The 72,089-nt window shown below is 31.1% G+C and overlaps 2 non-coding genes across 2 annotated transcripts; both read left to right on the forward strand.

Moving 5' to 3' along the window:
• The first annotated feature begins 22,143 nt into the window (after nt 1–22,143).
• Nucleotides 22,144–22,217, forward strand: Trnan-guu (transfer RNA asparagine (anticodon GUU)). The gene has a single exon. It is a non-coding gene; the product is annotated as a tRNA-Asn (tRNA).
• Nucleotides 22,218–22,984: 767 nt separating this feature from the next.
• Trnan-guu (transfer RNA asparagine (anticodon GUU)) lies at nt 22,985–23,058 on the forward strand. The gene has a single exon. It is a non-coding gene; the product is annotated as a tRNA-Asn (tRNA).
• The last annotated feature ends 49,031 nt before the right edge of the window (nt 23,059–72,089 follow it).

The raw sequence follows: 72,089 nt of genomic DNA on the forward strand, positions 1-72,089 counted from the left end.
ATGGAGGTTCAAAATTTTGAGAAATTTGGAAATTGAGAACTCAAGAAATTAGAAATTGAGAAATATAAAAATCGAAGATCGAATAATTGGAATATCGAAAAATGGAAAAATCCCACTGGAGAAATCGGGAGATTGAGAATTTAAAAAATATAGAAATCGAAGATCGAATAATTGGAATAACGAAAAATGGAAAAATCGCACACGAGAAATCGGGAGATTGAGAATTCGAAAAATCGTTAACCGCAAAATCTAAAAAACGAAAAACTGAGAATTCAAAAAATTGAGAAATGGAACTTCCGAAAATTCGAAAAATTGAAAAATCGAGAATTTGAAAATCGAAAATTTGAAAATGGAGGAATCATAAAATCCAAAAATGGACATTAAAATTGAAAAAATTGAGAAATTGGGAATTTGAAAAGTCAAAATGGAAAATCGGGAAATTGAAAATCGAAAAATGAAAAATCAATAAATTTTGAAATTGAAAAATTGGCAATCTGCAAATTAAGAATTGAAAAATCGAGAAATCTAGAAATTGAGAAATCGAAAAACGAAGATTAAAAATTTTGAGAAATTAGGAAATTGAGACCTCAAGACATTAGAAATCGAAAAATATAGAAATCGAAGATCGAATAATTGGAATATCGAAAAATGGAAAAATCGCACTCGAGAAATCGGGAGATTGAGAATTCGAAAAGCCTTAACCGAAAAATCTGAAAAACGAAAAATTGAAAATTTAAAAAATAGAGAAATCGAACTTCCGAAAAATCGAAAAATTGAAAAATCGAGAATTTGAAAATCGAAAATTTGAAAATCGAGAAAACAAAAAATCCGAAAATGATCATAAAAATTGAAAAAATTGAGAAACTGGGAATTTGAAAAGTCAAAATGGAAAATCAGGAAACTGAAAATCGAAAAATGAAAAATCAATAAATTTTGAAATTGAAAAATTGGCAAATCTGCAAATTAAGAATTGAAAAATCGAGGAAACTAGTAATCGAGAACTCGAAAAATTGAAACATCGAAAAATCGAGAAATTGAGAATTTAAAAAGTCGAAGAATAGAAAAATCGTGTAATTAAAAAAATCCAAAAATGGACATAAAAACTGAAAAAATTGAGAAACTGGGAATTTGAAAAGTCGAAATGGAAAATCGGGAAATTGAAAATCGAAAAATCAATAAATTTTGAAATTGCAAAATTGGCAAATCTGCAAATTAAGAATTGAAAAATCGAGGAAACTAGTAATCGAGAACTCGAAAAATTTAAACATCGAAAAATCGAGAAATTGAGAATTTAAAAAATCGAAAAATAGAAAAATCGTATAATTCGGAAAATCAAAAAATGGAGAAAAAAAAATGAGAAACTGAGAAATTTGGAAAACGGGAAATCTAAGAGAATTGGAAAAATTGGGAAATCGAGAAATCCAGAATTTTAGTTTTTTGACACAAATTTTGAAAAATATTTCTCTGCATTTGTCCGTAATTTGCAAGAATGGAGTGAAAATAACTTCAAATTCACTATCTACGACAAATTTCACGGCAATCTTATAATTTTTTCCCTTACAATAAAGACAGTTTTGACATTTCATCAGAAAATGTTTGGAAAATATTTCTCGTTTTTTTTTGTTATTCTTAGAAGAGGTACGACAAGGTCTATAAGAAATTTTCTATAAGACAATGGGCGTTTCATTCAAATCGAGGCCGTCAAAAGTTTTTTTTTGATAATTGTTTAATAATATTTCTCCTATTTTCTCGGTATTGTTTTCCAGTGAAGGCCATTTTATTAATTTTAATTTATTGAAAAATGGAGATTCAAAATTTTGAGAAATTAGGAAATTGAGAACTCAAGAAATTAGAAATCGAGAAATTTAGAAATCGAAGCTTGGTTGTATTTCAACATTATCTTGGAAATCAATTTTGTTCTCGATTATTATTAGAACATATTTATAAAAATTTGATAAGCGAACTTTAACGAAGAATAGGCTACAAGATGTACGCAGAATTGTTTCAGAGGCGAGCGAAATTGTGTGTGAAAAACTCCAGACCATTTTTTCATTTATTTGAAACTCAGTTTTAAAACTTCAAAACTACTTTGTTAAACTAAACTTGTAGCTTACACAGAAACATCAATGAGCTTTTCGAAGCTTTATAACGTGAAACTTGTTATTCAAGCATGCTCCAAAACGTATAATCTGAGGTACCTTGGCCAATTTAACTACCGAAATTAAATTTTCTATTACCGTTTGAAAGAATTTTATAATTTGCTTTGAAGCTGCCCTGGACACTTGCACTAAAAGAGATTCTACATATTCCATTATCCATTCTTTGCACGCTTCTCTTTAATTCTTTTAAATTATTTCCCCGTAGAAAACAAAATAATTAATTTGGTCGGATTCCTCGGTCCTTTACGTTGCGAATTTTTGATTGTGTGCGCTTTCCCGAAAGTACTCGAAGTTGATTTTCTTTATAGAACTAAAAGCCCCCAGTAGTTTATTGTGTACTTTTCTCAACGAGCACTATTATTTAGTGCTGCAAGATCGAATAATGGAGTGCATGCTTCCGTAATGTAAAAATTCGTTCGCTGCGGTTTACGATCGTCACGCTTTGGCTATCTCCAACCCAAACACCACGAGGGAGGAACTGTTATCTCCCCCTTTATTTCCTTATAAAAATCTTTAATTATAGTCAGCATTATTCTAAAGAAGTTGCCACAGGCTTTTTTGGCCCCGCTTTTTTCTGAGTACCTGCTGTCACGTTCGCAATCTGAATACTGTTATTCAGTACCCACTAAGCTGACCAAAAGGTTTTTATTTTCACCTGGCGACCCGTCAGTCAGGTAGAAAGATCGTGAAAGGAGCTGCAGATTCCAACAACCACCTGGCTACCGACGCGATGCGCCGATGTTTATCTCCGATTTCATTTGAATTTTTCGGGATTACTTCCCAGATTTTATTTCATTGTGGAGATTGATGGGAGCAGATGAAAGTTTTTTTATGAATGGGGCGGGATGTTTCTTGCTTCGGCGGACATCAAGTAGCGTCAGCTCCTCAATATTTTATTGAACGGATGGATGGAGACGTGCCGTATACCCGTATTATAACCTCCAATAAAATACCAAATTAATTCTTCGAAAGCTGATTGCGATAAAGATTTGTGGGTTTTATGGGCTGCGATTAATGAGAGGTTATTGCAGTGATAACACCTGCTCGACACAGTTTGTGGCTACTTTCAGGTGCGAAATTGCGAAAGTTCGCTCAAAAATTGCCCGATTTTTATTTGTGCGGGAAATTTATGGTTATAGTCGAAAACGTTCTGAGTCAGAGCTGACTTTGATAAACGCTCGAACAAGATTTATTCACAAAATCTATAAATTACTAGCAACAAAACCGGCATTAATTATAATCAACAGAATTAAATATTCTGTTTCCATTGTTCAGTATTTTACACACAAAACGGTTTGAAACAGACAAACATATCGTTATACATTTCATGAAGCTCTTTGTTTCAATTTTTTCGCTGAAGCTTTTGCGCTGTCACATTTTTACCAATCAATAAATCAGTCTCGCTCGTTTTTTAAATAATAATAATTTTACCCACAAAAATTTGAAACAATACCACAAAATGTCATTTGTCCCGCATTGAAATTTTACATTAATAAAGACGAAGAAGTGAATCATCTTGATTGCTCTCAAGTAAATAGAAATGGCGTTTTGCATTACTTCAGCGGTATTAATTATTTTTATGCAAATCCTATGCAAAATCTTTTTATTAAAATATGACGTCGGGATAACGTCTCCTCCACATTCAAACTGATGTCTACGACCGGGTCTGCTTTTTGTAATCAAATTTCCAAACTAGCGTTACTTTAATGCAGTATTAACCAGATGAGATGGCTGGTCCAAATTAAAGCCCGTAATGAATCTGTAATTAGAGTTAAAATTAAGTTAACCTTATTTTTTCCATTCAAAAGAGACACATAAAACGTATCGCGGTGTTACTAATTATCCGCCCCGGTCGAAAATGCACTCTACTATAGTTATAAAACGAAGGAGTGAAAAGAAATTCCCGATTAATGTAAATTACACAATATGGCGGTTGTAATTAAGCAGCCACTTCTGTGATGGCAGGGGGCGAAAGAACGTTTCTAAAGGTTCAGTTTTTTGAGAACAAGCGAAGGGGAAATTTAGAGAAAATTGATAATCCGATGATATAAGTTTTCTCTATGGTAAAGTACTTATCTTAATATAACTTAAATTAACTCTAGTAAGAGAATTATTAACTGTACATCTGTTCAATTGTCAGGGTTTTTAAGAAATAACCAGGTAAACATTCAGTATAACCCAGAATTTTTGTGAATTTTTGGGAAACTTTCAATCTCTCGAATTTCGATTTTTAGATTTTTCGAATTCTAAATTTTTCGTTTTTCATTTCGTTGTTTCAGTTCTTCGCTTCCTCGATTTTTCGATCGTCGATTTTTTGAATTCTCAACTTTTTGGTTTTTCAAATTCTCACTTTCTCGATTTTTCAATGTTTCATTTTTTCGAGTTCTAGATTTCTAGTTTTCTTGACTTTTCAATGATTCTTGATTTGTCGATTTTCCAATTTCTCTATTTCAAAATTTATTGGTTCTCAATTTTTCCATTTTTTGATTTATCGATTTTCAATTTCTCGATTTCCGTTTTCTGTTTTGATTTCTCGAATTATCAATTTTTCGTATTCCCAATTTTTCAATGTCTCAGTTTTTTGATTATCCAGTTTTGGATTTTTTTGATTTCTCGATTTCAATTTCACGATTTTTGGATTTCTCGATTTCAAAATTTCCCAAATTTTTTATCCCCATTTTTAGATTGCGTGATTTCTACGATTTTTCCATTTTTTGATTTCGCGATTTTACGATTTTTGAAATTCTCAGTTTTTGAGTTCTCGATTTCTAGTTTTCTTGATTTTTCAATTCTTTATTTGTCGATTTCATAATTATTCAATTTCAAAATTTATTGAATGATTTTCCGATTTTCTATATTGATTTTTCGGTTTATCAACTTTTCGTATTCACAATTTCAATTCAATTTTTTCAGTTTTTGAGTGTCCATTTTTGGACTTTTTGATTTCTTGCTTTTCAATTTCTCGATTTCTCGATTTTTCAATTTTTCGGTTTCTCGATTTTCGAAATTCTCAGTTTTTCGTTTTTTGGATTTTTCGGATAACGATTTTTCAAATTCTCAATTTCTCGATTTCTCGAATTCGATTTTTCCATTTTTCGAGGTTTCGATTTTCGAATTATTAGAGTTCTCGACTTCTACTTTTTCAATTTCTAATTCCTTGAGTTCTTAATTTCTTAATTTCTCAAATTTTTGAATCTCCATTTTTCGATTTCTCGATTTCTAAGTTTTGGACTGTTGGATTTTTCAATTGTTCTGTTTTTCAGTTTTATTATTTTCGGATTTTTTCATTTTTCCATTTTTCGAGTCCTCGATTTCCAATTTTTCCAATATTCATTTTTTTAATTTTTCGATTTCTCGATTTCTCAATTCATCCATTTTTCGACTTCTCAATTTTCCGTTTTCCCAATTTCTGGAATTTTTTCGAATTCTCTTTTTCTGGATTTTTTGATGTGTCAATTCTTTGAGTTCTCAATTTGGAATTTTCCCGATTTCTCAATTCTTGATTTGACGATTTCACAATTTCTCAATTTCAAAATTTATTGATTCTTTACTTTTCGATTTACTGATTTCTCGATTTACCGATTTTTAATTTTGATCTTTCGAATTCTCAATTTTTCGTTTTTTATTTCAGTGTTTCAATTCTTCGATTTCTAGATTTTTCATTATTTCGATTTTTCGATTGTCGATTGTTTGAATTCTCAATTTTTTATTTTTCCATCTCCCAATTTATCCATTTTACGATGTTTCAATTTTTTGAATTCACGATTTACAGTTTTCTCGATTTCTCGGATCTTGAATTGTCGATCTCCTCCCAACTTCTCAATTTCACAATTTATTGATTTTTCATTTTTCGATTTTTTCATTTCTGGATTTTCAATTTCCATTTTGATTTTTCGAATTCTCAAGTTTTCCAATTCCCAATTTCTCAACTTCTTGGACTTTTGATTCTCCTCCATTTTTGAATATTTTGATTTGTCGATTTTCCGAAAGTTCAAATTTTCAATTTTTCGATTTCTCGATTTTTTAAATTCTCAGTTTTTTGTTTTATGGATTTTTCGAGTTCTCAATTTCCAGATTTCTCGAGTTCGATTTTTCCATTTTTGATGTTACAATTATTTGAATTCTTTCTATTTTTCAAATTCTTAATTTTCCGAGTTTTCGACCATTGGATTTTTCAATGTTTCTGTTCTTCGATTTTTTCATTTTCGGATTTTTCCATTTTTCGATTTTTCAAATTCCCAATTTTTAATTATTGGAATTCTCAATTTTTTTATTTTTCGATTTCTCTATTTTCAATTTTTGATTCCTCAGTTTTTTGACATTTCGATTTCTCGATTTCTGAATTTCTCCATTTCTCGATCTTGGGAACTTGTCGATTTCTCAATTTCCCTTTTTTTCATTTTTGATTCTCTATTTTTCGATTGCTCAAATTTTGACTTTTTTGATTTTTCGAATTCTTAATTTTTCGTTTTTTCGATTGTTTGATTACTTTATTTTTAGATTTCTCGCTAGTTCGATTTTTCAATTATTCGATTTTTTCATATCTGAAATTCTCTGTTTTTCGTTTTTTGGATCTTTCGATTTCCCGATTTTTTGAGTCTGATTTTTCCATTTTTCGATGTTCCAATTATTCGAGTTCGCGATTTCTAGTTTTCTCCATCTCCCAATGTCTCAATTTTACAATTTATTGATTTATCATTTTTCGATTTTTTGATTTCTCGATTTTCAATTTCCATTTTGATTATTCGAATTCTCAAGTTTTCCAGTTCCCAATTTCTCAACTTCTTCGGCTTTTGATTCTCCATTTTTGGATTTTTTGATTTGTCGATTTTGCGAAAGTTCATTTTTCAATTTTTCGATTTCCCGATTTTTGAAATTCTAAGGTTTTTGTTTAACGAATTTTTCGATTAACGATTTTTCGAGTTCTCAATTTTCAGATTTCTCGAGTTTGATTTTTCCTTTTTTTAATGTTACAATTAATATTTGAGTTCTCCATTTCTAATTTCTTAAGTTCTCGATGTCCCAATTTCTCAAATTTTTGGAATCTACATTTTTCGATTCCCCGATTCCTAGATTTTCGATTTCTAAATTTTCTATTTTTCAGATTCTTAATTTTCCGAGTTTTCGACCATTGGATTTTTCAGTGTTTCTGTTCTTGGATTTTTTCATTTTCCGATTTTTCCATTTTTCGATTTTTCAAATTCTCAATTTTCAATTTTTGATTCCTCAGTTTTTTGACATTTCGATTTCTCGATTTGTCAATTTCTCTATTCCTCGATCTTGGGAAGTTCTCGATTTATCGATTTTCCTTCTTTTTCATTTTTGATTCTCTATTTTTCGATTGCTCAAATTTTGACTTTTTTGATTTTTCGATTTCTTAATTTTTTGTTTTTTCGATTGTTCGATTACTTGATTTGTAGATTTCTCGTTAATTCGATTTTTCAATTTTTCGATTTCTCCATTTCTAAAATTCTCAGTTTTTCGTTTTTTGGATCTTTCGATTAGCGATTTTACGAATTCTTCATTTCCCGATTTTTTGAGTTTGTTTTTGCCATTTTTCGATTTCGATGTTCCAATTATTCGAGTTCGCGATTTCCAGTTTTCTCGATTTCTAATTTCTTGATTTATCGATGTTCCAATTTCTCAAATTTTTGAATCTCCTTTTTCCGATTTCTCAATTTCTAGATTTTCGTTTTCTAAATTTTCGGTTTTTCGAATTCGCAATTTTCCGCGTTTTCGAAAGTTGGATTTTTCAATGTTTCTGTTTTTAGATTTTTCCATTTTTTTGATTTTTTGAGTTCTCGATATTCAATTTTTCGAATTCTCAATTTTTCATTTTTCGATTTTTCAATTTCCCAATTTCTCGATTTCTCGATTTTCCAATGTCTTCCGTTTTCGATTTTTTTCAGTTTTGGATTTCTCGATTTCTCACTTTCTCGATTTGGGAAATTCTCGCTTCCTCGATTTCCCTTTTTTTATTTTTGGTTACTCAATGTTGAAATTTTGACTTTTTTGATTTCTCGAATTCTATATTTCGTTTTTTTTTATTGTACGATTTCTTCACTTTTAGATTTTTCGAAAGTTCGATTTTTCAGTTTTTCGATTTCTCCATTTTTGAAATTCTCAGTTTTTCGTTTTTTCGATCTTTGGATTAGCAATTTTACGAACTCTTCATTTACCGATTTTTTGAGTTTGATTTTTTCATTTTTCCATATTTCAAAGTTCCAATTATTTGAATTCTCGATTTCTAATTCCTTGATTTATCGATGTCCCAATTTCTCATATTTTTGAATCTCCATTTTTCGATTTCTCGATTTGTAGATTTTCGTTTTCTTAATTTTCCGTTTCACGAATTCTCAATTTTCCATATTTTCGACGGTTGGATTTTTTAATATTTCTGTTTTTCGATTTTTTCATTTTTCGATTTTTTGAGATCTCGATTTTCAATTTTTCAAATTATCCTTTTTTTTATTTTTCGATTTTTCGATACTCCATATTTCGATGTCCCAATATCTTCCGTTTTCGATTTTTCCATTTTTCGATTTTGGGAAGTTCTCAATTTCACGATTTCCCTTTTTTTTCATATTTCGAATGCTCAATTTTAAAATTTTGACTTTTTTGATTTTTTGAATTCTTAATTTTTCGATTTTTCAATTTTTCGATTTCTCCATTTCTGAAATTCTCAGTTTTTCGTTTTTGGATCTTTCAATCAGCAATTTTATCATTTCTCAATTTTCCCGATTTTTCAAGTTTGATTTTTCCATTTTTCGATTTTTTGATGTTCCAATTATTCGAGTTCTCGATTTCTGGCTTTCTCGATTTCTAATTTCTTGATATCTCAATTTCTCAAATTTTGGAATCTTCATTTTTCGATTTCTTGAGTTTCGATTTCGAAATGTTCAATTTTTTTCAATTTTCATTTTTTATTTTTCGATTTCTCGATTTTCCTTTTTTAAAACTTCTTGATTCTCGATTTGTTGATTTTTAGATTGTTCAATTTTCCATTTTTCCATTTTCGATTTTTGAATTTTTGGTTCGCGAATTTTTGAATTTTCGAATTCTCAGTTCTTCATTTTTTGATTGGCATATCGAATTCTCAATCCTCGATTTTTCGGTTCATTAAAAAAATGGTAAAAAAAATGTTTAAACGGCCCAATTCGAACCGAACGAGTATTGTTTTATGGAAATCTTGTAAACTACGAATTTGAAGTTACTATTTTGCTTCGACTTCAGTAATACAGTGAAAAGTGGGAAAATATTTTCCAAAAATTTGTCAAAAACAAGATTAAAACGCCTTTCACTGGAGAGCAAGCACACAAAGGCAAAAAATGTCTATATTTTTCGACCACTTTTGAAAATTACCTAAAGAAATTTGTTATTTGTTGAAAAAAATTGATTTTCAAACCGAATATTTCTAAAATCTTCCTCCTTGATCATAAACATGTTATACTTTGTAGGGATAATCATTAAAACATTTTCAAAAATTCTGTCAGCGTACTGCTGTCGATTTTATTATAAAGATAATAATTAATTTATCAAAAACCTGTTTATTTTAAATGGACAGCAGAAATGTTCGTCTAATGCTCCGGTTACCCCATCAACATATTAACATCTTAAATAAATATTAATATAAATAAGTTTCGAAGTAGACAATCACCATTCGTGCAAGAATTCCACTTTGAAATTATCGCACGAACGTCCCAAACTTCTTCCCCATTTCGAACTCTTAAAATATACCTTTCCTCAATCGGCTCGACGTTCACTCGAATGAATTTAATTAAGTCCCGGGTAATCTCAGTTTTCAATGTTGATTCAAAACCCTCATGCATCAGACTTTCGCATTTAAACAAAGGTCATCCGTCCTTATTTTATCCCAATTATTTTTAATGGACGGAATAAATTCATCCTACACTTTAATTTCGTCCGATCCTCTTAAAGTCTTACCAAACACGAAACTTTTTCTGTTTTCTGTGTCACATAGGTACTTATTTTTAACTTTATCCGCATTCAACAAGTTCGGATGAAACGTAACGAATGACGATAGTTTAAGTTTTCAATTTAACAAAGCCACTGTCTGTGGAGAAGGGGTCGACGTGTTCTTTGATTTACAACAGGACAAGGTAACTAGATACAATAGTCAGCTGCTGGGTAACACAATCGTCTTTGAGATGGATGATTTTCTACTTCGATGGTTAGCTAAAGCTGCTCTATCGTTTTGATCCATGTCAGGACAAAATAATAGGTGGTTTACCCAGAATTCCTCGACGAGGATATTTCTTTTCGGGTAATAACTGGAAGTGGAATTTGCATCTTACCCAGACATTGTTTTCTCACTATGTGTGTGGTTTAAATTAGATATGAAAAGTCTTTTTCGCTTTTTAGAATTTTTATTCGTCGTGTCGTTTTAGCATGCAATTACTTCTAGTGTTCCTCAGCACTGCGACAACGTAAATTCTTAGAAACCTAGATTCAAAACCAAATAAGTACCAATTTCAAAGTGCAATGAATAAAACATTATATTCTAATTGGTGGCGTGAAGTTTTCTACTATTCTCCTCCAGAAATATCCATAGTGGAGTTTCAAGATGCATTCGTAATCCCTTTAACCACCAATCCCTATATCGCATTAATTCCCTCCACACCACCACCGCTTATAACAAATTTCTTAATAAAACAACACACGAACGAAACACGACCCGAACATCTCCGCCAACTTCCCCGTTAAATATAATTCAAAGTATCCCTTGTTGTAAAAGGGTCGAACTCGTGCCCTGAGCGCGTAATGGTTTGCAAAATTCAGTCATGGTGGGAATTCCATTCAATTTCTTCTGGCTAATTTAATAAGAATGTTCACTTCCCTTGCAAAAATTACCATCAAACTGTATCCCCAGACCGCCGCCGATTACTTGGCTGTTGCGTCACGCTCACGTCCTGGCTACTGCTTTGTGCTTTGAGATCAAATCTGGTCAACAATTCACAGCACAAAACACAAAACAGACAGAAGAAGTGTTATTAGCATTCTGCGCTGCAACTCAGACAGGAGCAATCGACGTGATGATGGTTTAAAGAGGAAATCTGGTCGTGTGCGAGACGACCATCTGCCCGTGGAAAAAATCAACCTTGAATGGGAAGAGATGATTGGGTCCATGGGCCGGCCTGCCCAATTTATTCAAATGATAAAGTAATCAACGAAAACGGACGCCGCCGCGGGGGATCGAGGCAGCGGCGGAGTTTCGAACAGTTTTTTATGTATTTGGGGAAATTATTACGAGAGACATTTTCGTAATTTGGGGGAAAAGTATAAAATGTAGAAAGTAAAAGTTGGAATAAGTAGCGGCTTTAATTTATTTCTGTGTAGATGTTCAGCTTTTGCTTGAAATGAAGAGGCGAAAATCGAGTTTGGGGTTTCTCGGGATTGTGAAATGTGTCGATGTCCCGTTGCCGTCTAGACGTCTGTGTATTGTTTGTTCGTAATCGTGATAGTTACTGAACTAATCCTCGTAGGTATTATAAAAAATAGTGAATAATTTCGAACAATTTTTCAATAAAATATAACGACTTCTTCTGAAAAGCAAAACAGACTTAGTTTATTGAAAACGAAGGTATTTTAGCTCTACTCTTGTAAATTACCGAGAAAACCGCAAACATTTTTTTTAAGATTAAAAAAACATGTCAAAACAAGTCAAGTACGAATGGAATGATCTGAAGCTACGTTTGTTCTTCTAATAATAAAGAAAAACGGAAAATATTTTCCAAACATTTTCAAATGAAATATTAAAACTGCCTTTACTCGAATGGAAAAAAGCACTCGAATGTTGAGAATTTTTACTAGATGATGAAGTTAAATTCGCTCTATTCTTATTGCAAATTACTGAGAAATGTCGAGAAATGATTTTCACAACTTTTTTTGATTCTTGATTTTTCGATTTTTCAATTTCTCGATTTTCGATTTTCTATTTTTTGATTTTTCAATTTTTCAAGTTGTCAATTCTCAATTTTTTGATTTCTCGATTTTCAGTTTTTCGAATTCTCAATGTTTTGATTTTTCGGTTCCTCGATTCTCAATTTCTACAATTATTGATTCTCGTTTTTGGATTTTTCGATTTGTTAAATTTTCGTATTCCCAATTATTGGTTTTTTCGATTTTTCGATTCTCGAATTTTAGAATTTTTGAATTCTCAACTTTTTGTTTTCATATTTTTTCAATTTTCAATTTCTCGAGTTCTCGATTTCTCAATTTCCTGATTTCTGGATTTCCCAGTTTCCCAATTTCACCATTTTTCGATTTTTCCATTTCTCGATTTTCAATTTGTACATTTTTCAGTTCATTTTTCGGTGTCTTCGTTTTTCGAATTTTAACTTTTTTGATTTTCCCAATTGCCGATTTTTAGAATTCTCAATTTTTCAATTGTCCGATTTTTTCAGTTTTCGATATTTTGATTTCCCGATTTTCGATTTTTCAATTTTGCGAGTTCTCAATTCTCGATTTTTCGATTTTTTATTTCCCGATTTCTCAAGTTCTATATTTTTTTATTCTTTATTTTCGGATTTTTCGAGTTTAATTTTCGAATTCTCAATTTTTCGTTTTTTCGATATTTCGATTCTCGAATTTTTGAATTTTTGAATTCTCAATCTTTTTGTTTTTTGATTTTAGAAATTCTCAGTTTCTCGAGTTCTCGATTTCTCAATTTCTTGAATCCTGAATTAACCAATTTCTCAATTTCTCCATTTTTCGATTTTTCCATTTCTCGATTTCTAGAATTTTCATTTTGAGGTTTAGATTCTTCGAATTCTCAATTTTTCGTTTTTTCGATAGTTCAATTTTTCAATTTTTTCATTTTTCGGGGTCTCCGTTTTTCGAATTTTAACTTTTTTGATTTTCCCAATTGCCGATTGTTAGAATTCTCTATTTTTCAATTGTCCGATGTTTTCAGTTTTATATTTTGATTTCGCGATTTTCGATTTTTCAATTTTGCGATTTCTCGATTTTTCGAATTCTCAATTTTACAATTTATCAGTTATTCGATTTCTCAGTTTCACAATTTACGGTTTTTTGATTTTTCCAATTCTCAGTTTTTAATTTTTTTTATTGTTCGACTTTTCTTACTGTTCGATTTTTCAATTTTCCGAGTTCTCAATTTCTATATTTTTGTATTCTTCATTTTCGGATTTTTCGAGTTAAATTTTTGGAATTCTCAGTTTTTTTGTTTTCCGATTTTAGAAATTCTCAGTTTCTCGAGTTCTCGTTTTCTCAATTTCTTGAATTCTGAATTACCCAATTTCTCAATTTCTGTATTTTTCGATTTTTCCATTTCTCGATTCCTAGAATTTTCATTTTGAGTTTTAGATTTTTCGAATTCTCAATTTTTTCTAATTTTAACTTTTATGATTTTTCCATTTGTCGATTTTTACAATTCTCAATTTTTCAATTGTTCAGTTTTTGATTTCTCGATTTTCGATTTTTCAATTTTGCGATTTCTCGATTTTTCGAATTCTTAATTTTTCGATTTTTCAATTCCGCAATTTACGATTTTTTGATTTTTCGAATTCTCAATTTTTCATTTTTTGTTCGACTTTTCTTTTGTTCAATTTTTCTTTTTTTCGAATTTCAAGTCTCAATTATTCCAGTTTTTAATTTCTCGATTTTCAGTTTTTCGAGTTCTCTATTTCTACATGTTTTGATTCTTCATTTTTGAATTTTTCAATTTGTCAAATTTTCGAATTCCCAATTATCCGTTTTTTCGGTTCTCGAATTTTAGAATTTTTGAAATCTCAACTTTTTTATTTTCAGATTTTTTAAATTCTCAATTTCTCGAGTTCTCCATTTCTCAATTTCTTGATTCCTGGATTACCCAGTTTCTCAATTTCACCATGTTTCAATTTTTTCCAAGTCCTCATTTTCAATTTCTAGATTTCTCAATTGAAGATACCGAAAAATGGAAAAATCGGAAATTGAAAAACTGAACTATCGAGAAAACGAAAAATTGAGAATTAGAAAAATCGAAAAATCAAAATGAAAATTCTATAAATCAAAAAATTGAGAAATCTACAAATTAAAAATCGAGAAATGGGAAAATCGAAAAATGGAGAAATTGAGAAATTGGGTTCTCCAGGAATCAAGAAACTGACAAATCGACAACCCGAGAACTCAAAAAATCCGAAAAGTAAAAAATTGAGAATTCAAAAATTCGACAGTCGGAAAAACGAAGAGTTGAGAATTAGAAAATTTGACAAATCGAAAAATCCAAAAATTAAGAATCAAAAAATTAGAAATTCAGAAATCGGGAAATCGAAAAATCAAAACATTGAGAATTCGAAAAACTGAAAATCGAGATATCGAAAAATCGAGAATTGAGAATTCGAAAAATAGAAAAATCAAACAATAGAAAAGTCGAACAAACAAAAAATGAAAAATTCAGAATTCCAGAAACTGATATATCAAAAAGTAGAGAAATCGAAAAATGAGAAAATCGAAAATCGAGAAATCAAAAAATCGAAAACTGAAAAAATCGGACAATTGAAAATTGAGAATTCTAAAAATCGGCAATTGGGAAAATCAAAAAAGTTAAAATTCGAAAAACGGAGACACCGAAAAATGAACTGAAAAATGTACAAATTGAAAATCAAGAAATGGAAAAATCGAAAAATGGTGAAATTTGTCGATTTGTCAATTTCTATATTTTTTTATTCTTAATTTTTGGATTTATCGATTTGTCAAATTTTCCAATTCTCAAGTCGGATTTTTTGAGTTCTCGAGTTCTCGATTTCTCAATTTCTTGATGCCTGGATTACCCAATTTCTCAATTTCAGCATTTTTTCGATTTTTCCATTTCTCGATTTTCATTTTGATTTTTCGAATTCTCATTTTCTTATTGTATGATTTTTCGATTTTCGATTTTTCGTTTTTTTTATTCGATTACTCAATATTTCAATTCTCAGTTTCTCGATTTCATCTCTCAATCTCTAAGGAGTCCATCGGGCGACTTGCCAGTTTCATATTTTCTGGACGTTTCATGACCCCTAGAGTACGAAAAAAGTGGCTCCTATTTCCTGCTGTCGGTCCGTCTGGCTGTCTATGTCGCTTTTTATTAACAGATAATCTCCGAAACTACTGGACCGATTGTTGAAAAGGTGCAGAAGGCCTTATTTATGTTAATTGTTATATAGTTTGTTATTGTGCATAATTTCCTTCTGCGGTTTTTCGAGAGTGGACTTAGATGATTCAGATCTTGAAACCAGAATTTTTGAGTTGGTAATTCTGAATTATTGCCAGCAGTGTTAACATGTCTGCCCTAATTACATATTAACAATCAGGGCTGCCATAATAAAATTGTAATTATGTTGCTAACCTGACAAAAAAAATCGCAATCAACTTTCGTCTTCACGTATTAGCGGTTATTATTCAATATTCCCAAAGCTGGCGCTGTTGCTAAATTCGCTAGTATTGCATGCACGTCCCCTCATATACATAATAAACAGAAAATGGTGAAGTTTTTATTGACTGACGTTGTCTAAGTTGGAGCTCGTGCAAAACATAAATATTTGACTCCATATTATAAAAGTGGGATCTGGTAAATATTCGGAGGGAATTCGCTGTTATCGCCTCAATCCCGTGCCCGAATATTGCGTCTAGGTCGACCAGGAAAGCTGCTTCATGGCGAAGGACAGACGCCGAGTGTTCTTATCCTTCTTATCTCGTCGTGGGCCAAACACGAGATGAGCAGCTGCAAGCTACAGGGTGCATCACCAGGAGAGGTGTATATAGTTGTAGTTGGCAAAGCGTCCGCCTCGACATATGGCGTTCGCTTGCTAATCTATTAACTGTCAAAAGTTAATATTTATACCTGCACGACTACAGCCCGACAACGCTAACATAATTCCCATCCTCAATACATGCGTAATAAACAATGTTGTAGGTATTCGAAAATTAACAGTAGTAGTGAGCATGAGTTGCGATAACTGGGTATCAAAGTGCAGTTAGTTTCCTCGCGGGTGACAATTAAACGCAGCTTGGGGCTTTCACCTCCCATTATTTGGAATAAGCGTTGGGAGTCAAGGACAATGGAGATGTGCTTGTCGGAGCCGCACGATTACACAGCTGGGAGATCCAGATGCTAACTACTCCTAGTTTTTTTCTAAATATTATTTTAACTTAAAAAAATGCAGTGCATGATCTTTAACGTCTTAACTGTGTCACCATGCATTGTAACGTAGTTTAAAATAAAGTTTTAAGTCTGCTACGTGTTAGAGCTTTGTTAAACAGAGTGATGCATCTTTTATTACTTTCTAGCGGGATTTAAGTAAAGCGCACTACATTGTGTACAACACAAACTAACCAAGTTTCTAAGTTCAAGCCAGGATCAACAATTAGCTCGGTGTCTCCAGCCTTTTTACATGTTATTGTTGTAAAAGAGAAAAATAATTAAAGAAAATCAGATTCCTGACATTCAACTTCAGCTAGAAAAAATTACGAAACTTTAAACAGTTTCGGTTCGTCAGTTCACCACAATGAACTTTTCAACAGCAACCACCGACAAGTTCCGTCGTATCGTTTGAACTAGAAGTTTCCATTAACTTCAAGATCTGAATCATCTAAGTCCACTGATTGGTTTCACTCTTGAAAAAGCGCTGGAGGAAATTATGCACAAACACAATAATAACAAACTATTAAACAAAAGTGTATAAAGAAAAAAATTGGTCGAAGTTTGTCAGAACTTCCGTCCCCCCTGAAGTACAGTCCAATAAGTCTTGGAAATTGCGTAACACATTTTAATAAAATTTAAAACATGTTTATTGCTGAAAATTTTGAGGAATGTCATCACGTTATTAGTGGGGATAGTAACACAAATTGTGTTTTTTCGTGATATTCCTAATCTACATACAAAATCTGACAACAATCGGTCCAGTAGTTTCGGAGATTATGTCTAATAAAAAGCGATATAGACAGCCGACGGACGGACGCACGAAAATGGGAGCCACATTTTTCGTAATCTCGGGGTCATGAAACGTCTAGAAAATATGAAACACGGAAGTCGCCCAATTTACTCGATTATACTACACCTCCGTGGTTTTTAGAGCAATTGAGAAATCAAAAATTTGAGAAATCGAATAAAAAAACAAAAAATAAAAATATCGAAAATTGGAGAATCTAAAAATCAAAATGAAAATTCTAGAAATCGAAAAATTGAGAAATCTAGAAATTGAAAATGGAGAACTCGAGAAATTGAGAATTCAAAAAATCTGAAAACAAAAGTTCAGTATTCAAAAATTCAAAAATTCAAGAATTGAAAAAACGAAAAATTGGGAATTCTCTGACAAGTCGAAAAATCAAAACACTGAGAATTCGAAACACTGAAGTTCGAGAAATCAGAAAATCGAAAACTGAGAACTCGAAAAATCGAACAATCAAAAAAATGAAAAATCGACAATTCGAAAACTGTGAAGCTGAGAAATCGAAAAGTTGATTAATCAAAAAATCGAAAATTGAAAAAACCGGATAACGGAAAAAAAAATGGAGACACCGAAAAGTGGAAAAATGGCAGAATCGAAAACTGAAATATTGAATTATCAAAAAGACGAAAAATTGAGAATTCGAAAAGTAGAAATAAATCGAACAATCGGAAAAACGTAAAATTGAGAATTGGAAAAATCGAAAACTGTAAAAATTTAAAAAACAAACATTTTAAAAATCTAAAAATCGAGAACTGCTAAAGTTGAAAAATCAAAAAATAAAATCGACAAATCGAAAAATTCTGAAAATCGAAAAAAAATTAGAATTTGCCAACTCGAAAAATTGAAACATTGAAACATTGAAAAACCGAAAAATCGAACAATCGAAAAAATTATTGAGAATTGGAAAAATGAAAGTTATAAAAATCAAAAAAAGCAAAAATTTTAAAAATCTAAAAATTGAAAATCGAGAATTTGAGAAATAGAAAAATTCGAAAAATCGAAAAATTGATAAAACCGATAAAACTAAAAATTTATAAACATTGTAAAACCGAAAAATCGAGAACTGAGAAGTCGAAAGATCGAAAAATCGAAATATCGCTAAACAGAAAATCCAAAACTCAAAAAATTGAAATGAAAATCCAAAAAAACGAACTACTGTAAATTCAAACAACCGAAAAAGTTATAAAAATCAATAAAGCAAAAATATGGAAAATCTAAAAATCGAAAATCGAGAAATGGAGAACTCGTACAATTGAAAAATCACAAAATTGAAAATTCGCAAAATCGAGAAATCGAAAAATTGATGAAATTGATAAAACGAAAAATTTAAACCTTGTAAAACAGAAAAATTGAGAATTGAGAACTCGAACAATCGAATAACCGAAATATCATTAGACGAAGAATCGAAACCTATGAAAATCCATAAACGAAATAAAAATTCGAAAAATCGAAATATCAAAAATTGGAATAATCGAAACAAATGAAAAATGAAAAATTCGAAAAATCGAGAAATCGAGAAATGGAAAAATGAAGAAATCGAGAATCGAGAAATTGGCTTTCGAGAAATTTAAAAATCGAAGGAGAAGAAAAAATTTGAGAAATTGAAAAATTGAGAAATTTAGTAATCGAGAAAACTAGAATTTGAGAACTCGAAAAATTGAAACATCGAAAAACCGAAAAATGAAACAATCGAAAAAACGAAAAATTGAGAACTGGAAAAATCCAAAATTTAGAAAAATCAAAAAAGCCAAAAATTTGAAAAATCTAAAAATCGAGAAATCGAGAACTCGTAGAATCGAAAAATCAAAAAATTGAAAATTCGAAAAATCGGGAAATCGGCAATCGAGAAACCTTAAAATCGAAGAATGCAGAACCAAAAATTTGAGAAATTGAGAATTTGAGAACTATGCAAAATGAAACATCAAAAAACTGAAAATTGGAAAACTGTAAAAATTTAAAAAGCAAACATTTTAAAAATCTAAAAATCTAAAATCGAAAACTGCTAAAGTTGAAAAATCAAAAAATTGTAAATTCGAAAAATCGAGAAATCGAAAAATTCTTAGAATTGAAAAAAAACTAGAATTTGGCAACTCGAAAAATTGAAACATTGAAAAACCGAAAAATCGAACAATCGAAAAAATTGTTGAGAATTGGAAAAATTGGAAGTTATAAAAATCAAAAAAAGCAAAAATTTTAAAAATCGAAAGATTGAAAATCGAGAATTTGAGAAATAGCAAAATTCGAAAAATCGAAAAATTGATAAAACCGATAAAACGAAAAATTTATAAACATTGTAAAACCGAAAAATCGAAAATTGAGAAGTCGAAAGATCGAAAAATCGAAATATCGCTAAACGGAGAATCGAGAACTCGGAAAATCCAAAACCCAAAAAATCGAAATGAAAATCCAAAAAAACGAAATACTGTAAATTCGGACAACCGAAAAAATGAAAAATTGAAAATTCGAAAAATCGAGAAATCGAGAAGCTGAAAAAAGAAGAAATCGAGCAATTGAAAATCGAGAAATCGTGAAATTGATAAATCGAAAATTAAAAATATTGAGAATTTGAAAAGTAGAAAAATCGAGAAATTGACAATGGAAAATTGTTAAACTTAGTAATCAAGAAAACTAGAATTTGGGAACTCAAAAAATTGAAACATCGAAAAACCGAAAAATCGAATAATCGAGAAAACGAAAAATTGAGATTTGTAAAAATCGAAAGTTATAAAAATCAGTAAAGCAAAAAACATGGAAAATTTAAAAATTGAAAGTCGAGAAATGGAGAACTCGTACAATTGAAAAATCACAAAATTGAAAATTCGCAAAATCGAGAAATCGAAAAATTCTAGAAATCGAAAAATTGATGAAATTGATAAAACGAAAAATTTAAACCTTGTAAAACAGAAAAATTGAGAATTGAGAACTGGAACAATCGAATAACTGAAATATCATTAGACGAAGAATCGAAACCTCGGAAAATCCATAAACGAAATAAAAATTGGAAAAATCGAAATATCAAAAATTGGAATAATCGAAACAAATGAAAAATTAAAAATTCGAAAAATCGAGAAATCGAGAAATGAAAAAAAGAAGAAATCGAGAATCTAGAAATTGGCTTTCGAGAAATTTAAAAATCGAAGTAAGGAGAAGCAAAAATTTGAGAAATTGAAAAATTGGGAAATTTAGTAATCGAGAAAACTAGAATTTGAGAACTCGAAAAATTGAAACATCGAAAAACCGAAAAATCAAACAATCGAAAAAACGGAAAATTGAGAATTGGAAAAATCCAAAATTTATAAAAATCAAAAAGCCAAAAATTTGAAAAATCGAAAAATCGAGAAATCGAGAACTAGTACAATTGAAAAATCACAAAATTGAAAATTCGCAAAAAATTGATGAAATTGATAAAACGAAAAATTTAAACCTTGTAAAACAGAAAACTTGAGAATTGAGAACTCCAACAATCGAATAACCGAAATATCATTAGACGAAGAATCGAAACCTCGGAAAATCCAAAAACGAAATAAAAATTCGAAAAATCGAAATATCAAAAATTGGAATAATGGAAACAAATGAAAAATTAAGAATTCGAAAAATCGAGAAATCGAGAAATGGAAAAAAGAAGAAATCGAGAATCGAGAAATTGGCTTTCGAGAAATTTAAAAATCGAAGTAAGAAGAACCAAAAATTTAAGATATTGAAAAATTGGGAAATTTAGTAATCGAGAAAACTAGACTTTGAGAACTCGAAAAATTGAAACATCGAAAAACTGAAAAATCGAAAGCTAAAAAAATCAAAAATCCAAAAATCTGAAAAATCTAAAAATTGAAAATCGAAAAATCGACAACTCGTAAATTGAAAATTTGCAAAATCAAGAAGTCGAAAAATTCTAAAAATTGAAAAATTGATAAAATCGATAAAACAAAAAATGTAAACATTGTAAAACCGAAAAATCGAGTATTGAAAACTCGAAAAATAAAAAAATCATCGAAAAATGGAAAAACCGAAAAATCGAGAATTAAGCGAGCTCTTGCAAAATTTTGTGTTGATTTTTGCAAATATACGTATATCAATTTGTACAAATTTTCAAGAAAATCTAGTGGGTCCTTTTTGATTTAATCAATACAATTGCCTCATTCATTTTTTTTTAATCACCCTGTGTAAATAATTCTAAAAACTGTGAATGCATTGATACAACACAAGTATAGAGCCATAATATTTAATTTTTATTAACAATTTACCATGATTACGATAATCTTAAATAAAGTAAAATGTTGTTATACAATTTTTTTTTTCCAAAAATCCGGATGTCTAGGGCGAAAACTCAACACGGATTCATACACCGTACTTTATTGTATAAAAATAAAAACAATATACACACAAAATTTGACAACAAGCGGTCAAGTAGTTTCGAAGGTTATCGACCTGACAGACAGACTGAAACGAGGGACCTATTACTTCGTACTCTAGGGGTCATGAAACGTCGAGAAAACATAAGAGTGAAGAGTCGGCCGATGGCTCGATTACAATACTTCTTTAACTTACATTCAAGAAATAAAAACGTCGAGATTTGCATTTGCATCAGAATCGTCTAAAAATATGCGCCACTTGGTTTTAAAGAAGCGTAAAATGACTTAAAAATAATTTAGACGATATATAAACAAAACTATCAACTTTCCGAGTTTCCGTACGCTACTTCATATATATGCACACCACCACTGTCCTATGTGGCGCCTTTAACTTAGACCGTCTGCAGCATAAAAATGAGTTTGAAAACTTTATGGACATTTTAAACATATACATGTCTCGGAAGCATAAATTCCTTCCCAGGAGGAAGCAGATTTCGCCACTAAAAATGCCCGAAATGATTGAAAGGCCACATACTAGGATTCGCGCCCGTACTACAAGACCGAAATTTAGCCGCTTTTGATTGTGATCTCAACAACTAAACGTAACGCGAATACAAAAATAACACTTTAGTGATTAGTTTAGAGTGGTGAGTTATCGGTAAGTGGATAAAATTTCTTGCGCAAGCCTCCGTGGCGCAATCGGCTAGCGCGTTCGGCTGTTAACCGAAAGGTTGGTGGTTCGAGCCCACCCGGGGGCGGCTATTTTATTTTTAAAGAGCAAAAAAACTAATAAAATTGTGTAGATGAAAATTGGTCAAACAAAATAGGATTGTGTTGTCGCATTTTTTTAATTAAAAATACATTTTGTTTAAACATGTATCTAAATTTGATTGCTTTTGTCAGGGACTAATTTATTCGACGTATCATTGTTGCCACATTTCTATGAAACGGGCTTCATATTGTATTTAATAATAATTAACTGTTTATGTAATTGTCCCATCTAACAGCACAAACAACACTTTCGGTTTCAATTTGGCACCTACTCAATGCAATTTTAGTCCGGTAATTACAAAATCTCGAATAATATTTGTGTTTTCGAACAATTATTATTTCAAAATATATTAACTGCATTGGTAATGTGTAGGATGCTGGAATGTTAAAATAGTTATTGTTAATTAAATTTATTGCTTTGCATTGTGTTCATGTTTTGTTTGTTGGTTAAAACCCTAGTGTAAATATTAAACAAAACCCGGCCATTATGAAAATGAAGAGCGAGTTGCTACATAGAACGTTTTATTATTATTTTCTAGATTAATTTAACAAAAATATCCGGAAAATTTAAAACAACAAACTCGTCGCGGAAATTAAATTAACAACTAAAACGTTCTGATGTTTTTCGGTTTGTTTTGCAAGATAGTGCTTTTAATATAAAAATAGGAACTACAATCGAAATTGACCTTTAATCTCTGCGTATTTAGAACCTTATCGCTTCGGAAAAATCACAACATTTCCTGCCGATAGACAAGCCTCCGTGGCGCAATCGGCTAGCGCGTTCGGCTGTTAACCGAAAGGTTGGTGGTTCGAGCCCACCCGGGGGCGGCAAACTTTTTGCTACGCAGGAACACCTACTTATACAAAAAATAGCACAGCAGACGAACAATTCAAGTATTTTTTATTGTAATCGAGTCCGTCATTATCCGTACAGTACGAAGAAATAGGTCTCCCGTTTCCGTCTGTCTGTCTGTCCGTCTGCCGTCCCGATTTTTATTAATCTCCGAAAGTAATGGGCCGATTGTTGTCAAATTTTGTACTTACATTAGGAGTATCATGTAGATGGTAAAGCCTTGGCCAGAATTTGTCTAATCATCCCCACCAATAATGTGATGACGTCACTTCAAAATTGTACACAGTAAATGAGTTTTAAATTGTATAAAATAACATAGTCCTACACATGTAGTTTATGACTCCGAGTTGAGTTTTTACCCAAAACGTCCAGATTTTTGGAAAAAAATCAAAATTATAAAACGACATTTTTCAATTTAATTTTGAATCTGTAAAACCGACTGCTTTGAAGTCTTGCAAATGTTTTAAAATTATAATAAGCATGATAAATTTTTAATCAAAATATATTTACTTATCCCCTCCAAAAACTGATGACGTCAGCTGAAAATTTTGCCGAATAAACCCTACCTAAAATGTACAAAATATGATACGTCTACACTTGTAATTTATTATCATTCCAGTCATATATTTTGGATCTGCTTATACAAGGTGACTCAAAAAAATTAACGAATGCGTAAATTTATTTTATTGATTTATTTGAAATCTTGGAGGTAAATAAAATATTTAAGCTTCTTCAAAAATAAAACACCAAGTTCCTCCGAGATTCCTAAATTTTCTTCAAAAATAAAACATCTGTTGTCCGTGAGATTCCTGAAGCTTCTTCAAAAATTTACACAACGGGTATCTTGGAGATTCTTGAAATTTCTTCAAAAGTAAAACACCGGATTCCCCTGAGATTCTTCAAACCTGAAAAATAAAACATTCGGTGTCCCTGAGATTCTTTAAGCTTTTTCAAAAATACAATAGGGAGTATTCCAAATATTCTTTAAATTTCTTCAAAAATAAAATACCGAATACCCCTGAAATTCTTCAAACTTCCTCAAAAATAAGACACCGAGTACCAGTGAGATTCCTAAAGCTTCTTCGAAAATGTAACACCAGGTATCCTGGAGATTCTTGAAATTTCTTCAAAAGTAAAACACCGGATGCCTCTGAGATTCCTAATAAAATATCGGGTGCCCGTGAGATTTCTAAATCTTCTTCAAAAATAAAACATCGGGTGCCCGTAAGATTCCTAAATTTTGTTCAAAAATAAAACATCGGGTGTCCCTGAAATTCTTTAAGTTTCTTCAAAAATATAATACCGGGTATCCCAGAGATTCTTTAAATTTCTTTAAAAATAAAACACCGAATACCCCTGAAATTCTTCAAACTTCCTCAAAAATAAGACACCGAGTGCCCGTGAGATTCCTAAAACCTTTTCGAAAATATAACACCCGGTATCTTTGACACTCTTGAAATTTCTTCAAAAGTAAAACACCGAATGCTCCTGGAATTCCTAAAACTTCTTTAAAAATAAAACACCAAGTGCCCCTGAGATTCCTAAATTTTCTTCAAAATGATACATCGGGTGTCCGTGAGATTTCTGAAGCTTCTTAAAAAATATAACACAGGGTATCCTGGAGATTCTTGAAATCTTCAAAACTAAAACACCTGATGCCCCTGAGATTCCTAAAACTTCTTCAAAAATAAAACACCAGGTGACCTTGAGATTTTTCAAAAATGTAACACTAGGTATCCCAGAGATACTTTAAATTTTTTCAAAAATAAAACTCGGAATACCCCTGAAATTCACCAAACTTGCTCAAAAATAACACATCGAGTGCCCCTGAAATTCTTCAAACTTCCTTAAAAATAAGACACCGAGTGCCCGTCAGATTCCTAAAGCTTCTTCGAAAATATAACACCGGGTATCCTGGACACTCTCGAAATTTCTTCAAAAGTAAAACACCAAATGCCCCTGAGATTCCTAAAACTTCTTCAAAAATAAAACACCAAGTGCCCCTGAGATTCCTAAATTTTCTTCAAAATGATACATCGACTGTCCGTGAGATTTCTGAAGCTACTTCAAAAATATAACACCGGGTATCCTGGAGATTCTTGAAATTTCTTCAAAACTAAAACACCTGATGCCCCTAAGATTCCTAAAACTTCGTCAAAAATAAAACACCAGGTGCCCTTGAGATTCTTCAAAAATGTAACACTGGGTATCCCAGAGATACTTTTAAAAATAAAACTCGGAATGCCCCTGAAATTCTTCAAACTTCCTCAAAAATAAGACACCGAGTGCCCGTCAGATTCCTAAAGCTTCTTTGAAAATATAACAAAGGGTATCCTAGAGATTCTTAAAATTTCTTCAAAAGTAAAACACCAAATGCCACAGATATTCTTCAAACTTCCTCAAAATAAAACACGGAGTCGCCCAGAGATTCTAAAGCTTCTTCAAAAATAAAACACCAAGTGCCTTGAGATTCCTAAATTTTCTTCAAAAACGAAACATCCGGGTTCCCGTTAGATTTCTAAAGCTTCTTCAAAAATAACACCGGGTATCCTAGAGATTCTTGAAATTTCTTCAAAAGTAAAACACTGGATGCCCCCAAGATTCTTCAGACTTCCTCAAAAGTAAAACACCGAGTCCCTTGAGACCCCAAGTGCCCTGAGATTCTCAAATTTTCTTCAAAAATGAAACATCGGTCGCCCGTGAGATTCTTAAAGCTTCTTCAAAAATAAAACACCAGGTGCCCCCGAGATTCCTAAATTTTCTTCAAAAATAAAACATCGGGTGCTAGTGAGATTCCTAAAGCTTCTTCAAAAATATAACACCCGGTATCCTAGAGATTCTTGAAATTTCTTCAAAAGCAAAACACCGGATTCCCCTGAGATTCTTCAAACCTGAAAAATGAAACACCGAGTGTTCCTGAGATTCCAAAACCTTATTCAAAAATAAAACACCTAGAGCTCTGAGATTCTTTAAACTTCTTCAAAAATAAAACACCAGGTGCCTCTGAGGTTCCTAAAACTTCTCCTCCTTTTTCGGGCTTTGTCGACCTTTTCGTCCTTTTTCGTCCTTATTATCCTTTTTCGTCCTTTTCGTCCGTTTCGTCCTTTTTCGTCCTTATTATCGTCTTTCGTCCTTATCGTCCTTTTTCGGCCTCTTTCGTGCTTTTCGTCCTGCTTCGTACTTCTCGTCCTTTTTCGTCCTTATTATTCTATTTCGTCCTTATTATTCTTTTTCGTCCTTTTCGTTCATTTCGTCCTTTTTCGTTCTTATTATCGTTTTTCGTCCTTTCTGTACTTTTTCGTCCCGTTCGTCCTTTTTCGCCCTTTGCGTCCTTTTTCGTCCTTTTCGTCATTTTTCGTCCTTTTCGTCCTTTTCGTCCTTTTTCGTCCTTATTATCCTATTTTGTCCTTTTCGTCCATTTCGTCCTTTTTCGTCCTTATTATACATTTTCATCTATTTCGTCCTTTTCGTCCTTTTTCGTCCTTTTCGTGCATTTCGTTCTTTTTCGTCGTTATTATCCTTTTTCGTCCTTTTCGTTCTTTTCGTCCTCTCTCGTCCTTGTTGTCCCTTTTCGTACTTTTCGTCCTTTTTCGTCCTATTTCATCCTTCTCGTCCATTTTCGCCCTTTTACGTCCGTATCATCCTTTTTCGTTCTTGTTGTTCTATTTCCTTCTTATTATTCTTTTTCCTCCTTTACGTCCATTACGTTCTTTTGCGTCCTTATTATCGTTTTTCGTCCTTGTCGCCCTTTTTCGTCCTTTCCGTCCTTTTTCGTCCTTTTCGTCCTTTTTCGCCCTTTCCGGCCTTTTTCGTCCTTTTCGTCATTTTTCGTCCTTTTCGCCCTTTTTCGTCCTTACTATACTTTTGGATCATTTTCGTTAATTTCGTCCTTTTCCATCGTTATTATCCTTTTTCGTCTTTATAGTCCTTTTTCGTCCTTTTTCGTCCTTTTCGTCTTTTTCGTCCTTCTTCGTCCTTTTTGTCGTTTTCGTCCTTTCTCGTCCTTATTATCTTTTTTCGTCCTTTTCGTCCATTTCGTCCTTTTTCGTCTTTATAATCCTTTTTCGTCTTTATAATCGTTTTTCGTCCTTTTCGTCCTTGTTCGTCCTTCTCGTCCTTTTTCGTCCTGCTTCGTCCTCTTTGTCCTTTTTCGTCCTTTTCGTCCTTTGCGTCCTTTTTCGTCCTTTTCGTCCTTTTTCGTCCTTACTATACTTTTGGATCATTTTCGTTAATTTCGTCCTTTTCCATCGTTATTATCCTTTTTCGTACTTTTCGTTCTTTTCGTCCTTTTTCGTCCTTTTCGTTCTTTTCGTCCTTTTTCGTCCGTTTCTTCCTTTTCGTCCTTTTTCGGCCTTTGTCGTCCTTTTCGCCCGTTTCGTCCTTTGTCGTCCTTATTAGCCTTTTTCGTCCTTTTCGTTCTTTTTCGTCCTTTTCCTAAATTTTCTTCAAAAATAAAACACCAATACCCCTGGGACTCTTCAAACTTCTTCAGAAATACAAAACTCTGTACATACCATGTGTTATCATAGGAACAGTAAATCTTTAGTCAAAATATATTTGCTCATTTCCCGTAAAAAATTGATGACGTAACCTCAAAATTTAGTATAATGATGAGTGATTTATGATACTAGTGATTTATCACTGCATTAATATTTTTTAGACACTGCTTATACGGTGTGTCTCAAAAAAATTAATGAGTCCATTTATTTTATTGATTAAATCAAGAATTACAAAACTGAATAGTTTGAAATCTTGCAGACGTTTTGAAGTTATCGTAAGAATGGTAACTTTTTAATCAAAATATATCTCTTTATCCCCCCAAAAAATTGATGACGTCATGTCGAAAAAATACTATTTAAATTGTGCAAAATGTTACTTTATTTCAACTTATAGGGGTTCTCATAAAAAATAAAAAATCCACAAAATCAAATTTTATAATTTGTCGAAAATGCTGGATGTTTTTTTATTTTTTTAATGTGGTTTAGTAATCAAATCCATCAAATCATCACGGTTTCCGGGTAACGCCGCGACCTTGTTTCAAAATCCGAAACAAAATTTCCCTTTTTTTGGATACGTGATTCAAAGTTCCTCTGACAAACGGGCTATCATTGAATACTTAATACGCATGGTTAAGTCGTAATTTGTAGCAAAGTCACACGTGTATAAAATAGACTAGTGCCCGACATTTCAATAGTGGCGTGACTGATTACACAGGGATTGTGCAGGAAGGGACATAGACATTGAAAACGACAGGAAACAAATTAAATGCCATCTTTAAGCCAAAAAAAAAGAAAATGAAATAAAATTATGGGAACGTTAGTTTCAATAGTCGATGGTCATTCAAGATCGCCATTTTGTTGTTGCACATAAAACCCAGGCCTTTTTATTTATTTTATTAAAATATTTCAAAATGACATTTTATTTAATTAATAACGTATTCGTTTACAAAACAAAAACGTATTCAAACAAATAATAAACAAGATATTTTAACCCAACTAAAATTATTGTAATTAATATCGAAAAGCTTTTTACTCCCTAAACAGATTATTTTTAGACATAGAAAACATACAAATTACAAATACATTAGCCGAAGCAGTTTAGCCACTGGATAGAGGACACTTTATTTAACGGTATTTTTATGTTCTACTGTCCTCGAGTGCTTTTTATTCGAAAAACACCTTCATTGCTTAATCGATAAAATTGTTTTGATCGACTAGCGCTGCCATATTGTCCACGTCTTGTACACAACCACACAAGTACCTACATACAATAACGCCAGCGCCACATATTAAAATTTAATAATTCGCACTTTGATGTTAAGTAGGCTGATAATAACGACGAGAGGCATTTTCCACTTATTGCACGGCTTATATGCGTTGCTATGGTAACGGAAAAACGTCAAGAGACATCTTTATAAGTGGAACCGCTTCATTTATTTTTTTCTCCCTGTGTATAGTCGCGCAGAATCGAACTCTATTCCGCTACTGCATTTCATTTGATATTTTAATTTAAAATAACAGCATTATCATCGTAATAAAAATTATTTAGTAGAGTTGTAAACGCACTACAGTGTTGAAAATTATTAGCAATTGTATTGTCTCCATGGGAGATCAATAATCACTGTCAATTCGATATCCAATTATTCCAATCAAATTGGATCTGTTGGCACAATATTTAAATTCTATGTGTGCTAAATGCGGTTTTCCATTTTTGTTTCCACAAAAGGTACTCCAAGCTTAATAAAACCATATCATCTTTTACAATTGATTAAAACGTAGGTTTTGATTAACTAATTTTTTTTGGGAATCACTAGAGAAATAAAAGCATCGTTTAGTACCACGATTAATATACTTATTATAGTCGCTCTTATCATGTGGTGAAATAATGAATACGTGTAGAATCACGGAAACCGCCATTAAATGCATGAGTAGCAGACCGTGCATACATCACCTGCAAACCCAAGAAACGCAGGTTAAATTTTCCCACTATTGTCATTCATGGACTAATACGGGAATACGGCGTACCGAGAAACTGTGTCGTTAAACCTAAATTAACAAAGAAATTAACAGACAAATAAACACCGAACAGAACATAAAATTTTTAAAGAATAATTTTATCTGATCCACCGTTAAGTCGCACGACCGGAATTGTCTAATAAAACCCGTTTCTTTATAGCGTCGTCATTTTTTCTAAAGCGTAATATTCAAATTCGACATTTGAATATCAAACCGTGGAGTCGAATTGAATTCACCCCGTTAGGGTTGATAATAATACAGTATAGATGTATGTGACGTAAAGGAATTCCCCTGATACTGTTTCCCCCTTTTTTAAGCGATTGAATCCGGTGAATTATACTGCAGATCCAGATACAAAATTGCTTATTTTCGTGGCGATCGGGATGCTGGGGCGAAATTAAAAATTTCAGAGCAACTGGAAGCGACAAGGTTACTCAGTTTCGGTTTTTCTGGGCGAGAAAATGCTTCTGATGGAGTTCCGATCTGCAAGTTTTTGAGTTTCCAATTTTAAGTTTTGATTTTCAAATTTTCTATTTTTTGTTTCTTCAATTTTTCGACTTTACGGTTTTTTACTATTTTTGGCATTTTTTATTTTTTGATTTTGTCACTTTTTAGTCTCCCCGATTTTTGATTTGCAATTTTTCGATTTGTAGGTAGATATTTAAATTTTTCATTATTTCAATTAATCGAGATTTCAGTTATTAATTTAGCTGTTAAATTTTTCAAGTTCCCAATTGTTAAATGTTTCATTTTCCCAGATTCTAATTTTTAATTTAATTCAAAAAGAACAAATTTATTAAAACTGAAATTTTATAGTTACTCATATTTTTAATTTTTAACGCTCTACTTTTACGTTTTCTCGACATTTCATGACCTTTAGAGTCTAAAGTACAAAGAAATAGGTCTCCCGTTTCCGTCCGTCTGTCTGTCTGTCTGCCGTCACGAATTTTTTTTTGTCAGATAATCTTCGAAAGTACTGGGCCGATTGTTTGATTGTCAAATTTTGTATTTATATTAGGAATATCATGTAGATGGTAAAACTCTAACCAAAATTTGTCTAATCATCGCCACCACTAATGCGATAGTAAATGGGTTTTAAATTGTAGAAAATTACATAGTCCTACACATGTAGTTTATGACTCCGAATTAAGGGGACTCGCTAGACGAGGTACAACATTTTTTTGTTTTTTTGTATGAAAAAATGATATTAATATAGATGTGTCATACATCAAACTGCAGCTTTTTTCATATTCTAGAGCGCAGAGACCAGTTCAATCAATTAAAAAAATATGGCTGAGAAATATCGTAAAAAAAGCGCCACTGTATATGTTTTCTTTTCAAGTTTTTTGAGTCATAACCATCATAGAATCGCTTGAAAATTCGCACATGGATAAAACATCACTTTTTACAGGGCGCAGAGTCATTAAATGTTTGTTAGTGGTACAATTTGTTTAAATAATAATGTGTTTATTAAAATCAAAATATACCACAAATTAAAGCAAAATACGTCGAATAATTTTAACAGGAATATCAGAGGAAAATTACTGATCTATTGCTTAGCAGAGTTTTCAACAAAAACTAATAATTATTGAAAAAAATGGGTATCAATTCGACAGAATTTGAGCCGTTAGTTCAGTACTTTGCCGATAGGAGCGCCACTAAAATTTACGGAAGCGACTTTCCAGGTAAAACCCTTATCGCCTGCTCTACCATAAGCTGATTGTTAGAGTTCTCGACTGATTTTTCTAATTTATGGCAAGAAACTCAGTTTTATAACAAGCCGTCAGGACCGGCCGTAGTAATCTATTGTTAAGGAAATTAAATTTTACGCAATGAGGTACTATCATAAAATCGAATTAAAACTGGGGAACTATAATATTTTCACTCCACTCAGGATCCTGAATTCAATACACATGATTACTAAAAATTCATTGTAATATTATTGTTAATATATATTTTACTTTGTTAATTAATAAAGGTAATAAACATATTTATAATAATAATAAAAAATGTATAAAATACAGCTTTTGTTTAACACGTATAAGTATCTAAGTGTATCTACTACTTATCCCACAAAGGAGGTGTTTTAAAAAAGCCCTACGCCCAGTAACTTCTCCCTTCATTGTTTACTCGAAAAAAGTGCTCGTATATGTTTTCATTTGCCGAGAGATCATTTTCAAAATATATTTATAATAAAAATATGCAAGTCTTGGTGATGAAAAATGTACTCCTAATAAATTATTAAAGTACATAAAAAAATAGAAACAAATTTTATTTATTTTAAAAAAATCTCTCGCAAAGGCAGGTTCCTCTTTCTTCTTAAATCAATTATTTCGGGCAATAATGTGCCAAAGTAAAATCTGCCAAGTTTATCTGCCATCTTTTTACATATTTCTTCGTTTTTTTCTATATTAATTCCTTTGGGTGTCCACACAACAAAATAAACTTTTGAAATACTCGTAACAAGCATTTGTCCCTGTACTTGAAAGTAGTAATCATGATTTTTTTTAGTTTCAATTCTCTGTCTGTCAATATACAAAATTTTATTTTTTTTTCTAACCGCTTCTTCGGGAGACAAATCTTGCGATATTGAAGGGCATTTAATTTCGACTAATGCATTCCTATCCTCTAGAACCCTGTCTGGACTAGCAGCCAAGTAAGGAAATTGTTTTGAAATAAAGACACACCGTTCAGTTTTTATAAGTATTTTTATTTATTTCAAAACACTTGACAGCTTTTTCCTCACTTTGCTGTCCATAGTATGTATGACTATTACCTCTAAATGTACTGTAGAATAGAGACTCCACAGTTTTAGCTATTGCTGTAGTCGGTCTAAGTTTGTAAATACGTCCAAAATTTGAAGCCGTAACCCTAATTTCTCTTTCTTTTGCCCAAATGTGCCTGTTGCCTAGTGTCTATTTCAATTTGGTCTAAATTCAAAGATAATTTTCTCAAAAAAACGTCTTTGGCAGTCACAAATGTTTCTACATCCATTTAAATTTATCATAAGCATCGTAAATTTTTGATCAAAATATATTTGCTCATCCCTCCTAAAAAATGGATGACGCCACCCCAAAATTTTGCTAAATAAATCCTATCTAAATTGTATAAAATATTATGAGTCTCTTCTTGTGATCCATCATTCCATTCATGTTTTTTGGATTTGCATGTACAGGATGACCCCAAAAATTTATTAATGCGTAAATTTATTTTATTGATTTAATCAGGAACTACAGAACCCAATGCTTTGAAATCTTGCAAATGTTTTAAGGTTATAAAGAGCATAATAAATTTTTAGTCAAAATATATTTGCTTATCCCCTCCAAAAAATTGATGACGTCAGCTCTAATGTTTGCCGAATAATCCTATTTAAAATGTACAAAATATGATGAGTCTCTTCCTGTAATTTATCATTCCATTCATATTTTTTGGATTCGGATATACAGGGTGACTCAAAAAATTTAGACTCTCTAGGAAAAAATAAAATTAAACTTAATCCCGCCCACCCACCCATTCTGACATTTTTTTTTCTGGAAAAAGAAATAAATCTTATAACAATTAGTAGAACAAAAAAGTTGCGATTAACGCTTTTTAACAACTAGTTGCTATCATTGACAATAATTTTGGCAATAATTAACAGTATTAAGAGTAGTCACCAGAATGAAGAGGGGGTGGGTGGGCGGGCCTACTGCTCGCCTATAAAAGACTCTCTAGAAAAGAAATTAAACTTAGCCCCGCCCGCCCACCCGTTCTGTCATTTATTTTTTTTCTGAAAAAAGAAATAAATCTTATAACAATTAGTACAACAAAAAGGTTGTGATTAACGCTTTTTAACAACTAGTTGCTATCATTGACAATAATTTTGGCAATAATTAACAGTATTAAGAGTAGTCACCAGAATGAAGAGGGGGTGGGTGGGCGGGCCTACTGCTTGCCTATAAAGGACTCTCTAGGAAAAAAATAAACTTAATCCCGCCCACCCACCCGTTCTGTCATTTATTTTTCTTCTCAAATAAGAAATAAATCTTATAACAAATAGTACGACAAAAAAGTTACGATTAACGCTTTTTAACAACTAGTTGTTATCATTGACAATAATTTTGGCAATAATTAACAGTATTAAGAGTAGTCACCAGAATGAAGAGGAGGTGGGTGGGCGGGGCTACTGCTTGCCTATAAAGGACTATCTAGGAAAGTATTGAACTTAGCCCCGCCCACCCACCCGTTCTGTCATTTATTGTTCTTCTCAAATAAGAAATAAATCTTATAACAAATAGTACAACAAAAAAGTTACGATTAACGCTTTTTAACAACTAGTTGCTATCATTGACAATAATTTTGTCAATTAATAACAGTATCAAGAGTAGTCACCACACTGAAGAGGGGATGGGTGGGCGGGCCTACTGCTTGCCTATAAAAGACTCTCTAGGAGAAAGTTATACTTAGCCCCGCCCAGCCACCCATTCTCTCATTTATTTTTCTTCTCAAATAAGAAATAAATCTTATGATAAATAGTCCAACAAAAAATTACTGTTAGCACTTTTTTTCAGTCTAATTACTTACCATTCCCACTCTGTGGAAGAACATATAATAAACCACGCCCACCCATCCACCTCCATTTTGGTAATTAATTTTATAAAAAAATAGTTCCACAAAAATTTATTGCAACAGAAATCTATTGTTTAAAAAGAAAAATTTACACTTTATATTTAGAGAATTTAAAAATTAATGACAAACAGTCCACAATTTTTTATAGTTTAGATTATATACATTTGTGTTTTATATTTTATATTTTCCTTATTAAAGATTCTATTTTTTTAATTTTTATCATTCCATTAGTGTATGTTGTATATGTAATATCGCAAATACAACATCATTATCACTAGCACTATCACTGTAAACGAAGAAAAAACCCTTGAAATATGATTAATTTATTGAATATGAATAAATATAATAATTTATAGAAGGAAATAACAATTTATCTGTTTTCTCACCGTTTGGCGAAGATTCTAATAAGGCAAATACATTGTAAATAATTAGCAGCATTAAGAATAGTCACCAGAATTAAGAGAGGGTGGGTGGGCGGGCCTACTGCTTGCTTATAAAATATTCTGTAGGAAAAAGTTAAACTTAGTCCCCTCCCACCCACCCGTTCTCTCATTTTGTCTTCAGAAATAAGAAATCAATGTTATAACAGATAAGTAGTATAACAAAATAATTATGTAAAACTTGCTAAAATAGGACTGAACAAAATTAAGAATAATCACTGGAAAAAAGAGGAGGCGGGCGGGCCGGACTATTGGTTGCTTATAAAAGATTCGGTAGGAAAAAGTTAAACTTAGCCCCGCCCACCCACTAGTTCTCTCATTTCGTCGTCAGAAATAAGAAATAAATGTCAGGGTAGATAAGTAGTATAACAAAATAATTAACTAAAACTTGCTAAAATAGGACTGAACAATATTAAGTGTAGTCACTGGAATGAAGAAGGGGTGGGTGGGCGGGACTACTGCTTGCCTATAAAAGACTCTCAAGGAAAAAGTTAAATTTAGCCCCGCCCACCCACCCGTTCTCTTATATATTTTTCTTCTGAATTAAGAAATAAATCTTGTAAAAAGTAGTATGACAAAAAGTTGTGATTATAGCACTTCTTTTCCAGCTTAGTTTCTATCAGTTACTTACCATTCCCACTCTGTGGAAGAACATATAATAAACCCCGCCCACCCATCCACCTCCATTTCGGTGATTAATTAAAAAAAAAAGTACTACCAAAAACTATTGCAACAGAAAGAATACGAAATGTATTATTTAAAAGAAAAAATTAGTAACAATTTATATGTAGAAAATTTAAAAATTAATGACAAACTGTCCAAAATTACATTTGTATTTTATATTTTCCTTATTAAACATTCTATTTTTTGTATTTTTATCTAACATGACATTAACGTATGTAATTAACAATATTAAGAGTAGCCACCAGAATGAAGATAGGGTGGGTGGGCGGGCCAACTATTTGCCTATAAAAGACATTCTAGGAAAAGTTAAACTTAGCCCCGCCCACCCACCCGTTTTCTCATTTATTTTTCTTCTGTAAAAAGAAATAAATCTTATAACAAATAGTACAACAAAAAAGTTACGATTAACGCTTTTTAACAACTAGTTGCTATCATTGACAATAATTTTGTCAATAATAAACAGTAGTCACCAGAATGAAGAGGGGGTGGGTGGGCGGGCCTACTGCTTGCCTATAAAGGACTCTCTAAGAAAAAATTAAACTTAGCCCCGCCCACCCACCCGTTCTGTCATTTATTTTTCTTCTGAGAAAAGAAATAAATCTTATAACAATTAGTACAACAAAAAAGTTACAATTAATGCTTTTTAACAACTAGTTGTTATCATTGACAATAATTTTGTCAATAATTAACAATATTAAGAGTAGTTACCAAAATGAAGAGGGAGTGGGTGGGCGGGCCTACTGCTTGCCTATAAAGGACTCTCTAAGAAAAAATTAAACTTAGCCCCGCCCACCCACCCGTTCTGTCATTTATTTTTCTTCTGAGAAAAGAAATAAATCTTATAACAATTAGTACAACAAAAAAGTTACGATTAATGCTTTTTAACAACTAGTTGTTATCATTGACAATAATTTTGTCAATAATTAACAATATTAAGAGTAGTAACCAGAATGAAGAGGGGGTGGGTGGGCGGGCCTACTGCTTGACTATAAAAGACTATCTAGGAGAAAGTTATACTTAGCCCCGCCCACCCACCCATTCTCTCATTTATTTTTCTTCTCAAATAAGAAATAAATCTTATGATAAATAGTACAACAAAAAATTACTGTTAGCACTTTTTTTCAGTCTAATTACTTACTATTCCCACTCTGTGGAAGAACATATAATAAACCACGCCCACCCATCCACCTCCATTTCGGTAATTAATTTTATAATAAAATAGTACCACAAAAATTTATTGCAACAGAAATTTATTCTTTAAAAGGAAAAATTGAGACTTTATATTTAGAGAATTTAAAAATTAATGACAAACAGTCCACAATTTTGGATAGTTTAGATTATTTACATTTGTGTTTTATATTTTATATTTTCCTTATTAAAGATTGTATTTTTTTAATTTTTATCTGACATTCCATTAATGTATGTTGTATATGTAATATCGCAAATACAACATCATTATCACTAGCACTATCACTGTAAACGAAGAAAAAACCCTTGAAATATGATTAATTTATTGAATATGAATAAATATAATAATTTATAGAAGGAAATAACAATTTACCTGTTTTCTCACCGTTTGGCGAAGATTCTAATAAGGCAAAGACATTGTCAATAATTAACAGCATTAAGAGTAGTCACCAGAATTAAGAGAGGGTGGGTGGGCGGGCCTACTGCTTGCTTATAAAATATTCTGTAGGAAAAAGTTAAAGTTAGTCCCCACCCACCCACCCGTTCTCACTTTTTTTCTTCAGAAATAAGAAATCAATGTTATAACAGATAAGTAGTATAACAAAATAATTAAGTAAAACTTGCTAAAATAGGACTGAACAAAATTAAGAATAATCACTGGAAAAAAGAGGAGGCGAGCGGGCCGGACTATTGCTTGCTTATAAAAGATTCTGTAGGAAAAAGTTAAACTTAGCCCCGCCCACCCACCCGTTCTCTCATTTTGTCTTCAGAAATAAGAAATAATTGTTATAGTAGATAAGTAATATAACAAAATAATTAACTAAAACTTGCTAAAATAGGACTGAACAATATTAAGTGTAGTCACTGGAATGAAGAAGGGGTGGGTGCGCGGGACTACTGCTTGCCTATAAAAGACTCTCAAGGAAAAAGTTAAATTTAGCCCCGCCCACCCACCCGTTCTCTTATTTATTTTTCTTCTGAATTAAGAAATAAATCTTGTAACAAGTAGTATGACAAAAAGTTGCGATTATAGCACTTCTTTTCCAGCTTAGTTTCTATCAGTTACTTACCATTCCCACTCTGTGGAAGAACATATAATAAACCATGCCCACCCATCCACCTCCATTTCGGTGATTAATTTAAAAAAAATAGTACTACCAAAAATTATTGCAACAGAAAGAATACGAAATTTATTGTTTAAAAGAAAAAATTAGTAACAATTTATATGTAGAAAATTTAAAATTAATGACAAACTGTCCAAAATTACATTTGTATTTTATATTTTCCTTATTAAGCATTCTATTTTTTGTATTTTAATCTAACATGACATTAACGTATGTTGTATATGTATAATATATATGGTAAATAATATTCACGACCACTACAAACGAAGAAAAATCTATTGAAATATAAGGTGCAGATTAAATAATTTATAAAAGAAAATAACAATTTAGATGTTTTCTCACCAACAGTTTAATAGATTTACCAAAGATTCTCTTAAGATAATAATATTGTCAATAATTAACAATATTAAGAGTAGTAACCTGAATGAAGAGGGGGTGGGTGGGCGGGCCAACTGCTTGACTATAAAAGACTCTCTAGGAGAAAGTTATACTTGGCCCCGCCCACCCACCCATTGTCTCATTTATTTTTCTTCTCAAATAAGAAATAAATCTTGTGATAAATAGTACACCAAAAAGTTACTATTGGCACTTTTTTTCAGTCTAGTTACTTACCATTCCCACTCTGTGGAAGAACATATAATAGACCACGCCCACCCATCCACCTCCATTTTGGTAATTAATTTTATAAAAAAATAGTACCACAAAAATTTATTGCAACAGAAATTTATTGTTTAAAAAGAAAAATTGAGACTTTATATTTAGAGAATTTAAAAATTAATGACACACAGTCCACAATTTTGGATAGTTTAGATTATTTACATTTGTGTTTTATATTTTATATTTTATATTTTCCTTATTAAAGATTCTATTTTTTGAACTTTTATCTGACATCCCATTAATGTATGTTGTATATGTAATATGGTAAATACAACATCATTATCACTAGCACTATCACTGTAAACGAAGAAAAAACCCTTGAAATATAATTAATTTATTGAATATGAATAAATATAATAATTTATAGAAGGAAATAACAATTTATCTGTTTTCTCACCGTTTGGCGAATATTCTAATAAGGCAAATACATTGTCAATAATTAACAGCATTAAGAGTGTCACCAGAATTAAGAGAGGGTGGGTGGGCGGGCCTACTGCTTGCTTATAAAATATTCTGTAGGAAAAAGTTAAAGTTAGTCCCCACCCACCCACCCGTTCTCTCTTTTTTTCTTCAGAAATAAGAAATCAATGTTATAACAGATAAGTAGTATAACAAAATAATTAAGTAAAACTTGCTAAAATAGGACTGAACAAAATTAAGAATAATCACTGGAAAAAAGAGGAGGCGAGCCGGCCGGACTATTGCTTGCTTATAAAAGATTCTGTAGGAAAAAGTTAAACTTAGCCCCGCCCACCCACCCGTTCTCTCATTTTGTCTTCAGAAATAAGAAATAATTGTTATAGTAGATAAGTAATATAACAAAATAATTAACTAAAACTTGCTAAAATAGGACTGAACAATATTAAGTGTAGTCACTGGAATGAAGAAGGGGTGGGTGCGCGGGACTACTGCTTGCCTATAAAAGACTCTCAAGGAAAAAGTTAAATTTAGCCCCGCCCACCCACCCGTTCTCTTATTTATTTTTCTTCTGAATTAAGAAATAAATCTTGTAACAAGTAGTATGACAAAAAGTTGCGATTATAGCACTTCTTTTCCAGCTTAGTTTCTATCAGTTACTTACCATTCCCACTTTGTGGAAGAACATATAATAAACCATGCCCACCCATCCACCTCCATTTCGGTGATTAATTTAAAAAAGTAGTACTACCAAAAATTATTGCAACAGAAAGAATACGAAATTTATTGTTTAAAAGAAAAAATTAGTAACAATGTATATGTAGAAAATTTAAAAATTAATGACAAACTGTCCAAAATTACATTTGTATTTTATATTTTCCTTATTAAACATTCTATTTTTTGTATTTTTATCTAACATGACATTAACGTATGTTGTATATGTATAATATATATGGTAAATAATAATCACTATCACTACAAACGAAGAAAAATCCATTGAAATATAAGGTGCAGATTAAATAATTTATAGAAGAAAATAACAATTTAGATGTTTTCTCACCAACAGTTTAATAGATTTGCCAAAGATTCTCTTAAGATAATAATATTGTCAATAATTAACAATATTAAGGGTAGTAACCAGAATGAAGAGGGGGTGGGTGGGCGGGCCAACTGCTTGACTATAAAAGACTCTCTAGGAGAAAGTTATACTTGGCCCCGCCCACCCACCCATTGTCTCATTTATTTTTCTTCTCAAATAAGAAATAAATCTTGTGATAAATAGTACACCAAAAAGTTACTATTGGCACTTTTTTTCAGTCTAGTTACTTACCATTCCCACTCTGTGGAAGAACATATAATAGACCACGCCCACCCATCCACCTCCATTTTGGTAATTAATTTTATAAAAAAATAGTACCACAAAAATTTATTGCAACAGAAATTTATTGTTTAAAAAGAAAAATTGAGACTTTATATTTAGAGAATTTAAAAATTAATGACACACAGTCCACAATTTTGGATAGTTTAGATTATTTACATTTGTGTTTTATATTTTATATTTTATATTTTCCTTATTAAAGATTCTATTTTTTGAACTTTTATCTGACATCCCATTAATGTATGTTGTATATGTAAAATGGTAAATACAACATCATTATCACTAGCACTATCACTGTAAACGAAGAAAAAACCCTTGAAATATAATTAATTTATTGAATATGAATAAATATAATAATTTATAGAAGGAAATAACAATTTATCTGTTTTCTCACCGTTTGGCGAATATTCTAATAAGGCAAATACATTGTCAATAATTAACAGCATTAAGAGTAGTCACCAGAATTAAGAGAGGGTGGGTGGGCGGGCCTATTGCTTGCTTATAAAATATTCTGTAGGAAAAAGTTAAACTTAGTACCCTCCCCCCACCCGTTCTCTCATTTTGTCTTCAGAAATAAGAAATAAATGTTATAGTAGATAAGTAATATAACAAAATAATTAACTAAAAATGGCTAAAATAGGACTAAACAATATTAAGTGTAGTCACTGGAATGAAGAAGGGGTGGGTGGGCGGGCCTACTGCTTGCCTATAAAAGACTCTCAAGGAAAAAGTTAAATTTAGCCCCGCCCACCCACCAGTTCTCTCATTTTGTCTTCAGAAATAAGAAATAAATGTTATAGCAGATAAGTAGTATAAGAAAATAATTAAGTAGAACTTGCTAAAATAGGACTGAACAATATTAAGTGTAGTCACTGGAATGAAGAAGGAGTGGGTGGGCGGGCCTACTGCTTGCCTATAAAAGACTCTCAAGGAAAAAGTTACATTTAGCCCCGCCCACCCACCCGTTCTCTTATATATTTTCCTTCTGAAAAAAGAAATAAATCTTATAACAAATAGTACAACAAAAAAGTTACGATTATAGCACTTCTTTTCCAGCTTAGTTTCTATCAGTTACTTACCATTCCCACTCTGTGGAAGAACATATAATAAACCCCGCCCACCCATCCACCTCCATTTCGGTAATTAATTTTATATAAAAAATGATACCACCAAAATTTATTGCAGAGAAAAAATTGACACTTTATATTTAGAGAATTTAAAAATTAATGACAAACTGTCCACAATTTTGGATGGTTTAGATTATTTACATTTGTATTTTATATTTTATATTTTCCTTATTAAACATTCTATTTTTGAATTTTTATCTGACATGTCATTGACGTATGTTGTATATGTACTATATTGAATACAACATCATTATCACTAACACTATCACTGTAAACGAAGAAAAAACCCTTGAAATATGAGGTGTAAATCGAATACCTTAATTTATAGAAGGAAATGACAATTTATCTGTTTTCTTAACGTTTGTCGAAGATTCTAATAACGCAATAATATTGTAAATAATTAACAGTATTAAAAGTAATCGCCAGAATTAAGAGAGGGTGGGTGGGCGGGCTTACTGCTTTCTATAAAAGACTCTTTGGCAAAAAGTTAAACTTGTATTAATAATTTTATTATTGCTGAGGTATTGTCTTACCTCCTTCATAAAACGAGTCGCCCCTGCCTTTATGCAAAAACATCTCGAACGGTTTATAGCTGGTGGACACGTACCTTAACACCTGTTTGAAGCCACTCGCCGTAGTCGCGCTGCAGCTAGAAAAATAGCCCGGAATGCCTTTTAATGACGGTCCTTTGAGTGGCGTTTCCGAATCTCCGGATCAACATATGGCCTCCACGTTCGCCTCGTCCAGACCGAAGAAAACGTGGTGTTTGGCAGCCTGCATCGCGTATTTTTAGTATCGCCCACCATCGATTGATATGAATAATAAATCATAGATTTTCCGATAAGTGTCAATTATGAATTTATTTAACCCCCGCGTGAATAATGACACAGACGTATAAATTTGACAGAAATAAATTCGAGAGAATTTATTACACCAGCATGCACCTCTACCTGTTCCATATTTTACACAAAAAAGTGTAAAAACTTAGAGCACACAGTGAAATCGGCCAATGGGACGTCTAATCCGGCGTTCGGATGCACCACGTGTTGTTCATTTGTGGTCCTAATTGAAAAAATCTACAGCGTCGAAAGGACGATGTTGGTTGTTTGGGTGTTTCGGTGGTCGCCAACCAGCCAAAGAATTCGAAAGGGATGGGATTAAAGTGCTAAATGTGTGTTTGTGGGCACGTGTCCGCTGTCTGCCCTGAAGAAACAAAAAGCATTTCTTTGTTAATTTTTAAATTATACATTGGGGGAGACGAAATTCGTCAAAGTCACGAATAAAAATCCACTACTTCGTGCACCCGCTTACAAAAACGATACTCCATCAGCTACAAAAATGTTTTTGTTTAATTACCCCTTTCAAGCAGATCCATGCTATGTAAACATAAACGGCCTTACGTTCCCCGCTGAAATAAGTATTATAATAAATTATATGGTACACTTTTTTGTTACGTGCCTAGGGTGTATTTATTTTACATTTTTTTAATATACGTCTTACACGTGATGTAATTATAGTACATTATGTGGATACTCCATTTATCATACAGGAAATCACAGGACGTGCACCAGGACACAATACACAAACAAACAAGCGCTCATACGAGTGTAGTTCTCCCATACAAGCGAAATTATCATGTTCTACTAAAAACAAACGGGGTAAAAATTACGAAAACAGAATCTGTGATAGAACGTGATTTGTTATTGCGCGTTTAAACGACCTAAATTTACGAACACAGTGTCAATAAAGGGGATAATAGCAGCCACTGGTACATCTAATACAATGTAAAGCTTTGTGTTTCTTGTATTTTGTTTTCCGATGATTTTTAATTATGATTTCCTACAAAGCAAAAAATATTCGCCATTGTTCTACCTTGCATTGATGCACGTATCACAAAAACAATTCAGCTTTTGCAAGGCATAAACTTGATTTGTGTTTTAGGCGGAAATGCATCTGCATTCTTTGTGTCTTGCGCTTCTTTTACAGCGTTCAAAGCCTCTTCGAGCTTTATCATTTTATCAATTTTAGCTTCATAAATTGCTTTTTGGGTTTTCGGTTTAATTAATTTTGGTACATGTTGATGATAATAATGAAGTAATTTCAACTTAAAAAATATTCTCAACTCGCATTATAGTGTAGTTGAATTTGCTTCTTTGTGCATGGAAGTACAACTGTGTGAAATTTGCCTTTGTCGATATTACGAAACTTCCTGCGTACTAGCAGCCACTTATTTCTAGAGTAATTTTGTTCAAAAGTTTCTGAATTATTCTAACTTATCGTAACTATCTTTAATGCGGCGGATTATATTACAGCAACAAATTACGTAAAAATGGATAATTGAATTTTATGTTGTACTTTACACGCACAGTTTAAGTTATGGTTTCTTCAACGCGCATGCTATTTATTACTTTAGATAGTTAAATGTTTTTAATTGGATTGTTAAAAGTTACACATTTTACTAAAACGAGCTTAATTAATTTTAGTGTTTAGTGTAATTTTGTTGGTGGTGTGGTATGGTCAGGTTTTACAGCTTTGGAAGGAACGAACAAGTAAATTATAACAGTTGAAGTCATGTTAATTTCCCTTAAGAGTGATCTAGAACCCCCAATACATAACTGCTCATCATAAAACAATTAAAGTAAAACATACTACCAAAGTCCCAGAATTTTGGAAAAATTAAACAACCTATTTTTGAAATAATCAATAAATTTAGTTACTCCGTTTAAGGTTTTTCGATTTTTGAATGTTTGCTTTTTTGATTTGTCGATTTTCAGATTTTTCGAATTTTCAATTTTTCGAATTCTCAATTTTTCGTTTTTTCGTATTCTAAATTCTCGAATTTTTGGTGTTTCCATTTTCCAATTTTTTGAATTCCCAGTTTTTCATTTTTTATTTCTATTGTAATTTTTGAATTACTCTCTTATTCGATGTTCCGAATTCCCCATGTTTTGTTTATTCGATTTATTTATTTATTGATTATCAATTTCTTGATTTTTCGAATTCTAAAATTTTCGTTTTTGCTATTGGATTGTTAAATTTTTCTGCTTTTCAATTTTCGATTTCTCGAATTCAGAATTTTTTGGTCTTTGAATTTTTGCTCTTTTTATTTTTCGCTTTTCCAAATTCTTGAATATGCACAATTTTTCTTTATTTAAATCGTTCAATTTTTCGAATTCTCAGGTCTCGATTTCTCGGTGTTTCCATTTTTCGACTTTTCGAATTCTCGTTTTTCTAATTTTTCGGTTTTTCAAATTCTCAATTTTTCGTATTTTCAATATTATGTTTTTCCGATTTTTCGTTTTTGGATTTTTGATTTTTCGATTGTTCGATTTTTCGGTTCGATTTTTCAAATTTTCAATTTTTCTGAATTCTCGATTTTCTGATTTTTCGTTTTCGGTTGTTTAGACTTTTCTATTTTTCAAGTTTTAGGTTTTTTGAGTTTTCGATTTCCCAACTTCTCGATTTCTCCATTTTTTGATTTTGCATTTTTCAATTTTTGGATTTCTCGATTTTCGAATTCTAAATTTTTTGTTTATTATTCCTGTTTTCGATTACTCTGTTAACAGGACTTTCCGAATTCTCGGTTTTTCGTTTCTTCGATTTCTTAATTTTTCAAAATCTCAATCTTTCGTTTTTTCCTTTATTTTTGCATTTTTCTATTTTTTAATTTTTTGTTTTTCGAGTTTTCGAATTCACGATTTTCGGTTTTCCGATTTTTGAACTCTTACCTTTTCGCAATTTTTTGAGTTGTTAATTATTCGAATTTTTGATTTCTGAAATTCTCGATTTTCAATTTATCGATTTTTGAATTTTTGGTTTTTTGATTTTTCGATTCTACGAATTTTCAATTTTTCGTTTTTTAAGTTGTTTCGTTTCTCTAATTCTCGAATTTTCATTTTGATTTTTCGATTGTTTGAATTCCGAATTTTTCGAATTTTCGATTTCTTGATTTTCGATTTTTGAATTTTTGTCTTTTGATTTTTTGATTTTCAGAATTTCAGAATTTTCAATTTTACGAATTCTAAATTTTTTATTTTTGCAATTGTTCATTTTTTCGAGTTCTAAATTTCCGATTTCTCGGTGTTTCCATTTTCCAATTTTTAGAATTCTCAGTTTTTTGATTTTTCGATTTTTCGAATCCTCAGTTTTTCCTTTTTTGGTTACTCTGTTATTCGATGTTTCGAATTCGATGTTTTGTTCATTAGATTTCTCGATTTTTGTTTTTTGAGATGTCGGTTTTCCGAATTTTTCAATTTCTCAATTCTCCATTTCTCGGTGTTTCCATTTTCCGATTTTTCAAATTCTCAATTTTTTGATTTTTCGATTTTTCAAATTCTCAATTTTTCGTATTTTGAATTATATGATTTTCCGATTTTTCGATATTTCGTTTTTCGATTTTTGATTTCTCGATTTTTCGTTTGTTCGATTTTTCTAATTTTCAATTTACTGAATACTCGATTTTCTGATTTTTCGTTTTCGGTTGTTTAGACTTTTCTATTTTTCAAATTTTAGGTTTTTTGAGTTTTCTATTTCCCAACTTCTCGATTTCTCCATGTTTTGCTTTTACATTTTTCAATTTTTGGATTTCTCGATTTTGTTTTTTGAGATTTAGATTTTCCGAATTTTGGAATTTTCAATTTTTCGAATTCAATATTTCTCATTTCGTTTCTTAATTAAATTGTTCAATTTTTCAAATTCTCAATTCTCCATTTCTCGGTGTTTCCATTTTCCGATTTTTCTAATTCTCAATTTTTTGATTTTTCGGTTTTTCAAATTCAAAATTTTTCGTATTTTCAATTATTATTTGATTTTCCAATTTCTAAATTATTCGAATTCTAAACTTTTTTTTATTAATTGTTTTAATTTTTCCATTGCTCTGTTATTCAATTTTTCCAATTTTCAATTTTTGGATTTCTTGATTTTTGTTTTTTGAGATTTAGATTTTCCGAATTTTGGAATTTTCAGTTTTTCGAATTCAGTATTTCTCATTTCCCTTTTTAATCAAATTTTTCCATTTTTTAAATTCTCAATTCTCCATTTCTCGGTGTTTCCATTTTCCGATTTTTCAAATTCTCAATTGTTTGATTTTTGGGTTTTTCAAATTCTCAATTTTTCGTATTTTCAATTATTCGATTGGGCGATTTCTAGATTGTCCGATTTCTAAACTTTTTTATATTAATTATGTTTTAATTTTTCCATTACTCTGTTATTCAGTTTTTCGAATTTTCAATTTTTCGTTTGTTCGATTTTTGATTGTAGATTTTTTGATTTTTCGAATTATTAATTTTTCGTTTTTCATTTTATTCGTTTTTTGGATTTTTCGAGTTCTCGATTTTCGGTTTTTTGAATTCTCGATTTTGAGTTTTTCGATTTTTGAATTTTTGTTTTTAATTTTTCGATTTTCAATTTTTCGAAGTCACAGTTTTGCGTTTTTTAAATTATTCCATTTTTCGAATTTCTCGATGTTACCGGGTTCCAATTTTTCGAATTCTCAATTTTTTGATTTTTGGAATTTTCAATTTCTCGAATTTTCGATTTCACGATTTCCCGACTCCCCGATATCTGAATTTCTCGAGTTTTGATTCTGCATTCTTCCATATTTCGATTTCCTGGTTTTAGAATTTTCATTTTGATTTTTCGATTTTTTGAATTCTCAGTTTTTCGTTTTTTCCATTATCAGATTTTTCGTTTTTTGTCATCGTTGTTTGTATTTTTCGATTTCTCGTTTTTTGTCTTTTCAAATTCTCAATTTTTGGATTTTTCGGTTTTTCAAATTCTCAATTTTTCGTATTTTCAATTATTTGATTTTCCGATTTTTCGATTTTTCGTTTTTCGATTTTTGATTTCTCGATTTTACGATTTCTAGATTGTTCGAATTCTAAACTTTTTTTTATTAATTCTGTTTTAATTTTTCCATTACTCTGTTATTCAATTTTTCGAATTTAAAATTTTTCTTTTGTTCGATTTTTTGATTGATTTTTTGATTTTTCGAATTATTAATTTTTCGTTTTTTCTTTTATTCGGTTTTTGGGTGTTCCGAATTCTCGATTTTCGGTTTTTTGAATTCTCGATATTTTGATATTTTTTGGAATTTTCAATTTCTCGAGTTTTCAATTTCACAATTTCCCGACTTCCCAATATCTGAATTTCTCCAGTTTTGATTCTGCATTCTTCCAAATTTCGATTTCCTAATTTTTGAATTTTCATGTTGATTTTTCGAATTTTTGAAGTTTTAATTTTTCTCTTTTTCAGTTATCAGATTTTCCAATCTTTTGATTTTTCATTTTTTCGATCGTTGTTTGTATTTATCGATTTCCCGATTTTTTACTTTTCAAATTCTCAATTTTTTGAGTTTTCGAATTCTCAGTTTCTCTATTTTTCGAATTTTTACATATTTGATTTTCGTTTTTCGTTTGTCGATTCCTCAAATTTTCGAATTCTCTATTTCTCAATCCTCAGTCCTTCAATTTCTCCATTTTGTGATTCTCATTTTTTTTTTCTTTTTCTTTTTTATAGAAAATTTCTTGTAGAGTACGAATAGAGAAATCGAGAAAACAAATAAACAACTTTAAAAATGCCGATACGTTAAACCACAAATAAAGGAACGTCACACTATAAATTCTAAGCAAGATTTGAAGACATTTGGGGATGACGTCATCAAATTTTTAAAAGGATTAACAAGGAAATTATGATTATTTACCGTCGTAGTGTAAAAATTTTTCTTGGAATTTAGATAGTCGTCTAATAAATCACCAAAAGACAACACACGGGAAACTACAGACAGACAGAAACAGAACCCCTATTTTTTTCAAATTCTAGAAGCCATGAAACGTCAAGAAAACATGAAAATGGTCATTCGCCGAAAATTTGAAATGAAAACAAATTTACTATAGATAATATTACCAATTTTCGTGAAGGATTCTATGGATATGCGGTTATGGTTTAATTGCTATCCAAGTTTATATAGACGCACTAAATCCGTTTTCCTGGCCAAGACCTTCTCTTGTTGTAAGAATAACAAATAAAAATTATTTCAGCCAATTATCTTTATGACGAGGAATCAAATTCAGAAGTTGACAAAAATAGTTCAAAGCAAGACCTACTGACACAAAAATCGCTTGACGAAAAATCGAGAAAGTTCTAAACGTATTAATTACCAGGATACGACACGAGATATTAAGAATGTTCCAAAATTTGCGTGTGCTTAATAAGCTCTTACTATTTTATTTTTAGCCTCCAAGAGAAGAAAAACACGTCTTTATTTCTTTGTCAACCAGACACGATATCTATAAATACGAAAATTATTCAGAAAAATTGTTCCTCAGAAACTAAAGCAAAAAAAGACCGTATCTGCTTTATAAATGTACAAAGAGGAAAATTTTGAACAGTATTAATAACCCCACACCAGTTTTAATTGAAATTAAAAAAAACGTAGCGCAATTTCAGCCACTTTAGAAAATATTGCTCCATACAAGAGCGTCATTATTTTGATTAAAATAATTTTAGGGATAAAGGCAGCACTTTCCTGCACGCAGTGGGTAGACATTACCCCTGGAAACAAATGGCTAGACGACGATCTTTAAGAGCGGAAAGAAAAATTAGATCTATTATTTTAATCATGAAAAAAGTAATAAAGGAAGAGCTTTTTTGTAGATTTGTACTGTCGTCATTGTTTACACAGTTGAATAGATCCGCACAGTGCAACTATCCGTAAAAAGTTTACTGTTCTCAATTCGTTTCAACAACGCTTTTTCACAATCCGCACGAGTTGGGCAAACATGCCCACGAATGTGTTATTTCTAAAACTACCAAGAAAACAAAGCTTTTCGCTGCAATCACCGAAACTTAAATTTTGCCGTTTCTATTTTAAAATATCAGAATTGGCAAGCCGATACCTGAAAGTTGGTACACTTCAGCCCCGTAGCTAGAAAACTTATTCGGGGGGGGGCAAGTTTGTCGACAGAGGGGGCTTCATGTAAATATTTATATTTTAATAATACACTCAGATAACTACTTTATTTTTTCTGAGTTTTTATATTTGAAAGAACATTAAAATAATCGGAAACGTCGATTTTTTACGCTAAATTTTCGTAAAAACCTGTCGAAGTCCAAAAAATTAGTACGGTACTTGGTTAAAATGCTGGTTAAAACAGAGAATGTAGATTCACAAACAGCTGTACTGCATCCAAAAATTTGTGTAGTGGCCATATAGGTAACATCCAATTTGTTTGAGTTTATTTTTTTGCATGTTTAGTACTTATTTTAAAAATCCGACTTCGAAATCAAATATTTCGAAACTTTTGTTACGGAACCATGAACTCGTCATTTTTTTTTAAACTCGTCGAGATATGTATTTCAGAATTTTTTGTCAACTTTAACAAAAGCTCAATTTTTGGAAACCCATATAAAATTTTTGACTTTTCCCAAGCATTTTCGAAAATTACCAAAAGAATTCCTTTGTTCATCTCGATTTCTTCCAAAAATCGTTTTGGATTCAATTTTTTTGAAAATTCTTACATTTTTTGCAGAATCGACGGAAGAAATATGGCAATTTTTGAGAACCTGTATCAAATTTTTGACTTTTTTCAAGCACGTTCGAAATTACCAAAAGGGATTCCTTTATTGATTTCGATCTCCAGATGTTGTTTTTGGTTGTTTTTTCGAAAATTCGTACAATTTTTCCATAATCGCCAAAAGAAATATGGTAATTTTTGAGAAATTTTGAAAATTCCAACTCGAAACCGAGTATTTCGAAAAATTTGATCCGGAACCTTGAACCTGTCATGTTTTTTTAAGCTCGTCGAAATCTATATTTCAGAATTTTTTGTCAACTTTTACGAAAGTTCAATTTTTGAAAACCCATATAAAATTTTTGGCTTTACCCAAGCATTTTCGAAAATTACCAAAAGAGATTCCTTTGTTCATGTCGATTTCCAGAAATCGTTTTGGATTCAATTTTTTTGAAAATTCTTACATTTTTTCCAGAATCGACGGGAGAAATATGGCAATTTTTGAGAAGTTGTGTCAAATTTTTGACTTTTTTTCAAGCACGTTCGAGATTACCAAAAGGGATTCCTTTATTGATTTCGATTTCCAGATGTTGTTTTTGGTTGTTTTTTCGAAAATGCGTACAATTTTTCCACAATCGCAAAAAGAAATATGGTAATTTTTGAGAAATTTTGAAAATTCGAGGTCGAAACCGAGTATTTCGAAAATTTTGATCCGGAACCATGAACCTGTCATGTTTTTTTAAGCTCGTCCAAATCTGTATTTCAGAATTTTTTGTCAACTTTACGAAAGTTCAATTTTTGAAAACCCATATAAAATTTTTGACTTTTTCCAAGCATTTTCGAAAATTACCAAAAGAGATTCCTTTGTTCATGACGATTTCCAGAAATCGTTTTGGATTCAATTTTTTTGAAAATTCTTACATTTTTTCCAGAATCGACGGGAGAAATATGGCAATTTTTGAGAAGTTGTGTCAAATTTTTGACTTTTTTTCAAGCACGTTCGAGATTACCAAAAGGGATTCCTTTATTGATTTCGATCTCCAGATGTTGTTTTTGGTTATTTTTTCGAAAATTCGTACAATTTTTCCACAATCGCCAAAAGAAATATGGTAATTTTTGAGAAATTTTGAAAATTCGAGCTCGAAACCGAGTATTTCGAAAATTTTGATCCTGAACCATGAACCTGTCATGTTTTTTTAAGCTCGTCCAAATCTATATTTCAGAATTTTTTGTCAACTTTTACGAAAGTTCAATTTTTGAAAACCCATATAAAATTTTTGACTTTTCCCAGGCATTTTCAAAAATTACCGAAAGGGATTCCTTTATTGATTTCGATCTCCAAATGTTGTTTTTGGTTTTATTTGGTTGAAAAGTCAGTCATTTTTCAGCAATCGCCAAACGAAATGTCATTTTTGAACTTTGAAACCGAATGTTTCGAAAATCTTGATCTGGGACCATCTAGACCTTGTGTTTTTTGATTGAGCTCGTCGAGATCAACATTTCAGATTTTTTTGTGGATTTTTAGTCAACTTCAACAAAAGCTAAATTTTTGAAAATCCATAAAATGTTTTTGACTTTTCTCAACCGTTTTCGAAAATTAGCAAAAGGGATCTCTTTATCGATTTCGATCTCCAAATGTTGTTTTTGGTTTTATTTTCTCGAAAATTTGTACAATTTTTCCAAAGCCGCCAAAAGAAATGTAATTTTTGAGAAATTTTGAAATGTCGACTTTGAAACCGAATTTTTCGAAAATCTTGGTCTGGGACCATCAAGACCTTATGTTTTTGGATTAAGCTCATCGAGATCTACATCTCGGAATTTTTTGTTGATTTTTTGTTAATTTCAACAAAAGCTCAATTTGTGAAAATCCATATACATTTTTTGACTTTTCCCAAGCATCTTCGAAAATTAGCAAAAGGGATCTCTTTATAGATTTCGATCTACAGATGTTATTTTTGGTTTTATTTTTTTGATATTTCGTCGAATTTTTCCACAATCGCATAAAGAAATAACTTTTTTTTAAGTCACTTTTGAGATTTTTTAGAAATTTTAGGTAGAAACCCAATATTTCGTAAATTTTGCTCCGGGAGCATGAACATGTTTTTCGATTAAGCTCATCGAGATCTATATTTCAGAATTTTTTGTCAACTCTAACAAAAGCTCAATTTTTGAAAACTAAATAAATTTTGACTTTTTTTAAGCATTTCCAAAAATTACCAAAAGTCATTCTTTTATTTATTTCAATCTTCAGATGTTGTTTTTGGTTTTATTTGATCGAAAATTTGTAAAATTTTTCTAGAATCGTCAAAAGAAATAGGAGTATAATTTTTGAGAAATTTTAAAAAGTCGACTTGGAAACCGAATAGCAGCAAGACCTTATGTTTTTTGACTAAACTCGTCGAGATCTACATCTCAGAATTTTTTGTAGATTTTTAGCCAATTTCAACAAAAGCTCAATTTTTGAAAATCTATAAAAAAAATTTGACTTTTCCCACGCATTTTCGAAAACTAGCAGAAGGGAACTTTTTATTGATTTCGATCTCCAAATGTTTTTTTTTTGGTTTTATTTTTTCGAAAATTCGTACAATTTTTCCAGAGCCGCCAAAAGAAATGTAATTTTTGAGAAATTTTGAAATGTCGACTTTGGAACCGAATTTTTGAAAAATCTTGGTCTGGGACCATCAAGACCTTATGTTTTTTGATTAAGCTCATCGAGATCTACATCTCAGAATTTTTTGTCGATTTTTTGTCCATTTCAATAAAAGCTCAATTTTTAGAAAATCCATATAATATTTTTGACTTTTCTCAAGTACATAGTAGGCTATGGAATAAAATGTGACATGTTCATTTTTTTATAGGGTGATATTGCCAAATAATATACCCTGTAAGAAAATAAAGGTGGGGCGGGTGGGGCCAGTTAATATGCTTCGGCAATCGGCATTATATTGAAATTTTATTACTAATTTGAAATTTATAATGTTTAAGTCTTCCAGGGGGGGCAACCACAACTGCTAGGGGGGGCTCAGCCCCCTCTTGCCCCCCCGTAGCTACGGGGCTGGTACACTTGGCACGTTCATCCCGAGAAAATTAATCAGGAGAATAAATTTATTTCCCTACTGCAACAACAATGGATTTTCTCGGTAATTAAAAAGTCACGGCGTTGGGGTAATTACGTGCGGTAAGTTAAAAACTAAGACAGCAACAGCTTTTAAAACTACTCATCAATCTAAATTTTCGCCGGTCTAAATTTAATAACGCTCCTCTCGTAAGATTGAGTCTGTTGACAGAAGAAACACCTTACCCCTTAAACACTTTACTTCCTGTAAAAAAATACGAGCGTACAGGTAGTGGATGGCGGTTAAATGGAACCGGAAATACAAGTGGCTCTGACTCACTTCTGTTCCACTCGACGGCCCAAAACCGTTGACGTCTTTTGCACAAGAAGAGTGTTTAATGTCTTCTGTAATCTCATTAGACAGGTCTTTTGGTTTGTCTAGCACAGAGCTCGATTGATGATGTGGGGATTTGCTAAATGGAGGATACTTTCGAATAGCTTAAATGATTAGGTTAACCAACACTCGACCCAGACAGGATCAATTAATTAATTGGGTGTCTATAGGAAGTCCTGTTGTAAGGCTTAATGAAAACATTCTCCGCGATTGTTTACTTTCGGGTCAACTTTTCAAAGAATGTTTGTTGTTACTAATTATAGGAAAACCGAACCATTTGTTACATCTCGTTGAATAATTAATCTAGAAATTTAAGCACGATCTATCCGTTAGAGCTGCACTGTTTTATTCCATTACAAGGAGCTCGGAGTTGGAACGCTGAATCCAAACAATAATATCAAACAGGACCAAATTTATCAAACGTCAATAATCAAGAAGAATAGAACCTGCGATGTATTGAAACAGACGAGTAATCCACAACACTATAGGAGGCTCATTAAAAGCGGACATGTTTATATGTGGGCAATCAATAATGTAGAAAGTGACGTTTTCTCTATTATTACCGAGATTTTCATAATATCGATTTAATCTTCAAAGTCCGTCAATTACACCCTGAAATGAAGTCCTTATTATAGAACGATTTGTGACACCTCACACCTACGTATGATCAACTCGCGACGTTAATAAATTACTCATTCATTCCGTGTTAAAAAGATCGTAAACGCCTCACATTAAAACGACGTAAATTTTAAGCCCGGTAAATATTTCAACATCGTAGCATGACCCGAGTTTGTTGCAAACCTGAAAACGTTTAGTTCTAATTAAATTTGAAATTTTATGGCACGCAGAATTTTACAAAGTATTTCATTCAAAATTTAACATTTAACATTTTTCTGTCTGATGATGACAAATTAATCGTGACACGATCATTCTGTAAAAAAAGCAAAGAAATTACTATTCATTTTTGCTTCACAATGTAGTACTATGAACACGAACGAAAGTGGATATTTTTCCGAAAAGAACCAAAAACGGGGAAATACGACTTCAGTTTTAATTTATCAAGTTTCGTGATTTGTTTACTCGACAATGTTTAAATTTTGGAAAAAATTTCGAAACGGTTGAAGTTGATCGGTCAAAGCTATACATTTTCACGATATAATTAAATAAAATTTAGACATGATTAATATTATTTATAATATTTAAATATGATAAGCATCAATATATGATAACTAAACCGAAAGTCGTTGTCCTACAAGCCCGAAATTATTAAAAACTATTCGTTTATTCGACAATGTTTAAATTTTGAGAAAATTTTCGAAACAATTGAAATTAGTTGATCAAAGCTATACATTTTCGCGATATGAATAAATAAATTTTAAATATAATTAATATTATTTATAATGTTGAAATATGAAAATCATTCATATATGATAATTAAACCGGACCTTGTTTTCTTACAAACCCGAAATTATTAAAAACAAATCAATTTGTTTAAACATTGTTAAATTATCCCCGAAAATGTGCATTTTCCCGACCAAAATATGAAAAATAATTTTGCAATCTCATCGTGACGTACGATGACGTCAATGTCACGTGAGCTACCTGTCCGAAGGTCACATTTCTCGGCCCTTTGTCTTCAGTATTAATTTCTGTTTGATGGCGACAGGATCGTCGCTTCATTTTGGCGTAAAAGTGGAGCGTTTTAGCGAATTTCTAGTTTATTATCAATACATATTACGGAAAATATATTGTGTTAGTGCTGTGAACACGAACGAAAATGGATATTTTTCCGAAAAGAACCGAAAACAGGGTAAGTACGACTTCAGTTTTAATTTATCCGATTCCGTAATACGTTTATTCGACAATGTTTCAATTTTGGGAAGATTTTCGAAACGATTGAAATTGGGTGATCAAAGCTATACATTTTCTCGATATAATTAAATAAAATTTAAACATAATTAATATAATTCATAATGTTTAAATATTATAACTATTAATATATGATAATTAAACCGATAACCATTTTCCTAAAAACACGAGGTTAGCAAAAACAAATTAGTTTGTTTAAACATTGTTAAATTAACCCCGAAAATGTACAATTTCTGAGCTAAAATATGAAAAATAATTTTTGCAATCTCATCGTGACGTACAATGACGTCATGTCACGTGAGCTACCTGATAAAAGGTCACATTTCGGTCCTCTGTGCTTTGTTTTGATTTCGGTTTGGTGGCAGCAACATCGGAGTTCCGTTTTGGATTAAAAGTAGGGCTCTTTTCACGAATTTCTAATTTATTGTTAATAAATATTAGCAAAAATGTTGTGTTAAGTGCTATGAACACTTGAAATTTGTTGTTGATAACATGCATTCAGCACTGATAAAGTATGGCTTTAGAATATACAAAGTACTGCGTTCATAATTCACAAAATACCGTATGGATCATTCTTAAAGTATTGTAATTGAAGCATATTGTATTGTAACCGTTCGAGTTATCGAAGAAGTGAAAGCGGATATGACTTCTGCGGCCCGAAATCTACAAGAAAATGTATTTAGTGAAATTTCGAAAATTTTGTTGAAAATTGGTGGAAAATTGGGCGGATTTTGCATATTTTTGAATATTTCAAAGGACGATTCTGGAAAAACCATTCGATTTATCGAAGAAGTGAAAGCGGATATGACTTCTGCGGCCCGAAATCTATAAGAAAATGTATTTAGTAAAATTTCGAAAATTTTGTTGAAAATTGGTGGAAAATTGGGCGGATTTTGCATATTTTTCAATATTTCAAAGGACGATTCTGGAAAAACCATTCAAGTTATCGAAGAAGTGAAAGCGGATATGACTTTTGCGGCCCGAAATCTACAAGAAAATGTATTTAGTGAAATTTCGAAAATTTTGTTGAAAATTGGTGGAAAATTGGGCGGATTTTGCATATTTTTGAATATTTCAAAGGACGATTCTGGAAAAACCATTCGATTTATCGAAGAAGTGAAAGCGGATATGACTTCTGCGGCCCGAAATCTATAAGAAAATGTATTTAGTAAAATTTCGAAAATTTTGTTGAAAATTGGTGGAAAATTGGGCGGATTTTGCATATTTTTCAATATTTCAAAGGACGATTCTGGAAAAACCATTCAAGTTATCGAAGAAGTGAAAGCGGATATGACTTTTGCGGCCCGAAATCTACAAGAAAATGTATTTAGTGAAATTTCGAAAATTTTGTTGAAAATTGGTGGAAAATTGGGCGGATTTTGCATATTTTTGAATATTTCAAAGGACGATTCTGGAAAAACCATTCGATTTATCGAAGAAGTGAAAGCGGATATGACTTCTGCGGCCCGAAATCTATAAGAAAATGTATTTAGTAAAATTTCGAAAATTTTGTTGAAAATTGGTGGAAAATTGGGCGGATTTTGCATATTTTTCAATATTTCAAAGGACGATTCTGGAAAAACCATTCAAGTTATCGAAGAAGTGAAAGCGGATATGACTTTTGCGGCCCGAAATCTACAAGAAAATGTATTTAGTGAAATTTCGAAAATTTTGTTGAAAATTGGTGGAAAATTGGGCGGATTTTGCATATTTTTGAATATTTCAAAGGACGATTCTGGAAAAACCATTCGATTTATCGAAGAAGTGAAAGCGGATATGACTTCTGCGGCCCGAAATCTATAAGAAAATGTATTTAGTAAAATTTCGAAAATTTTGTTGAAAATTGGTGGAAAATTGGGCGGATTTTGCATATTTTTCAATATTTCAAAGGACGATTCTGGAAAAACCATTCAAGTTATCGAAGAAGTGAAAGCGGATATGACTTTTGCGGCCCGAAATCTACAAGAAAATGTATTTAGTGAAATTTCGAAAATTTTGTTGAAAATTGGTGGAAAATTGGGCGGATTTTGCATATTTTTGAATATTTCAAAGGACGATTCTGGAAAAACCATTCCAGTTATCGAAGAAGTGAAAGCGGATATGATTTCTAGGGCCCGAAATAAAATTTCGAAAATTTTGTTGAAAATTGGTCGAAAATTGGGCGTATTTTGCATATTTTTCAATGTTTGCACGTTGAAATCTATATCCCAAATTGTTTGGAAATTTTTTCACAACATTTTCAAACGCAAAATTTTTCAATACCTTTCTCTAGGAAAATTTTGGTTAATTTTCGACCATTTTGTTTATTAACCAAAAACATTTTCTTGTAGATTTTGACCTCTAGAAGTTACTTTCAGCTCGATTTCTTCAATAATTTCCACCATTGTTACAGAATCGTTGATTAAAATATGACAATTTTTGGATTTTTTTCAAAAATTTCTATTTCAATCGAAATGTTCCTAAAACCTTTACGGGAAATCATATGCACGCCATATTTTTAGAATCAGTACATCAAAATCTACAAATATCCTACAATTTTTTAACAATGGAATAATGGACATCTTTTCATAAGCAAAATTTTTCAATACCAACAAAGCAAAATTTCGGCCAATTTTCGACCATTCTCGAAAATTATCCAAAGACATTTTCCTGTAGATTTCAACCTCCAGAAGTTTCAACAACATTTCTCCCATAACTGATACCATTTTTCCAAAATCATCTATTGAAATATGACAATTTTTGGGTTTTTTCAAAAAATTCGATTACAACCAAAATATTTTTAAAATCTTTACAGGAAACCATAAGCACGCTCTATGTTTAAAGTAAGCACGTTGAAATCTATATCTCAAATTTTTTGGAAATTTTTTGGCAACTTATTCAAAAGAAAATTTTTCAATACATTTCTCTAGGAAAAGTTTGACCAATTTAACCAAAGACATTTTCTTGTAGATTTTGATCTCTAGAAGTTACTTTTGGCTGCATTTCTTCGGTAACTCCTACCATTTTTACAAAATCGCTGATTAAAATATGGTAATTTTTGGATTTTTTTCAAGAAATTCGATTTCTTTCGAGATATTTCTAAAACCTTTACCCGAAATCATATACACGCCATATTTTTAGAATCAGCACGTCGAAATCTATATCCTAGGATTTTTTAGTAATTTTTTGGAAAACTTCTCAAAAGCACAATTTTTCAATACCAACCCAAGGAAAAATTTCGGCCAATTTTCGACATTCTGGAAAATTAACCAAAGACATTTTCTTGTAGATTTCGACCTCCAGAAGTTAGTTTTGGCCACATTTCTCCCATAACTCCTACCATTTTTCCAAAATCATCGATTGAAATGACCATTTTTATATTTTTTCAAAAAATTCGATTACAACCAAAATATTTTAAAAATCTTTACGGGAAACCATAGGCACGCTCTATGTTTAAAATAAGCACGTTGAAATCTATATCTCAAATTTTTCGGAAATTTTTTGGCAATCTTTTCAAAAGTAAAATTTTTCAATGTCTTTCCCTAGGAAATTTTTCGCCAATTTTCGACGATTTTGAAAATTAACCAAAGACATTTTCTTGTAGATTTTGACCTCTAGACGTTACTTTTGCTTTCATTTCTTCGATATCTCCTACCACTACAGAATCGCTGATGAAATATCACAATTTTTGAATTTTTTAAAAAAATTCGATGACAACCCAAATATTTCTAAAATCTTTATGGGAAACCATAAGCACGCTCTATTTTTAGAATAAGCACGTTGAAATCTATATCCCAAATTTTTTGGAAATTTTTTGCCAACCTTTTCAAAAGCAAAATTTTTCAATGTCTTTCAGTAGGAAATTTTTGGCCAATTTTCGACGATTTTGAAAATTAACCAAAAACATTTTCTTATAGATTTTGACGTCTAGAAGTTACTTTTGGCTGCATTTCTCTGATAACTCCTACCATTTTTCAAAACCATCGATTAAAATATGACAATTTTTGGATTTTTTCAGAAAATTCGATGACAACCCAAATATTTCTAAAATCTTTATGGGAAACCATAAACACTCTCTATTTTTAGAATAAGCACGTTGAAATCTATATCTCAAATTTTTGGAAATTTTTTGGCAACCTTTTCAAAAGCAAAATTTTTCAATGTCTTTCCCTAGGAAATTTTTGCCCAATTTTCGACGATTTTGAAAATTAACCAAAGACATTTTCTTGCAGATTTTGACCTTTAGAAGTTACTTTCGGCTTCATTTCTTCGATATCTTCTACCATTTTACAGAATCCCTGATGAAATATCACAATTTTTGAATTTTTTCAAAAAATTCGTTGACAACCCAAATATTTCTAAAATCTTTATGGGAAACCATAAGCACGCTCTATTTTTAGAATAATCACGTTGAAATCTATATCTCAAATTTTTTGGAAATTTTTTGGCAACCTTTTCAAAAGCAAAATTTTTCAATGTCTTTCCCTAGGAAATTTTTGGCCAATTTTCGACGATTTTGAAAATTAAACAAAGACATTATCTTGTAGATTTGACCTCTAGAAGTTACTTTTGGTTTCATTTCTTCGATATCTCCTACCATTTTACAGAATCGCTGATGAAATATGACTATTTTTGGATTTTTTTTCAAGAAATTTGAATTTCTCTCCGAATATTTCGAAAATCGGTGAATCGCTATAACTCTGAATTTTTTTTAGAATTTTTAGACGACTTTTTCAAAAATGAAATTTCCCACTATGTATCTTTTGGCTTTCTTGAAACAAACGATTACTCAAGAACATGTTTGACATAGCAATTTCTAGTGGGAAAACAAGAATTTTGCAATTAAGCTCCGCCCCACGACTTACAACGGATAAAAAAAATCATCACGATTGAGACAGGGCGGGTGGGCGGGGCTTATATTATACCCTTTTTTCTCAATATAACTAGTCATCTGTTTAAATTTTTGTTGTGAAAAGATGACTACGTAAATTAAGAAAAAAAAAAGGCAAAATATATGCCCCACCCACCCGCCCTGTCTCAATTGTGATGTTTTTTTTTATTGGTCGTTAGCCAAGAGGGCGGAGCTTAATTGCAAAATCCTTATTTTCCTACAAGGAATTACAATGTAAGACATATTTTTGAGCAACGTGTTGTTCAAAAAATACTATGCATTTTAAAAATTAAAGCCAGATTGAGATCTTTTTGTTTTCTTTTTTACTTAATACATATAGTTTGCTTTGAACAACACGACTACCCAAAAACATGTTTCATATAGCAATTTCTAGTAGGAAAATAAGGATTTTGCAATTAAGCTCCGCCCCTCGACTTAACGACGGATAAAAAAAAATCATCACAATTGAGACAGGGCGGGTGGGCGGGGCTTATATTATGCCCTTTTTTCTTAATATAATTAGTCATCTGTTTAAATTTTTGTTGTGAAAAGATGACTACTTAGATTAAGAAAAAAAAAAAGGCAAAATATAAGCCCCACCCATCCGCCCTGTCTCAATTGTGATGTTTTTTTTTTATTCGTCGTTAGCCAAGAGGGCGGAGCTTAATTGCAAAATCCTTATTTTTCTACAAGGAATTACCATGTAACACATATTTTTGAGCAACGTGTTGTCCAAAAAATACTATGCATATTAAAAATTAACGCCAGATTGAGATCTTTTTGTTTTCTTTTTACTTAATATACATATAGTTTGCTTTGAACAGCACGATTACCCGAAAACAGGTTTGACATAACAATTTGTAGTAGAAAAATAAGGATTTTGCAATTAAGCTCCGCCCCACGACTTAACGACGGATAAAAAAAATCATCACGATTGAGATAGGGTGGGTGGGTGGGGCTTATATTGTACCTGTTTTTCTTAATATACGTAGACATCTTTTTAAATTTTTGTTGTGAGAAGATGACTACACGTATTAAGAAAAAACGGCAAAGTATAAGCCCCACCCACCCGCCCTGTCTCAATTGTGATGATTTTTTTTATTCGTCGTGAGCCAAGAGGGCGGAGCTTAACTGCAAAGTCCTTGTTTCTCTAAAAGTTTACCATGTAAACCTGCCTTTTTTCTTGATATACATGGTCATCGGTTTTAAATTTTTGGTGTCAAAAGATGACTACATATATTAAGAAAAAGACAAAAAATTTAAAAAAATTCGAATTTCACTCCGAATATTTCGAAATCATGTCACAGGATATCCAGACTTTTTAAATCAAAATCATTGACAGTTTTTATTTTCTCCTAGTAAATCGGTAGGTTAGGCAATAGATTTCGCTTTGGAAACTAGCTGGAAAAAAATTATTAACTTAAATATTGTTATTAACAACTTGTTACAACGAAACATTAACAGGGAATAAACGGTTCAAATCTGTTGCTTAACTCGTAGGCAGACGTAGGCGTAGTTGGAAATAAGTTTGAATTTAGGATGCTGATCACCCGAAGGAATTAGTAAAAGAGCAAAAATAAACAAACAGAAGCTCTAAATAAGAAAATACGTTGTCAGAAAGACAATGCGAAACAATAAAAATGTGATAAACATGTCGTAAATATTTTACGAGTTGTAACCATATGACACATCACTACTCAAAATTTATAGTTATATAATAACGACAGAAAGCCGAAGACAGTGATCAAATAAAAACCGTCAATAAATAATTGAAATCCCACCCTTGACGACATCCTACAGGTCGGATTTATTTTTTAAGCACAACGACCTACAACGACAAGATGGATCCGAATATCAGCATGTCGGATAGATCGCTTCTGTGAACAAAACGTGATCGGCATTTTATTTCCAGATACGACGTATACGTTTGAAAGGTAGAGTTACCGTCAATGTTTCCCATTAAAATTAACTGCCGTATGTATACGGTTACTGCTTGATCGAGGATGTAAAGACAATGAATTATTCCTGCGAACGTTTAAATTGTGCATACTCCCATTTGTCCCGATAAGTGTCCCGCTGTTCCTGTCGGAGAATTAGAGAAGTCAGTACCTGCTAAACCCTCGATTCCATCCAATTTGCGTTCCAGAACTCGAAAACTAGTGGACGTTTCCTGGAAGAGTTGGGCACCAGTACGTTAATGTTTTAAAATTGAAATGTTATTTAAACGACAACTCAACGAATTGATTCCATATGTGCACAAAACATATTACATAAATTCGGCGCTATCAGTTTGAAATCATTTTAATGAGAATCGTGTTGAATGGGGACTGAAAAAGCGATTTCATGTATTTCTAAGTAGTCACTGTATAACCAATAGGACTGGGTATATATTCATTGTGACTGCCAACAGTGTGCCATTATCGGCTTATTTAATGTTATTTCAAGTAATTTATTTTGTAGGTTATGCGTTACAACGGAAAAGCATAAACATCCTTTAATATTTGAAATATTAAAGAAATAGGAGACATATAATAATTTTATAATCACGTCAAACGCTTCGGAAAACAATTTAAAAAATCCCTTTGTTTTTTAGGTCATGTAAACGAAATAAATTTACAAACTCAGCTGAAACAGCTCATAAATTATTATTTTTAAAACAAAAATTAGCAGATGCTCCGTTTTATTTGCCATTAATAATTTCTTAGGTGAGAAATGTGTCAGCTATTAATACGCTTGCATAAACTTGCTAGTCGACAGTTCCGAATGTATTGTTTAATAGTAATTTAAATCACCCGGAGTTAAAAATTAAGACCCTTTTCATATTTATTATTAACAGCGTGGCTATTAACGAACGTATTGTGTAACACGTGAAAAATATATCAATCTCGCGTTGGTCATTGATGAATTATTCATCGGCAAAGGCAGATTTGTGTAGGTGATATCGGCCGGAACTACTGAAAAATCCTTTTAAAACTAAACGCAGCACCATCTTTCATCATTACGAATGACATTTTGTATTTTATATAACCAAGAGCGTGCATTCCGATAAATACTTTGAAGAAATTTTTTATCTGCAGGAATAAATTGCGAAAATATTCTTCTGAGAAGGACCGAATTTCACTTCCAAATTAACAAATACCTCGGATTATTGTTCCGAGAAAGTAACCGCCATAAAAACTTAACAGCAACGTCAACATTACTCGTCATTCTCATTACTGGCAAGAAGTGATTAAAATTCGCCACAATGGGTGCAGTCGAGCTTACAAGTTCAATTAAACTTATTCTTTTACTAGCACGAGTCGAGTGATCACGAAGTGCTAGAAAATAAACACACGAGTGGGTTTCAGTTTTTAATTAACTCGCGATTAAAAATTTTGTTTGAATGCGGGACGATCGCATAGGCAACTAACCATACATTTGTGATTATTATTAAAACCGTTTTCTTGTTGTTTAGATAAGGGAACAAATTAAATGCACAGTTCTATTTTTAAACGCTCTGTATTTTTGCTCGGTAAAAATGATAAATGCTAAGTTATATAATAAATGCTCAGTTAAACATTAAATTCTCAGTAAAAATAATATATGCTTGGTGAAATAATAGCTGCTTAGTTAAATTAATAACTGTTCGGTTAAATAAGGAATGCTTAGTAAGAACCCTACGTGCTAAGTACAAAAATTGGGCGAAGGTTATTTCGACAGAACTTCCCTCGCCCGTCAAGTGCAGCACAACAAATAATACTCCTGCAGAAGGCGCAAATTGAAAAATGAAATATACTTAAAATCGACAACAAATCGGAAAAATCGAAAAATCAAAAACTTTAAAAATCGAAAAATCAAAACACCCAAAAATCGAAACATTAAAAAAATCAAAAAATTAAAATATCTGAAAATTGAAAATCCAGAAATCGAAAAGTTAATAATTGAAAAATCGAATAATCGAGAAATCAAAACATCAAGGAAAACAAAAAAATTAACGGAAAATGAAGAACTTAAAAATTGAAAAATTAAAATACCTATGGAAAAATTGAAGAACCGAGAAATCGAAACATCAAAAAATGGAAAAATTAAAGAACCGAAACATTGCAAAATCCCAGAACTGAAATACTGAAAAACTAAAAAATGGAAAGAAAATTGAAAAATCGAAAAAGTGAAAAAATTCAAAACTGAAATCTTGAAAAACTGAAAAATGGAAAGAAAATTGTAATATGTAACTAATAATTAAAATTTCGAAAATTTTTACTTTTTTAATTTTTCGATTTTTAATTTTTTAATTTCTCCCAATTTTTGGATGATTCAACTTTTAGATTTTACAATTTTCTGATTTGCAATTTCATGATTTTCATTTTTTAATTATCCAGTTTTTCGATTTGCAGTTTTTCGTTTCGGTTATTTTATTTTCAAAATTTTCAGTTTTTCAACTTTTTTAATTTCTCAATTTTTCAATTTTTGGTTTCTTTAATTTTTGATTTTCAATTTAAATATGTAACTAATAATTAAAATTTTGAAAATTTTTACTTTTTAATTTTTAGATTTTTAATTTCCCCCAATTTTTGGATGTTTCAATTTTTAGATTTTGCAATTTCACGAGTTTTCATTTTTTAATTATTCAGTTTTTCGATTTGCAGTTTTGTTTCGGTTTTTTTATTTTCAAAATTTTCATTTTTTTAACTTTTTTAATTTCTCGATTTTTCAATTTTTGGTTTCTTTCATCTTTGATTTTCAATTTAAATACATATGTAACTAATAATTAAAATTTTGAAAATTTTTACTTTTTTAATTTTTCGATTTTTAATTTTCCCCAATTTTTGGATGTTTGAGCTTTTAGATTTTGCAATTTTCTGATCTGGAATTTCTGCAATTTTCAGTCTGTTTTTATAATTTTTCTTTCTCTTAATGTGAATTTTTTAAAATTTTCGATTTTTCAAGTTTTAGATTTTTTAATTTCTCGATTTTTCAATTTTTCGTTTCATTTTTGATTTACCGTATTTCCAGTTTTCAATTTAAATATGTATCTAATTATAATTCTGAAAATTTTTACTTCTTTTATTTTGGGATTTTAGAATTTTTAATTATTTCAACTTTTCGATTTTCAACGTTTTATATTCTTCCAATTTTTGGATGTTTCAATTTTTAGATTTTGCAATTTTCTGATTTGCAATTTCACGAGTTTTCATTTTTTGATTATTCATTTTTTCGATTTCTCAATTTTTCGTGTCTTCATTTTTTCGATTTGCAGTTTTTCGTTTCGTTTTTTTTGTTATTTTCTAAATTTTCAGTTTTTCAATTGTCTGAATGTGCAATTTTTAAATTTTTCGATTTTTCAACTTTAATTTCTCGATTTTTCAATTTTTTGTTTCTTTCAATTTTGATTTTCAATTTAAATATGTATCTAATAATTATATTTTGAAAAATTCAAAAATCAAAAAATTGAACATTCGAAAAGCCAAAAAGTCCAAAAATCGAAACATCGGAATGTTCAAAAACTGAAACATCGAGAAATCAAAACATCAACAGTAGAGAAGTCAAAAAATCAAAAAATTAAGAAATCAAATTAGACCCAAAATTGAAAAATCTAAAAGTTAATAATTGAAAAATTGAAACATTTTTAATGAAAAAAAAAAAATCGGAAACAGAAAAATGGAAAAATCTAAAAATCGAGAAATTGAAAAATGGAATAATCGAGAAATCAAAACATCAAGGAAAACAAAAAATTAACGGAAAGTGTAGGACTTAAAAATTGAAAAATTAAAATACCTATCGAAAAATTGAAAAACCAAGAAATCGAAACATCAAAAAATGGAAAAATTGAACAACCGAAACATTGCAAAATCCCAGAACTGAAATACTAAAAAACTGAAAAATGGAAGAAAATTGAAAAATCGAAAAAGTGAAAAAATTCAAAACTGAAATCTTGAAAAACTGAAAAATGGAAAAAAAATCGAAGAATCGGAAAAATGAAAAAATCCAAAACTGAAACATTGAAAAATTCAGAAATGGAAAAATTGAAAAATCACAATTGAAGAAAGAATTGAAAAATCGAGAAATAGAGAAATGGGAAAATCAAAAAATCAGTTAATCGAAAAATTGAGAAATCGAAAAATTTAGAAACGTCAAAAATTGAAAATTGAAAAATAAAAAAAATTAAAAATCGTAACACTCAAACATCGGAAAATTGAGAAATCGAAAAATGAAGAAATTCGAGAAACCCAAAAAATGAAGAATCGAGAAATCGAAGAATCGATAAATTGAAGAAACCCAACAGTAATATGTCGAAAAATTGAGAAATCGAAATCGGGTAAAACTGAAGTACCGTAAAGTTAATAAATTGAAAAACTAAAAATTTTTGAAAAAAAAAATCGTATCAAAAACTAAAAATTCAAAAAATCGAGAAATTGAACAATCAAAAAATCAAAACATTGAAATTCCAGTAAGTTGATAAATAGGAAAATTTAAAAAACAAAAATTTTCAAAATCCAAGAATTGAACAACAAAAAAAAATCCAAACCTGAAAACTCAGAAAATCGAATGAACTCAATACATCAAAGAAGACAAAAAATCTAAAATTTAAAAATTCCACAAATTGAAAAATCATGGAACTGAAAATTCGAAAATTCAAGATAGTGAGAAATCTAAAAACCTAAAACTTTAAAAACTGAAAAATTAAAATATCGAAAAATTTAAAAACCGAGAAAACACAATATCAAAAATTTGAAAAATTAAAGAAACGAAATATTGCAAAATTCCAAAGCTGAAATAATGAAAAACCTAAAGATGGAAGGAAAATTAAGGGATCGAAACAATGAAAAAATCCAAAACTGAAACATTGAAAAATTGAGAATTGGAGAAATGGGAAAATAAAAAAAATTGGTCTAATGAGTTTAGACAGTACTTCCCTCGCTATCGGAAGCGTGACGCAGATGGCGCAAATTGAAAAATGAAATATACTTCAAATAGACAACAAATCGGGAAAATCAAAAACTTTAAAAATCGAAAAATCAAAATACCTAAAAATCGAAACATTAAAAAATCAAAAAATTAAAATATCTGAAAATTGAATACTTGGGAAATCCAAGCATCAAAAAATAGTAAAATCGAAAAATGTAAAATTTAGAAAATCCAAAAATTGAGAAACAAAAGAAAAGAAAAATCCAAAATTTAAAAATTCCAAAAATTGAAAAATTAAAATATCGATAAATTGAAGAATTGGGAAATCCAAACACCAAAAAATAAAAAAAAAACAAAAATCTAAAATCCAAAAATCAAAAAATTGAACATTCGAAAAGCCAAAAAGTCCAAAAATCGAAACATCGGAATGTTCAAAAACTGAAACATCGAGAAATCAAAACATCAACAGTAGAGGAGTCAAAAAATCAAATAATTAAGAAATCAAATTAGACCAAAATTGAAAAATCGAAAAGATAATAATTGAAAAATTGAAACATTTTTAATGAAAAAAAAATCGGAAACAGAAAAATAGAAAAATCTAAAAATCGAGAAATTGAACAATCTAAAAATTAAACAGTTTAAAAATCGAAGAATTGGAAAACCAAAAAAACCAAACCGAGAACTTGAAAAATCCAATAATCGAGAAATCAAAACATTAAGGAAAACAAAAAAATTAACGGAAAATGTAGGACTTAAAAATTGAAAAATTAAAATACCTATCGAAAAATTGAAAAACCGAGAAATCGAAACATCAAAAAATGGAAAAATTGAAGAACCGAAACATTGCAAATTCGAAAAAGTGAAAAAATTCAAAACTGAAATCTTGAAAAACTGAAAAATGGAAAAAAAATCGAAGAATCGGAAAAGTGAAAAAATCCAAAATTGAAACATTGAAAAATTCCAAAAAGGAAAAATTGAAAATTCACAATTGAAGAAAGAATTAAAAAATCGAGAAATAGAGAAATGGGAAAATCAAAAAATCAGTTAATCGAAAAATTGAGAAATCGAAAAATTTAGAAACGTCAAAAATTAAAAATCGTAACACTCAAACATCGGAAAATTGAGAAATCGAAAAATGAAGAAATTCGAGAAACCGAAAATATGAAGAATCGAGAAATCGAAGAATCGATAAATTGAAGAAACCCAACAGTAATATGTCGAAAAATTGAGAAATCGAAATCGGGCAAAACTGAAGTACCGTAAAGTTAATAAATTGAAAAACTGAAAATTTTTGAAAAAAAAATCGTATCAAAAACTAAAAATTCAAAAAATCGAGAAATTGAACAATCAAAAAATCAAAACATTGAAATCCCAGTAAGTTGATAAACGTGACGACTGCATGCTTATTATGTTTTTTTCACATTAGATTTCAAAGCATTCGGTTTTGTAGTTCCTGATTAAATCAATAAAATAAATTTGCGCATTCATTAAATTTTTTGAGTCACCCTGTATATCCAAATCCAAAAAATATGAATGGAATGATAAATTACAAGAAGAGAGTCATCATACTTTGTACATTTTAAATAGAATTATTCGGTAAACTTTAGAGCTGACGTCATCAATTTTTTGGAGGGGATAAACAAATATATTTTGACTAAAAATTTATTATGCTCTTTATAACCTTAAAACATTTGCAAGATTTCAAACCATTGGGTTCTGTAGTTCCTGATTAAATCAATAAAATAAATTTACGCATTAATAAATTTTTGGGGTCTACCTGTACATGCAAATCCAAAAAACATGAATGGAATGATGAATCACAAGAAGAGACTCATAATATTTCATACAATTTAGATAGGATTTATTTAGCAAAATTTTAGGGTGGCGTCAACCATTTTTTAGGAGGGATGAGCAAATATATTTTGATCAAAAATTTACGATGCTTATGATAAATTTAAATGGATGTAGAAACATTTGTGACTGCCAAAGAGGATTTTTTGAGAAAATTATCTTTGAATTTAGACCAAATTGAAATAGACACATTTGGGCAAAAGAAAGAGAAATTAGGGTTACGGCTTCAAAGTTTGGACGTATTTACAAACTTAGACCGACTACAGCAATAGCTAAAACTGTGGAGTCTCTGTTGTACAGTACATTTAGAGGTAATAGTCATACATACCTACTATGGACAACAAAGTGAGGAAAAAGCTGTCAAGTGTTTTGAAATAAATAAAAATATAAAAACGGAACTTGCTTGTTTATTTCAAAACAATTTCCTTACTTGGCTGCTAGTCCAGACAGGGTTCTAGAGGATAGGAGTGCATTAGTCGAAATTAAATGCCCTTCAAAATCGCAAGATTTGTCTCCCGAAGAAGCGGTTAGAAAAAAAAAATCAAATTTTGTATATTGACAGACAGAGAATTGAAACTAAAAAAAATTCATGATTACTACTTTCAAGTCCAGGGACAAATGCTTGTTACGGGTATTTCACAAGTTTATTTTGTTGTGTGGACACCCAAAGGAATTAATATAGAAAAAAACGAAGAAATATGTAAAAAGATGGCAGATAAACTTGGCAGATTTTACTTTGGCGCATTATTGCCCGAAATAATTGATTTAAGAAGAAAGACGAACCTGCCTTTGCGAGAGATTTTTTAAAAATAAATAAAATTTGTTTCTATTTTTTTATGTACTTTAATAATTTATTAGGAGTACATTTTTCATCACCAAGACTTGCATATTTTTATTATAAATATATTTTGAAAATGTTCTCTCGGCAAATGAAAACATATACGAGCAATTTTATCGAGTAAACAATGAAGGGAGAAGTTACTGGGCGCAGGGCTTTTTTAAAACACCTCCTTTCTGGGATAAGTAGTAGATACATTTAGATACTTATACGTGTTAAACAAAAGCTGTATTTTATACATTTTTTATTATTATTATAAATATATTTATTAGTTTTATTAATTAACAAAGTAAAATATGTATTAACAATAATATTACAATGAATTTTTAGTAATCATGTGTGTTGAATTCAGGATCCTGAGTGGAGTAAAAATATTATAGTTCCCCAGTTTTAATTCGATTTTATGATAATAATACCTCATTGGGTCAAAGTTAATTTCCTTAACAATAGATTACTACGGCCGGTCCTGGCGGCTTGTTATAAAACTGAGTTTCTTGCCATAAATTAGAAAAATCAGCTGTGAATGCTAACAATCAGCTTATGGTAGAGCAGGCGATAAGGGTTTTACCTGGAAAGTCGCTTTCGTAAATTTTAGTGGCGCTACTATCGGCAAAGTACTGAACTAACGGCTCAAATTCTGTCGAATTGATACCCATTTTTTTCAATAATTGTTAGTTTTTGTTAAAAACTCTGCTAAGCAATAGATCAGTAATTTTCCTCTGATATTCCTGTTAAAATTATTCGACGTATTTTGCTTTAATTTGTGGTATATTTTGATTTTAATAAACACATTATTATTTAAACAAATTGTACCACTAACAAACATTTAATGACTGCGCCCTGTAAAAAGTGATGTTTTATCCATGTGCGAATTTTCAAGCGATTCTATGATGGTTATGACTCAAAAAACTTGAAAAGAAAACATACAATGGCGCTTTTTTACGATATTTCTCAGCCATATTTTTTTAATTGATTGAACTGGTCTCTGCGCTCTAGAATATGAAAAAAGCTGCAGTTTGATGTACGATACATCTATATTAATATCATTTTTTCATACAAAAAACCAAAAAAATATTATACCTGGTCTAGCGAGTCCCCTTGAATAATCTCTCGTAATGGAACTAACGTTTAATTCGGATCACCGCAAATAATTCATCAGCTTCAAACAGCGCACTCGAGATTGAAAAACCGCCCCAACAAGAACAAAGAACATCCGTATCGATTGCGAAATCCAAGCTTTATTAAGTTATAGTTTTCTTAATAGAAATCCCATCTAGTAAAAGGCCACATTAAAAATTCCATTCAATCCAAGCAAACATCAGACCGGCGTACTTGTACTTGAAGATAAATGAATAAGTTCGAAATTGGAAGGGTGGATTTTTATTGAAGATGTCTCCTTTGAGTATTCGGGTATTCCGGTGGGACGTCTGGGAATCGGGGGTGCCAATCGAACACCATCAGACAATCCTCTAAACGGCCATCAATCAAATATACGAGCCGAGGGTAAAAGTGCCAACGCGCCCTAAAATAATTTTCATAACAAAGTTGATTTTTCGCAGCGTTTTTATTACACCAGCGATTTTTTCCAGTACTTTAACACGAGGTGTTTATGTTGAATTTTTTCGGGTTGGCAAATTCCACTAAAATTAAAAACTCGTGAGATGTTGCCTCAGACCTTGTCAATATCGACATAAATTGGCGTGCTTCAAAGTTGTCCGCATATTGTTTTATTTATGTTTAGGGTAATTGTTCCTGTGAAATTTGCATACATTTGCATACCCATAAACTCATACCTACAAAGCGAATCATAATATTATTAATCATAATTGAGTTGAGTTTCAGCCATCTCTTGATGAAGCTTTTTTATGCAAAAGAACTTTCCCCAATATTTGTGCGCCCTTTTACAAATTTAGTGTTTATATTATTTCCATGGGTGGAAACTTTACGAAAATTATGCCGTCATGTTATTAGAATCGTATTCAAGCAACATTTCCCGGTTTGTTTACAAAGCTACGAAAACGATGAATTTTTTGCTTTGTTGATAGATTTGTTCTTGACTCTACCGTCGTTGAGGTTTTATTTTTCTGCCAATAAAAACACGTTTAGAATAACCACATTCTGAGCAGAAAGCGGTCTTTCGACGGAAATTTAGCGTCAAATACAACTATTTGAAGTAGTTACGGACTCGGTTTGCATAAAATTTAAATAAGTCGGTCTGCACCGTTTTTTCACCTTAATTTAATTAAAATCGCACCGGCTGTAGCGTCAAAGGAATAATAAAATTATGTAGTACTAAAATAGTCGTTCAGCGATTTTCGCATTGAATTATTTACCCGTCTGCATCGAAAAATGCGCTTTAAAAATGTTCACTGAAACGCTAAATCGTCAAATTAGCTTATTTAGTCGCCCGAAAATTCGTATCATTCTCCAGGTTAACGTAATTTAAACCAGTGTGTCTGAGTACGCAAAATAGCTGCTCTTATGCAAGTGAAGTAGTTAACTAGCTTAAGAGCAAATAGCAGGAATGCTCCCAAATCTTGAGCCGTAGAAATTATTGGTTGGCAGGATGTTGAGTACACCAGTGTAGTTATAGTGA

This window comes from Zophobas morio, unplaced genomic scaffold, assembly GCF_036711695.1.
Source record: "Zophobas morio isolate AGI-343-1 ecotype UQ-CSIRO unplaced genomic scaffold, CSIRO_AGI_Zmor_V1 ptg000004l, whole genome shotgun sequence".
NCBI lineage: Eukaryota > Metazoa > Arthropoda > Insecta > Coleoptera > Tenebrionidae > Zophobas > Zophobas morio.